General features: G+C 39.1%; 1 pseudogene across 1 annotated transcript; it reads left to right on the forward strand.

The window, feature by feature from the left end:
* Positions 1-36,842: 36,842 nt before the first annotated feature.
* Positions 36,843-37,387, forward strand: LOC308509846 (ferritin light chain-like; annotated as a pseudogene). Its single transcript has one exon. The product of its transcript is annotated as a ferritin light chain-like (transcript).
* The last annotated feature ends 23,561 nt before the right edge of the window (positions 37,388-60,948 follow it).

Here is a 60,948-nt window from a genome sequence, read left to right on the forward strand (position 1 = left end):
ACCCAAAAAGATTTAAAAAAAAGAATCTAGACAAAACAACCTTGTATAAGTTAATAATTTTTCCTTTTAATTAATAAATGCTGTTAAGTATCAAAAAAGTTCATTAAACTGACATAACAAAATCAATATACAAAAATCAATAACTTCAGAATATTAACAAATAAAATATGAGAAAAATTCTATTTGAATTGCAACAAAGTATAAAATATATACATATAAGTGTAATTTTAAAATTTACAACATACAAAATTTTTGCTTTTAGGAAGATAAATAAACTTATGAGAATGGTCATGACAATCTTGTAAAAGAAGAAGAATTAAGGAAACTGGTCCTTTAAATAGTAAAGCTACTATAATTAAAATAGCATAGTGCTTTCTCTACAAAGAAACAGACAGGACAGTGGACTTTGTCTAGTCCTAAGAAACTAACAGTTATCACCTTGGGGGGATACTGAGACTAGAGGTGAAGGGGTGGAAGGAGGTTGTTTTCTTCCTGTTCTCTTATGTTATTTTTCTTATTAAATGCACATATTCATTTTTCAAAAAAAATGAAACTTTAGATATTTAAAAATATTTTTATACCAAAAGCAAAGGCAACAAAAGAAAAAATAGGTCAGTCAGACTTCATCAAAATTAAAAATTTTTGTGCTGCAAATGATACCATCAAGAAAGTAAAGAAATGACCAACAGAATGGGAGAAAAGTTTTTCAGGTATCTAAGAAGGGACGTGTGTCCAAAATGTACAAAAAATTCTTACAACTCAATAATAAAAGATAAATAACCCAATTGAAATAATGGGCAAAAGATTTGAACAGACATTCCTCCAAAGAAATTACACAAATGATGAATAAGCACATGAAAAGATGCGCAATACCATTAGTGTTCAGGATAAGGCAAATTAAAACCATAATGAGATACAACTTCACACCCACTGGAGAGGCCATGATCAAAAAGGCAGACAATAACAACTGTCGGTGAGGATGTAGAGAAGTGGGAGCCCTCACAAATTGCTGGTGAGAATGTAAAATGATACTGTCACTTTAGAAACAGTTTGGCAATCCCTCAAAATATTAAATATAGAGTTTCTACCACTTGATTCATTTCCAAGAGAAATGAAAATATATACCCACAAAAGCCTTGTATATGAATTATTGTTCATAACAGCATTATTGGTAATAATAGCCAATACGTGGAAACAACCCAAATATCCATCAATTGATGAATGGGTAAATAAACTGTGATAAAATACAACGGAATATTATTTGGGAACAAAGAGGCATGAATTAATGACTCATGCTACAACATGGATGAACCCTGAGTACATGCTACATCAAAGATGCTAGTCCACATATTGTATGATTCCATTTGTATGAAATGTCCAGAATAGGCAAATCCATAGGACATAAAACAGATTGGTGGTTGCCAGAGGCTAGGGGTGGGGGATTGTGGGATTGTACCTGAGCCAAACACTGCCAGAGAGGGCCACTCATCCACCACTCAGCAAATATTTATTGCAGTCCATGAGCCGTGCAGTTTGAAGGACTGGGGAGGCAACAGTGAAGCAAGACAAAGTTTCCCTTTCTTCATGAGCGTGGAGCTTAATGGTGATAACAGCTCATCTTTATAATACATTGCATGTTATGCACTTTACATGAATCACCTCCTGCCATCCTCATAAATATCTTCATGGTGACTCTTACTATGGGTACTCTTATGGGTGCCCTATGGTTACTCATAATGCTGACGGAAACGCTGAGGCTCAAAAAGGTTAAGTAGCTAGCCCAAAGCCACAGAGCTGATGAACAGTGTAGTCAAGCTTCAGTCATGACACTCTGACACCAGAAGTACGCTTTATACCCCCACGCTGGTCTATTAGTTATCCAGAAAATACATAAACAACAAACAGTCAAGTAAGCATTATAATTAGTGATCAGCGAGTTTCTGAAAGACACGTTGGGAGGGGTGTTTAGATATCATTTAGATGAAGTAATCAGTCTCTATAAGGAGGTGACATTTAGGCTGAAACTTGAAGACTGAGGAGCCACCATGGAAGAAAAAAAGAGAAGGCTGGGGGTATTTAATGTGTTGCAGGTTGTGAGGCTGGAGTACAGGAGGAGGTAGGAGAGGCAGGGGGTAGGGAGCAGAGCAAGCAGAGCCGAATGGGCCATGGAAATGAGTTTGGATTTCATTCCAAATGCAATAGGAAGCCACTGGATGGTTTTAAGCAAGATAGCGTATGGAGTGATAAGATCAGATGTATAAAATCCCTCCAGCTGCTGAGTAGAGATCGATAAGAGAGGGGTAAGAGTAGAAGCAGGGAAACCAGTTGGAAAGGTATTGCTGCAACCCAGATAAGGGATGCGGGGGAGTTGGACCAGATGGGAGCAGTGGAGATGGAAGGTAAGGACTGATTACCAACGTGTGCTGGAAGTCGAGTCAATAGGTCTTGATAATGGATTGGGTCTGGGAGGAAAGGAAAGGAAGGCTGATGACTCCTAAGACCCTGCCTGGCCTCGTGTTCCCTATCGGGCCATGATGTCTCCATGCATTGACCATGTCTTTTATTTTCTGTATTCTGACGCTTTGATATCTGGGGCCTTGTTGCCCCTTCCAGGGTTAGCGAATTCCTAGATTTAGTAAACAACTCATCTTCAATTGTGCTTTTCAAATATTATACAAACCAACCCATCCAGAGCTCACACCCCAATCATACCTCCTTTTATCAGCTCTCATACTCTGGGCCACTATCCACCTGCCCTGATCTCTCCTGGGCCAGGTACCAGACAACGAGGAACAGCCCCTGCACCCCAGAGCCTGTGGAAATAATTGAGGCTGGCCAATCCTAAACATGATCATCCTGTCTCACCAGTTCTTTTCTGCAAAAAGCAAAGCAAAGGCCCCTGCCCACAGTTCCTCTTTCTTCTTCCATCTCCTGACCGACCTAGGTCCATCCCTGTGTGGCCCTCCATAGTATGGCGTGGCCCCCTCCTCTTGGGAACTGTAACTTCAATGGCAGTCATCTCTGATCTGTTGGCCTCAGTATACTCAAATTGTCTATCAATGCATTATATCTTAAAACATCCACTCAGCCAGCATCTCACTTCTTGGCAGGTAGAAAGGGGATACACTGCGGCAGGCAGACACAGAGGCATGAGAGTGGCTGAGTGTGAGAGCAGAGTCCTTGTTGCACCTTTACAAGGATCTCCTCTCGCTTGAGATCAAGCAAGCAAGTCTTTCCTGTGGCCCTGAAAAAGCCACAAAAGTCTGGACAAGGCTAGTCCCTTGTCGTCTCCATCCCAACCCCCAGCACCATCATTTTCACTGGTATCCCTTAGGCTGAGACACTGTCTCCAGCACACAAGGCAGAAGGAAGCCCTTCTGCGCTGGACTAAGAATGACATTCTCACAGTCCTGTTCACTCCCCACAAGCTGCACTTGGACACCCAATGCTATTGATATCACAGATATTATTTTAACAATAGCTTACAAGATAATTAAGCCAGCGAACATTTCTGCCTGGGGAACCATAGGCAGGGTCTGTGAGAGGGTGGGACAGGGGTGACTGAGCATATCCACACTATTAAAAGAGGTAAGAATTAGCAGAGGCACTTCGAGGGATTTCCAAGAGTTGTTAAAGGTGATCAAAGCCTTTTCTTCCTCAATAAGACCTTAATTGTGCTGAGAGTTACCATAATTAAGCAGTGGGTAGCAAATAACATGCCCTGGCTCCTTGCAAAGTGAAGCAAGGAAATTGTGAAACTGGGTTTCAACATGCAAGATTTCCAAACTACTGCCAGAAAAGTTCCCAGAGTACTAGATGCCGAGCCAGCGTGAGTACAGAGGCAAACACACTCCACTGCATCCACTCTACGTCCTCGACGCTAAGATGGGAACGGTCCAGACAGTGCACCTGAGCCAAGGAATGCAAAGTCCCGATGGGTACAATGGGGCCCAAGAAGTGATGTGACATGGCTGAGGTGGCACAGCTAGAGAGCGGCAGAGCCGTGAGGAACACACGTACAGTGCCATTTCCCGGTTGGTGGCCATTTTAGAGTGGGGCACATTTGACCGTGGCTCTCCTTCCTCTGTACACCCCAACCTATGTGTTCCCAGTCCTAGGAGATGGCCCAAGCAGGTCAGGCTCCCACTTGGCCTTCATGTAAAAAGGTGAATGCTTTTGGGGAAGACCAGGGAGATGGTCATTCTTCTGGGCCTCTACAGAACTCCCAGCTGCCCCTGTGCCCGACCTCTCTTCACTAGTCCCTGTGGTGCTGCACTGAGGCTGCTCAGAGGACCGACTCTGACCTGGGTACCTTTGTGTTTCCGGTCCTCCGCATGATGCCTGGCACATATTTCATAGGTGTGGTATGAATGGGTGACGAGAGGGATGGGAGAAAGTGGGAGGAAGGGAGAGAGGTGGGGGAGAGGCAAGGAGGGGAAATAAAGGAAGGAGAAAGGATGGGGGAAGGAAAGAAGACTTCCACCTGCGAGTATTGTGCTGGCTTCCAAACTTTCCCTTCTGTCTTCCCCCATCCAAACTCCCTTTCCTCGTTCCTCAAGCCCCACTCTCTGCTTTATAATATGCCATCCAATTTATCTGACACACCAATTTTTGTTAATGAATCAGTGGATTACAACAACAAATGTAATGCCTCAGCAAACTTTAAACAGAAATATATAGATAAATAGAGATGTGGGGAGGGGCGGGGAGAGAAATATATGCCTAAACCAAAAGATGCCTGTAGCAATCCCCAGTGGGAGAAATACCAGGACGGGCAGGCTTTGCATCTCCTCAGATGGACCTTTCCTGCCTAGAAATAGAGGCATTAACTCATTAATCCAGAGAAAATAATTATACGTAGAATTCCATGTGGAAATTTGTCCAGTGCTTGTCTGATCGAAGAGAACTGAGCCTCTCATCATAGCTTCAAGTTGGGCTTTGTATTACATATGTTATAAAACAAAATTCAACTGAGTAAATTTTAAAGATCGTATATGGCTTTATTCAATGATTCATGTTCAGGCAGTATTCAACCTAGCGGACAGAAAGGAGCTCCAAGGAGTTGTACAAAATGAAAGACTTTTGTAGGCAGAAGGAGAAGAAATAAGGAAGTTATAGTAGACAGAAAGCAAGTTGGTTATTGCAAGGTCAATTTCCTTTAGGGGATGGCAGGAGTCTATCAAGTAGGTTACCTAACATGCTGGTAAGGTGATTCCTGAATAACTGTTTTAAGATGACTTTTCAGGGAGAGGTAAAACAGTAAATCTCGGTTTGGTGACGTGGGGCTTAGCATTAGCGACTCCATTTTGGGTTTGTTGTTTTGTTTTTAACACATAACACAAAATATTCATCCCTCCCAAGAAATGTCAGTGCAGCTGAGACATTTAGGGGAAACATTATTAGATTTCACTATCACCCCAACATTGACATATCACAAAATATGCTTCTTAACTGCTGGATTAATCTCTGGGTGTGTTTTTCAAAGTTGAAAAACAGTTTGAAAATAATTTATCAGTAAAAAAAAATTACCATACTGATTCTGCCCCCAAAATTAAACCCTTAGTTTTTATTACACATGTTTTTTAAAAAACTACACTTCTTCGAATGGCACAGTCATGCATTATTTAGTCTCTGAATGCACAGCTCTTCTCCGTTTAATTCTTGGGCTCTAGTCTACCACAAAAAATTACCACAATAACCACAAAAGAACTGGAAACTTGAAAGGAGACTTAGCACTGTGGACAATATTTGTTTTCATTCCAAATCAACTTTGTATGTTTGCTTGAAAGGAAAATGGTAATTCTTCCCTCAGCACTCTTCCTTCACAAGTGAGGTTTTTAGTTACTACCACCATTGGAGACCAGAGAACGGACAGATTCCAAGTGCAGGAGGTGCTTAATCTAATGAAGACACAACTTGTGTTCTTCCTGAAAGACAAGGACACTTCCCAAAGCATCCACGAGGCCCATGTCTCCTGAGGGGCAGAGGACAATTAACATTTTGCGCAGATGCAACGGAAACAAAACTGAGCTGGTCGGCGCTGCCTGTGGGGGGTGTGGGGACAGGTAAGTGCAAATAGTCATCTGCCATGTTAGAACCACCCACAGACCTACATGCCACCTACCCCAATGCAGAGACTGACGAGCGCACCACAGCACTGGGGTCTGTTGCATATACACATCCACTCAAAAGCAAGAAAGAGCAACAAGCACATTGAGGGATTAACATTCACCCTTCTCTCACCCCCAAATATACGGCAGATGTTTCCACAGAAGGTAACATGGAGTTATTTAACAAGTCTGAGTCTGGGAGATTTCAATGCCAGGTTTGATTCCCAGCTCTTCCACTTACTAGCTGTGTGATGTGGACTGGATGCCTATCTGCCCAAGCCCCGGTTTCCTCATCTGGAAAGTAGGCTTACCTATCCCACTTACCTCACAGGGTTGTTGAGATGTTCGAATGGGAAAAGGGATGTAAAACACCGTCACCTAGCAGCACTCCGTAATGATTCTCACTGCTGTATCTCCACCTAATGCTAGGTCCCTCTGAATGAGGTCCAGTTGCCAAACATCTTTGCACCACAGGAGTGGATAGAGTGATTGCAAATGCAAGATTCAGAAAGTCTCGCCCTAAGAGGGGTGTTCAAGAAGAGTCCAAAGTTCTGAAGGGCTCTATGTCCCATCTCCTTACTCGGCGAAGAGTTTTGGGCATATAACACAACCCTTAACTTCTTTGCCCCCTTGGTGAATCCAACAGAGAACTGAAGAGTATGACCCAGAACCTGGTCCAGGCTAATTTCAGCCCTGAAGGCTGGCACCAAAGGCACCAAATCCAATGTGCAAATCCGTCTTCACATGGCAGGTCTCAATAAGCCGCAGATTGGAAGTGAATTTCTGGACTCACTACTTTGTGTCCTCTTCTCTGGATTACACCTCCATATTGAATCCCTCTGATGGGTCTTAAAGAGGTACAGCGACCATGTAGAAAGCCTCAGACTAGTGAGTCTGGAGAAAACCTCAGACATCAGCTCCACGCTGCAGCAGAATACCCTCCAACAGCTCCCCACCGCCCTCAGGAAGAGGTCAAAATGCACATCCTGTCAACCCTCTACCTATCCTACCCTTTCCTCCTTGTGCCACAATCCAGTCCCAACCTCTCTGTTGCTTCAGAGCCTTCCCAAATGCTGTTTGTCTGTCTGAAATGCTCCTCCATCTCATCCCACCCCATCTTTTCCTGGCCAGCTCCTCCTTATCCTTCAGTTTCAACCTAAACAACTTTCCTCAAACAGCCTTTCCTGACGCCTCAAACTGGGTCATATCTTCCCGCAGCACCTCCTAAAATGCATCACCTTAAAATTATTTTTTAGTCTTTTTTTAGTCTAACTTGCTATCCTATAAATTCAAAAGGACAGGCAGTATATTTGATTTATTCTCATAGTTCCCCCAATGACCAAGCACAAATCTTGGCACAAACTGAACACTAAATGAACAATTGTTAAATTACATCGAACCATCTGCTCTGCCTCCCTCGTGTTACAGAGGAACATGATGGGGACCCAGAGAGGTGAAGAAACTCCCCAAAGCTAACATACATCTTTAGCTGCAGCCAAGAATTAGAATCCAGCTCTCCCAACAACCAGTCCCAGGGTCTTTCCCATTCCACCCTCCCCCTTTCTGACAGCACTTGACTCCCATTTGTCACAATCTCTGCGCTTAAACAAGATTAGTTCCAGACATGGATCATGATTTAGTTTGGATTGTCCGACATCCGCCTTCTCCATTCTGTATGAGGATAAACTGGGAAAACTGCTACTTCTCAATCTCTTATGGACATGCTGGGACTCTCATTTGAACATCACACAGCTAAGCACGTAGTTACCATGTAGGAGCACACAGTACACCCACTGCTTTGTTCAGTGCCTTGGAAAAGTAAATGCCACATGACAATATCCCTTTGGTGTAACTGTTGAAATGGCCTTCTCTCCCCAGTGAGGAAACATCCCAAATGAGTGCAAGGTTCCCTTCAGTGGTGTCATTTTCAGTGAAGCTTGCCGGTGTCATTTGCAGTTAGGGGTTCATTGGTCAGAAGTGTTTTCTAGGGATGTGCACAATGGAAGCCATTAGAGAGCTACTCAGAGCTGCCAGCTAGCCCAAAAGTTTAATCCACTATATTAACTGTAATGATGGTAGGCAGCTGCTAAAACAAAGGAAAGACAAGAAAGTAAGAGAGTGCCAGGCTTGTACCAACATACTTGCATAAGGTTGTAACAAGAGCCACAGTGCTGGATTTAATATACTTATAGCATTAACGATCTCTTCCAGATTACTAAAAGCACCTTAAAATCCTTTAGATAATGTAAAGGATCTGAAAAGACTATCCAATAAAGTTGTATGCCTTCCCTGTAAGTTACGATAGTCGGATTCTATCGTCACTTTTATTTTTATTTGGGGTGGGTTGGGGAACTCATCATTCTTGGGATAACTTTCAAAATCATTTCTCAGCTGGACAGCTTCATACAGAAAACCCAGAGAATGGTGATATTCTTCTTTAGAAGGCATGGAGTAGTACAGGGATTCTCATCTCTACAACCAATATCATCAAAAATAAATTAGGACTTAAAAAAAAAAAGAGGGTCATTATGAAGAGCCCCAGATTCACAACTTGTCCCTCTGATGAATTATAGTATGTCATCTGTGCCATAACTCTATGTTAGAAAGCAGCCGATGCAATATCTGCAGTACAAATTACAGACTTTGATCCCAACTTGCCCGTTAGAACGGAGAACTAGGTTTGCTCTTTATATTTTATATCTCCAAATGTTTCAGAGTGAAGAGATGAGAAAGTATATTGAATCCTTCGGTTCGCTCTTTATCCATCTCTAAATGGGATCTTAGGACTTTCTCTGCTTACCTCGCCTTTTATCCAGCCTGCAGTGTGACTCATCTGCAAGCACAAATTACCTTACCAAAGTATTCTTAGGAGAAATAATTAGCCACGTGCCCCTCCTCCATACACTCCCCCACATTCCTCCGGAGGCCCAGATGCCTGACATAAATCATTTAGTCCTGAGCCCTTGCACACACCTTTCCCACCGGATTCCATAATTGGCAAAGTAGTTGCCAACTGGGTTTTAAGTGATTTGAAATTGTTTTCCATCCAGTCTTGCTGATAGCAAAAGGTTTCCCCTTTACCTCAAGCATGAGTTACAGTAACATGATTGAATGTAACCAGTTATTCAGTTCAAGCTGTGATTCTGATACGGTATAGACAATATGAATTCCCCAGAGCTCAGTGAGGCCATCTCAATGGTCCGTTTAAATCCAATTCAATTAGACTCACTATGGTTCTTAGACTTTCTTAGGTATGTTTGCAACAGCCCTCAGGGTTGAATGTGAGACTGGTATTCATCTAGGACTTTTAAATTAGGTCTCAGGTGTCATCATTCTAAATGAATTATTACAGTGGTGTGTTCACACTGCTGTAGTTGAAGTTATGTTAGCATCTCCTCTCAACCATTTTAATCCGCTGTGGAACAGAACTTGTCATGTAAGGTCTCTGCCAGAGAGTGACTTTTTTCTTGAAACCCAGTTTTTAAAATAATTGGTCTACCAAGTAAACACCGTGATATGCATTTTTTGATAGAGAGGGGGTAAGACCACCTTAATTTATCTGGATTTTTTGTTGGTTTGTATGTTTTACTTTGTAAAGGAGCACATGAAAGAATACCTACCTTAATATTGAATTTTCCCACATTTAATAGTTTGAATCTTGAATGCATCGCTATTGGGGCGGGGGAGGTAAAAGGAAAGATAATATATTGGTGAGCTTTCTTGTATCCAAAATGTTTTTCTGTCCACCTCTATACTCTCTCCTTGTGAAACTTCAACTAGCATTTTCTTCTTTCTTTTCACTTCCCAGGCTTTATATGAGCCCCAGTACGACATCAGCAAGCATGTGGGAACATCTGTCAGGAGGTAGCTATTTCAGACATTAAAAAGTACATGTCATTTCCCCATGCTAGCGTTGCCTAACAAACTATAGCTTCAAGCACATAGCGACAGTAACATTAATAGGAGAGGGATCGCCCTATGCTTATGTCATCAATACTGATCCCATGCTGGGGAGAAAATAAAATAATTACCGAACCTGTTTTTCTTTATTCAGGCAATTCAGATACTGTGGCAGTGTTCCAAGTTCCCCAAAACCAAGGGGTTGCAGTAATCAGCCTCACTCTGAAAACATGTGCGAGAGAGAGTTTAAAACAACGGAGCCATGAAATGCAGAACAAAGCAACAACAGGTGAGCAGATTAAATGGGGCACTAATTAGTACGGTATATAAATCAGAAACACAAAACGTGAGCGTATTCAGAGTTTATTTATTTGTTTCCAATGAAAGAAAATCTAGACTGGGGATTTTAGATTTCTATATGCTATTTCTCTGATTATACCTGTGACTTGTCTTTATAAATCATAAAAAGGAGGTAAGGTTTTGCAGTTACATGATAACTTTGAATAATATACCTAAACTGAGAGTTCAGGTCTACCAACTACTCAAGACACTTGACCGATGCAAAGAGACAGTAACACTCTATCCATATACAATGCAAAGTTTACTTTTAGTCATCACTACAAAGTCTTAAGCAAAACCATTATAGCCTTCCTAGTTTACCTATGAAATACATGCACACTAGAGCAAGTGGTGAAAGTATTCTCCAATTGCTTAAAGTGACTGAAATGATGGCCCAAAACACCACTGAATCAGTGTTGAAAATTAGTTGCTGATGTTTTGAATGGGTGGTCTGGCTATTTTTATTTTATACATCCTTTTTTTTTTTTTTTTAAGAAGTCACAGGTTAGTATTCACCAAGCTAAACTTCCTAGCCTATTTGGATTTTAGGTTTCTCTGATAGGATTTCGATAATTAATCAAACGAATCCTATCTCTTTGCCCTTGCTATTCCTGCTCTTCCCCCAGATAGTTGCATAGTTTTTTCATCATTAACATCAGAGCTCAGCTCAGATATCATCTCCAGAGACTCTTTTCCTGACCACCCTAGCCAATGCAGACCCCTTCTCACTGTCATACCCTAACCCGTTACCCTGATTCATATTCTTTATAGACTTATTATCTGAAATGACCTTGTTTATTTATTTGCTGATTTGAGTAGTCTCTTCCCTATTAGAATTTGGACAGGAAATTTGTCTTTTTCACTTCTGTATCCCTCAGGCTTAGATAGTGCTTAGTACACAACAGTAAGTGAATTAGTGAATGAATGAATGAGGCACACACACACAGAGTGATAAGAATTCAAGTCAAATTTTTCTGACTCATGACTGGTGCAGCCGCTATGGAAGGCAGTGTGGAGGTTCCTCAAGAAATTACGAATAGAATTACCATATGACCCAGCAATCGCTCTCCTGGGTATCTACCCAAAAAATCTGAAAGCATTTCTCTATAGAGACACGTGTACTCCAATGTTCATTGCAGCTTTGTTTACGGTGGCCAAGACATGGAAACAACCAAAATGTCCTTCGATAGATGAATGGATAAAGAAGTTGTGGTATATACACACAATGGAATATTATTCGGCGTTAAGGAAAGATGATATAGGAGCATTTGTGACAACATGGATGGATCTTGAGAGTATAATGCTAAGTGAAATAAGTCAGACAGAAAAAGCAGAGAACCCTATGATTTCACTGATATGTGGTATATAAACCAAAAACAACAAAAGAACAAGACAAACAAATGAGAAAGAAAAACTCATAGACACAGACAATAGTTTAGTGGTTACCAGAGTGTAAGGGGGTGGGGGGTGGGTGATGAGGGTAAGGGGGGTCAAATATATGGTGATGGAAGCAGAACTGACTCTGGGTGGTGAACACACAATGGGATTTATAGACGATGTAATACAGAATTGTACACCTGAAATCTATGTAAATTTACTAACAATTGTCACCCCAATAAATTTAATTTAAAAAAAAAAGAAAAAAAATTTTTCTGACTCATAAATTTATCTGTGCTTTTCTAATGTGAAATATGGATCTATTCTTCAAAAGGAAGAATTGGAGAGTTGGCACTATCAAAGATAGTAATGAAATGTGTAAATAATATGATATAAAAGGCATTTCCTACCATCTAGAATGGTCAAAGAACAAGAGGAACAACGTGGACCACTCAGTGATGCAGGACATTGAATTCCTAGGTTATTATCTTGTTTTCTGTAGTGTTGGAATCTGGCTGGATATCCATCTGTAGCTAAAATTGAGTACCCAATAGACATTCAATGAACACAAAGGAAAGTCAGTCCTATGGAGATTTATAATTCCAGCATTGTGGAAGACTAGATATGTCAGAATAGATCCATGAAAAATGCTGAATAAATTACAAAAGCATATTTTTTTCTTGAATCATAGGGAAATATACATAGCATAACCATTTTTAAATGTACAGTTTAGTGGAATTAAGTACATTCACATTGTTATGCAACCATTATCACCTTCTATCTCCAGAACTTTTTTTTCATCTTCCAAAACTGAAACTCTTGCACATTAAACAACTCCCCATTCCCCTCTCCCACCTGCCACCCAGGCCCTGGTAACCACCAGTCTACTTTCTGTCTCTATGAATTTGACTATTGTAGATGCCTCATATACATGGAATTATACAATATTTGTCCTTTGTGACCGACTTATTCATTTAGCATAATGTCTTCAAGGTCCATCCATGTTATAGCATGTGTCCGAATTTCCTTCCTTTTTAATTTTGAAGGCTCAACAATATTTCATTGTACATATATACCACATTTTATTTATCCATTCATCTGTTGTGGACATTAGGGTTTTTCCATCTTTTGACTATTGTGAATAATGCTACTATGAAAATGGGTGTACAAATATCTGTTGAAGTCCCTGCTTTTAATTCTTTTGAGCATATACCTGGTAGAATCATGTTACTTGAATTATATGGTAATTCTATTTTTAATATTTGAGTAATTGCCATCCAGTTTTCCATAGCAACTGTACCATTTTATATTCCCACCAACAGTGTACAAGAATTCCAATTTCTCCACCTCATCAGCCTTTCTTTGCTGTTTTTTTTTAATAATAGCTATTCTAATGGATGTGAGATGGTATCTCATTGTAGTTTTGATTTGCATTTCCCTCTTATTAGTGATGTTAAACATCTTTTCATATGCTTTCTGGCCATTTGTATATCTACTTTTAATATTCAAATCCTTTACGCATTTTTAATCAAGTTTATTTTCTTATTGTTGAATTGTAAGAGTTATTTATATATTCTTTATAGGTAGTATAGAAATATATACACATATTTATAATACATTTTATATATCTATAAATTATCAGATATATGATTTGCAAATATTTCTCCATTCAATAGGTCACCTTTTCACTCTGTTGATTTTGTCCTTTGATGCACAGAAGTTTTTAATGTTGACATAGTAAACAGCATTTTTAAAATGCACGATCATACTGGTGAGACAGAAGGGAGAGTCTTTAAATACCTACCCAATGAGAAACCTCAGATTCAGAGAGGTAACCAATTTTTGAGACCATGGTTTTCCCAGGGGGCATATGCATGTTCCTGGATGTTTAGATCTTGGATCTTTTGCTACCTACCATAGGTAGCAAAAAAAAGGAAAACAAAGCTAAGGCCAAGCAAAGCAGGGGACATATCTTAAAATTGAGACTCCCAAAATGTGACACCCTTAGTGGGTGTGTTTTTTAAAAAGGTTTCTGAGAGAGAGAGAGATGGTGGGAATACTTTTGTGTCTTAGCCTTATCTCTTGTTAGGGTATAAAAAAAGAAGATTTTTCCCCAATAAGTCCTAAAATAAGTCCATTTTCATACATGTTTGGGGCTAGAATTCACAACTCTAAAGCCCAAGAAAACTCAAGCTAAAAAATTTATTTCAAAATAGTCTTGATCAGGAAATCCAGAAATCTTCTGTGGCAAAGCACAGTTTTAGACCTCAAAGAACAAATAAAATTGCCAAGAACATGAGTTCACAATCACTACACACATGAGAAAACAATCATAAGTAGGAATCAGCAGAAACCATAAATATTGGAATCGTAAACCTTCAGATATTGAAATAGTAAAATAGTGACTAAAAACTGAATATGTTTACATAGTTAGAGAATTTCTTAAATATTTTCAAAGTTATGGTGAAGATTATGATACTATCAAAGATTTCCAATAAGTTTATGAAAGAACTAAATAGAGCTTCTAAAGTGCAAAATTGAAACTGAAAAAAAATCAATGGATAGATAAACCTTCAATTTAAAAACAACTAAAGAAAGAATATGGAAACTTGAAGCACAGACAAAAGCAGCAATAAGGAAATGTGAAAAAGGGTTTAAAGATGAAAGATATGGAAGACAGAATGAGCTTTAAAATAAATCAAATCAGGATTTCCAGTCAAAATGGTGGAGTAGGTAAATGCTATTCTTGCATCCTCTCATGACCACATCAAAATTAAAACTAAACTACAGAATAACCATCATTGAGAATCGTCTGAAGTCTAGTTGAACCAAAGCCCTACAACTAAGGACATGCAAAAGAAGCCACCTTGAAACTGATAAGTGGGACAGAGATGCAAAATGGGCTGGTCTCCCCCAATACACACACAAACACACACACACACACGTCCATTAAAAATCGGGAGGGATACCTTGGCTACAGAGTTCCCCCCTGAAGGAGCAAGGGGTCCAAGAACCACACCAGGATTCCCAGCCCAGGCTTCCAGTGCTGGGGAGAGAAGTCCTCATAACTTCTGGTTGTGAAAACCAGCAGAGATTGTGCCTGAGTGAGATGGAGGGCGGCTGCGGTTCCAGGCACTCCTCTTAAAGGGCCCACACACAGACTTACACACTGACAACTCACTCGCTTTGAGTTCCAGCACTGCAGCAGCAGCTAAAAAAGTGCCAGGGCCATGGAGTTGGCCAGGAACGGAGGAATGGAGTTGTCTGTCTTCAGTGCAAGGGCTAGAGGGGCAGTGTCCCCCTGAGGGAGGAGCTAGGGGAAGCCATTTTTCCTTTCTTGAGCCCTCTCCTTCTCCCTTCTCCTGGTGTGCAGACACAGGTAACTGCCATGTCTGAATTTCCATCAACGTGGCTAAAACCGTTTGTTCACCCTGTCCTGGTGATTCTGAGACTTCACCTCACCCAACTTTCGGGCATACCCAAGTCCCTTTTCCCACCCAACTTTCCCAACTTTTGGGCATATCCAGTGGCTTTTTAATACAAACAGCCTGCCTTGGCTCATGCTTCAGACTTTCCTAAAATCTCTCAAAGAAGCAGCATCTGGCTTTAGCATGTCCTGTACCAATGGCTGAGCAGCCCCAGGACTGGCACTAGCCACAGCTGGCATCAGTTCATGGCTTAGCCTCTCGAGACACCTCCAAGCCCAGCACAGTGGTGGCCGTCTGTGGATTGCTTTGTGACTCATGCCAGGTGGTCCCAGGCAGGGCACAGGCTGCAGCTGAAGTTGGCCTGCAGTGGGTCCCCTCCCAGGAGGTGCCAGAGCTGGCATGCCCAGTGGCCAGCTTTGAACTGAGCCAGAACATCACCCAGCCACCTCCAAGGATGACACACCCACAGGACAGACTGAGCAGACACCAGAGCCCTGCAAAGTGAATCCTGCTCTGTAGGGTGAGCCCCTGCAGAGCAGCTCCTCCACTGCAGTCATGGCCAGTCCTCACAACCAATCAGCCAAAGGGTCAATCCTCCCCATTGCTGTGCAAATAGCAACCGAGTCTCAATTACAAGAGAAAGGCACATACAACCCACACAAGGAACACACCTGGAGCACCCAGCTCTGGGGACCAGGGAGAATGTGCCCTAGGCCCCACAGGACACATACTACATAAGGCCACTCTACTAAGACTGGAAGACGTAGAAGCTCTACCTAATACACAGAAACAAACACAGAGAGAGGCAGCCAAACGGAGAAAAAATAAACATGTCCCAAATAAAATAGTAAAACAAAGCTTCAGAAAAAGAACTAAACAAAATAGAGACAAGCAATCTACCAGACACAGAGTTCCAAACACTGGTTATAAGGATGCTCAATGATCTCAGGCAGAACTTCAACAAAGAGATAAGAAACATAAAAACTGAGATAGAAAATATATAAAAGAACCAGTCGGAAATGAAAAATACAATAACTGAAATGAAGAATACATTCCAGGGAATCAACAGATTAGGTGAAACAGAGCATCAAAACAGCGATTTAGAAGATAAGGTAGCATTAAACACCCAATCAGAACAGCAAAAAGAAAAAAGAATCCAAAAAAATGAGGAGTTTAAGGGGCCTCTGGGACAACATCAAGCATACCAACATTTGCATCATAGGGGTACAAAAAGGAGAAAAGAAAGAGAGGGGAATTGAAAACCTATTTGGAGAAATAATGATGGAAAACTTCCCTAACCTAGTGAAAGAAATGGATATTCTAGCCCAGAAAGAGCAGAGTCCCAAACAAGATGAACCCAAAGAGTCCCAAAGAGGCCCACACCAAGACACATCATAATAAAAGTGCCAAAAGTTACAGATGAAGAAAGAATCTTAAAAGCAGTAAGAGAAAAGCAGTTAACTCCCTACAAGGGAGCTCCCATGAGACTGTCAGCTGATTTCTCAACAGAAACTTTGCAGTCCAGAGGAATTGTCATGAAAACCATGCCAATACTGAAAGCAATGAAAATCAAGGCCCTAAAACCACAATTACTCTACCCAGCAAAGCTTTCATTTAAAATCAAAGAACAGATAAAATGCTTTCCAGACAAGGAAAAGCTGAAGGAGTTCATCACCACCAAACCAGTATTACAAGGAATGTTAGAAAGACTTCTTTACAATGAAAAAAAAAGAGATCAAAAATGTCAATAATAAAATGACAATAACTACGTATTTATCAACAGTTACTTTAAATGTAAATGAATTAGAGGCTCTGATCAAAAGATATAGGGTAGCTGAATGGATAAGAAAACAAGATCCATGCATATGCTGCCTACAAGAGACTCACTTCGGATCAAAACACACATAAATAGAAAATGAAGGAATGGAAAAAGATATTTTATGAAAACGGAAACAAAACAATCAAACAAAAAGTGGAGTAGCAATACTTATACCAGACAAAAGAGACTTTAAAACAAAGGCTATAACAAGAGCCAAAAAAGGACATAGTAATCCCACTCCCAGCTATTTGTCCAAAGAAACCCAAAACACTACATCAAGCGAACATGTGCACCCATATGTTCATTGTAGCATTGTTTACAATTACCAAGATATGAAGGCAACCTGGTTGTCCCTAAATGAATGAATGGATATAGAAGAGGTGGTACATATACACAATGGAATATTATTCAGCCATAAGAAAAGAATGAAATCTTGCCATATGCAACAACATGGGTGGACCTACAGGGTATTGTGCTGAGTATAGTAAGTCAGAAAGGGAAAGACAAATGTCATATGATTTCACTTATAAGTGGAATCTAAAGAACAAAATAAACAAATAAATGAAACAGAAACAAACTCATAGATACAGAGAACATTTTGTTGGTTGCCAGATGGGAGGTGATTTGGGAGTGGGTGAAAAAGGGGAAGTAATTAAGAAGTACAAAATTGTAGTTACACAGTAGTCATGGGGTTGTAAGGTATAGCATAAGGAATATAGTCAATAATATTGCAATAACTACGAGTATGTATGGTGTCAGACGGGTACTAGATTTATCAGGGTAGTAGATGGAACAGGGGTTGGGGCAGGGTGAAAAAGGTGAAGGGATTAAGAAATACAAACTGATAGTTACAAAATAGTCATGGGGATTAAAGAAAAGCAAAGGAAATATAGTCAATGATATGTAATAACTATATATAATGCCAAGTAGATACTAGACTAGTCAGAAGGATTAGTTCTTAAATTATGTAAATATCTAACTACTATGCAGTACACCTGAAATTGATGTAAAATAATATTAAATGTCAATTAATTTAAAAAATTTTTAAAGTGAAGAAGAAAAAGAGGTTCAAAATTCCAGGTATAAAACAAATGTCTTGGGGATGTAATACATAGCATAGGAAATATAGTCAATAATATTGTGATAACATGGTATAATGTCAGATGGTTGCTGGACTTTTTTAGGTATATAAATGTTGAATAACTATGGTGAACCCCTGAAATGATATAATATTGTGTGTTAGCTATATTTTAATAAAAATCTTTATTTTTAAAAAATAAAGTAAAATAAATCAAATCAGAGTTTCAGAAAAAGAAATTAGAGAAAATGAGTGAGAAACAAGTATCCCGAACTAGAAAATATCTACCTCCCCTAAGATTCAAGAAGCCCAGTGAATCTCAAGAAGGATAAATAAAAATAAAATGGCCCAAAAATATTAAATGAAAAATTCCAGAAACTAACAATTCAAGTTTTAAATTATATGTGCCATTTTGAGTAGTGTGATAAAATCTTGTGATGTCCAGCTCCATCCCAATCCAGAATATGAATTATTACTTTGTCCAGTATCTCCACACTGCATACTCTTCCCGCCCATTAGTCACTCAGTAGCTGTCTCTGTTATCAGATCAACAGAGCTTGTATTCAAGTAACCATTACTTGACTTAAGAATGGTCCCAGGGGTCAGCTGGATGGCTCAGTTGGTTAGAGCATGAGCTCTGAAAAACAAGGTTGCCGGGTTCAATTCCCGCATGGGATGATGGGCTGTGTCCCCTGCAACTAAAGATTAAAAATGGCAACTAGACTTGGAGCTGAGCTGCGCCCTTCATGGCTAGATTGAAGGACAATGACTTGGAACTGATGGGCCCTGGAAAAATACATTGTTCCCCAATATTTCCCAATTAAAAAAAACAAAAAGAGTGGCCCCAAAGTGCAAGAATAGTGATGCTGGCAATTCAGATAGGCCAAAGAGAAGCCAGAAAGTGCTTCATTTAAATGAAAAGGTGAGTACAGTAAGAAATTTTAAAGAGAGACCACATTCTCATTGCTTTTATTACAATATCATTATTTTCTTTTATTAGTTTTTGTTGTTACTTTCTTACTATGCCTAATTTATAAATTAAACTTTATCACAAGTATGTATATATGGGGAAAAAACATAGTATTTATAAGATTTGGATCCTTGAAGCCATGGTTTCAGGGATCCACCGGGGGTCTTGGAGCTCATCACCCCCACCCCCAGTGACGAATGAGGAGACTACTGTAACTCAATCTAGAATTTTAAAGACTGTAAAGAATAACGTCAAATAAATATGTTTGCCAAGAGAATAAACAACAACCAAGGCATTTCCTACCAACTGATTCTCATAAAATGAAACTCTAGAGTATGTATTTCAGAAAGAATATAAAATTATACCACAATAGCATCTGGGATGCAAGAAGGCAAGAAAGAATAGCAAGGGAGGAAATCATTAACTACCTAAACATAAAATATCTAATTAGTGGAGTTAAAAAGCAATCAAGATGGAGCTAAAATCACCAAACAACAATAGCATGTAAGGCAAAAGGAGATAACCAGAGTTAATCTTCTTCAATTTGTAGTGTCTGACAATACAGCAAAGACAATAAATGTAGACTATAATAAGTTACACATGCATGTGAAAATTTCTAAAGTAAATACTAAAAGAATGGAAATCATGTATATAACTTACAAACCAGTAGAGGGGGAAAAAACGGAATGAGAATGGTAAAAAAAAAACAAGCTAATCGTAAGAAAGACTTAAAGGGGGACCAACAGTCTTTGAATAAACAGAAATTAGTATTGTAATAATGGTAAGAGTAGAAAACAATGATTATGCTTTCAAAAACGGGCACAAAGAAGTATACCAATATAACATGCAAGTTATACTTATAAATAAAATCATATTTTATAAATCACAACACCTACATACATCTGATTGGACATGGAGCTTAAAACATTCTGATCAGGGTTTAAAAAATCATGCTGAAGTTTTTAAGATAAAAAGTCTATATATAAAGTCATATCATCTAAATAAATACAAAAAAATAACAAAATATATGAGTACATAAAAAAAACCAAGTGAATGAATTGTATATATAACCCTTTCTTAGTTAAAAAAAAAAATTGTGTGTATGTAGTTGATTAGACTTACACATAAACACACACATCTATATAAAATGCATAGAAAAAAATCTTGGCCACATGGGATGCTCTTTATAACTTTATGCATTTTGCATTGTTGGAAATTGTTTATATAATAAGCATGCATTCCCTTTATTATTAATAAAATTAAAATACAGAAACTTAAAAAAAGAAGTACATAAAGGGTTTGAGTGACTATAAACAGATCAAAACAAATGGGAATAAGATGGAGCTCACAGAAAGGAATTAATTATAAGAGGGTGTCGGGACAGTTTTTTCCTGCGGGCACTGCTAGGAGCTCCATCCCCCTCCTCCTCTGATACTAATCGGAGCAGTCTGGGGGGAGGGGGGGGCACTGCAGTTAGAGGCCTTCCCGTCAAAACAAGGTTGAGCGATCACAGCTGCTGGGACGGACCTCCCTGGCACCCCAGTCAGATTTTTCCCCCCAACCCGGAGGCCTAACCATATAAAACAAAGCGCCGGACCCCAGTAAGTGCTCAGTCTTTGGGAACAATCCCACTGAGCACGCTGGCGTAATAAAGCTGTGTTCTCCCTGATCTGTGCGTGCCACTTGAGTCTCTCGGTCCTAGCCGCTTTTCCGCAACAATGGTATAGAGTGATAGGGGAAAAAAAAGTGAGAAATTGGGAAACAGAAACACCAAAAGGTTATATAAATGTTGCTTCTGTTTAACTTTCGTGATTTTTTTTGTCTTTTATTTACTGGTTGGTTTTGGTGGGGGTTTTTTTTGTTTGTTTATTAAATGTCTGCTGGTATGTTGCCAAGGCTCTAGACTTCTCTGCAGCTAATTAAGACCCTTGTCTGGATTGGTACCCTGGAGATAAAGGTCAGAACTGCTGGTGGGGCTCTCAATGATTTTAACTGTTGTTCTTTGCACTTCTAAAAACTTAACTCCTCACTTGCCAACCTGAGAAAGAGTGTCCTCCTTTCACTTGACAAATAGCACCCCTCCCCGTGTCCCACCCCATTTCCATCTTTGCCCATTATTTAACCCCGCATTAATTTACTGAACCCCTTAGAGTGAATTTACAGGTCAGTTTCTTGCCACCTTGGTATTTTCCAGAGATAATGCTGCCTGGGAACATCATGTCATCTCTCCTACTGGTTAACATTAGGACCCTGATTTCCCAAACTGCCATAGCTTTTTGAAGATTAAAAGCCCTGAGAAGAAGGTGTTAATCAGAGCAACAACTAAAACAATTGGACTCTAGGTACTGTCTCAAATCCCGAGGTAAAAGCAGTCTGAAAATATCCAGTGGCTCCCAGATTAAAAAAAAAAAAAAAAAAAAAGTTATGAAAACTGAATAAAGAAATGGGCAGGAAAAACCTAGGCAGGAAATGAGGTAATAAGTCACATAAATCCTAAAGTCTACCAATGTGTTGTTAAGAAGGAAATGAAAGAAAATAAAGGTACTGCTTTGTCCTGCTTAGTTTATAGCAGAATACCAAAACTTTCTGCTAATGCAATTTTCAGAAGATTCAGTTGCACAATTAGTTATTAAGTTCTCAAAAGAAAATAGGAACTAATGGTAGGGATAGTTAAATTTTTGGCCTAAAACTATATTGTAGCCAACATCACTTTATTCTTAGCTAATGGAAAATAATGTGATCCCTTATTGAAGGCCTCTTCCAAGGCTGCTTAGAATTTACAATTCTCTTGATCGCAAAGCTACTTGGCCCTTTTGTTTCAGTGCAACAACAGCCCCAGTATATCAAACTATCTCTATTTGCTTCATGTGACGTGGAGTATGCACTTCTTTTACACTATGTGAGTCTTCATCTCTGTGAATAGCTTTTTACATCGGCAGAATAGACAGGTACCCAATATTGTGATTGCAGGGTTTCCCTGAAATCTCCTAAGAATGTCTTGCATCCAGATTCTAAAACACTGTCAGTGAAGAGACAAACAGCTTAACCATAATTTGAAATTAAGAAATTTCCTTTTCTTCAGGTCTCCTTTAAAATGCAAATATTATAGGAGGAATAACAACATACGAGTCACTGACATGATAGCTTGAATTAATTAATCAGGAATGTGAATTACCTGACATCTGGGGTAAGACCCTTCACCATCCAGAGCTTTAGTAAAAGATGGGGTGGTTGGGCTATATCCAAATGTCTTCATCAAAAATAGAGGTTTCGGTGAGAGGAGAAAGGATTTCCTAGAGAGGACATTTGTCATAGCACCCACCTCCACGTCTTCCTATATCCTCATCCCCTACCCACCAAATCTGCCACACCGACTAAAGCTAAGAAATCTCAGAGGTTACTTCCAGCAAAACACTACAACTTCTATGCCTTTAGAGTATGATTAAAGGGTTTCTGTCTATAATTATGGGCTTCTTTGGTTATATAATGAACGCTATCCAATGAAAGCTGTTATTAATTAGTGTAACTTTAGCTGCTATAAAAAAAATGTACAGTGGCTCAAAAACAACAGAAGTTTAGTTTTCACTCATTTAACACCCAAAATAGGTGTTCCTGCTCCACAGATGGCTCTAAGTGGTGATTCAGGGACCCAGCTTCTTTTTCTTGTATGTCTCTTCCATCTTCAACATATAGCTTCCATGCCTGCATTCTTAGGCATTGAGCTGGCAGAAAGGGAATGATGGGAGATAGATTAAAAGCCAGGCTTGCACGCTGCATACAAAACCTCCCTGAATCCCTTCCCTATATTTTGGGGTTTGGGCCCAAGAAGTTAAAAATTCCCTGGCTTAGATCCTTTCTTTTTTAAATAGCTGTCATGCAGGGTCTCTGCTCCCGCTCCCCACATAAGAACGTAGGACATGGTGAGGCCAAAAAGGAACACCCACGGAGCCATAGATAGGGGAGTCATACCATTATACTCTCCCTGGTGGCTGAGTTGGAGACACAAGAAACAGGAGCCACACAATCCGCAACCCTCACTCCGACGCTTGCCAGCTCAGCCACCACCTTCTTGCTAGCCCCCATTCACTGCTACCGTAGCCACAGCAGTTATATTAGTGGCCAATGGCTCCCTGGTTACAGCTGACAGCCAACTAGCCACAGCTGCTGGCCATCCAATCATAGTTGATGGCCATTGACTACCTGAGCCAGCACCTTTCCACATGAGGCCAAGAGCCTGGAAACTGCTCCCTGGGGCTCTGTCCCCACAATAACAGTGGCTTAAGAACTGAACACTTGATGCATCAGGTGCACTAAAAGGGGCAAGAGATTCAGAAAAGAGAAATGAAGAAGGACTCCGCACTCTACCCTCATGATTTTACCTAGGGTCAGCTTCCTTAAATCCAGTCAAGGGGTAAATAGTGGATTGTCCTATACTTCAAAGGAGTTATCAGCCCTTGTTTATCAGATTTTAGATGTTAGATAGATGATAGATGATAGATGATAGATATAGAAATCTATCATCTACAGGGGTGCCAAAAAATGTATACACATGACTTGTAGTCATCTTTTGTTATCCATATATATTGAGCACTACAATTTTAATACAGTTTTTTCCTTTCTAAAAACATGGATACATTTTTTGGCACCCTCTGTATACATGTTTTAGTTTTATATACATATATATTTGTTATCAAATATATATAAATCATATGCATGTATATATTTTACACCTCGACAGTTTATGTCATAATAGTAATGATAATTTCACTGTAATGAACTTGTTCACTGCCTGCAATATTATAATTTATAAGGAATATACATATATGTGTATATATATATATATATATATATATATATATATATATATATATATGGTCATTGAGAGGACCGAAATGATGTATTTCTTAGATATATTTGCTCTTCATCCAGTTCCTGGCTCACAACTCCCAAATCCCTTGGAATTTCCTGAATGATGAGAGCAACAATGGTATCTATTATTATGTTAATAAGGTAACTCTTTTACCCCACCTATGGGGGGGATGGTGGCCCATGGGAGCTAACCATGGGTTACAGAATTGGAACTGTCAATCCCACCCCCTGATATCTAGAGAGGGGAGAGGAGCTGGAGGTTGAATCAATCCCCAGTGGTCAATGACTCAGTCAATCATGTCTATGTAATGAAGCGTCCATAGGGACAACTGATTGGCCCTTTTCAGAGAGCTTCTACATTAGGGACCCAGAACACTTCCACATGCCAATGCCACTGTGCCAGGTCCCAAGCTCACCACCCATGTATGTGTTTTGCTGTGTATAATGCGCATTCACATTTTTGACCCAAACATTCAGGGGAAAAAATATTTCATTTTAATTTTTTAATTTAAATTTTTATTTGTTTGCATTTAGGAGTTTGTTTTTTGAATTATAAAGAAAGCTTAGTATTTATGTTTTAACATTATGGTACAAGAAATTTTATGTAACAAATAATTACAAAATACAAGAACAGATACAAGGCACAAGAAATTTTATTTACCAGTAACAAACTTACGATATTTATGTGCACAAAAGGCCAAGAGCTCTTCGTTGTTGCAAGTTCATCGTAAGTTCAACAAAACCAATTATCATATTCCAGGGTATTATTTTGCATGCATATATTGTTATTGATTTCTAGAGTTACACTTTTAACTCATAAGCATAAATAAAAGAATTAAAACATTTATATAGATACAGAATTAGTTCTACCCATGTATAATGGGTATAATAATACCCATGTATTATTTTTCCCTCACAAATTTGGGCAAAGAAGTGTGCATTATACAGGTATCTCTTCATCTGTCTGTTGATTCATATTTTTTAATATCCTTTGTATTGGAATTAAGACATTTCCTCTTCTTCCAGGTCTTCTTTAAAATGCAAATTCAAAATCTGGTGGGTAAACAGATTTTTCTGAGCTCTGTGAGCTGTTCTAGCAAATTAATCAAACCCAGGGAGAGGGTTGTGAGAACCTGTAATTTACAGCCAATCGGTCAGAAGTGTAAGTAACAACCTGGACTTGCAATTGGCATACTGAGTTAGAGGGAGGCATTGGAACCTTCCTGTCACAAACTCTGGTAACAATCTGGGTATCTAAAGTGCAGGGTGGTCTTGTGGGCTGAGCCCTTTACCTGTAGAATCTGATTCTATCGCCAAGTACATAATGCTAGAATTGAGTTAAATTTATGGACACTCAGCTGGCATCTGATAATTGCTTGTTAGTATGACGAACCCTCCACAATGTTGGAATTGGGTCCAGGGACCCCTTTTGAGGGAGATAAAAGACAGGGCTGGCTGCAGAACAAGAAATCTCAGCCCTTTTTGGATCTTTTCCTTGAAACTTAATCACCAGACCCCAAGGCAGGATGGACAGTTAATAATCTGGGAGCTGCTACAACTGGCTGTGACCAGCTAGAACCAACATGGGGATGAATTTCACCTGGTAGTGACCCTAAGACTCGATATACTAATGCATTAGCATGCTAAAAGACACACCCCGCACTGCCATTGTCGAAAATGGAAAGACCATAAAAGGACACAAAATGGCCACTGGAGCCCACCCAAGAAATCTCTATGGTTTTTCAGAAAATCCCTGAATATTCCTCCTACAAATTTGAATGTACAGCTGTTAATGAAATGGACACCAATGATAGGCTCAAACCCCAGCAAGAGCACTATTACTCTGTCTATGGAATAGCCTGCTTCTTGCCTCTCCTCTGCTTGAACAAACTTATCCTTGCTTTCCTTTCATTTCAGCTCATGCTTGAATTCTTTCCTGCCTACTGCCAATAACTCACTGGTTGAGGCCCCTTCTCTGGGTCTGTCACGGTGGAGGTGTCACCTAGCCTCCTACAATACTTTTACTGCCCACTTTAGCAGGTGCTCCTATCCAAAGGGACAAACCCTATATATTCAAAACTCACCACAGTAGATAATATATCAGGAAGCATTTAGTAAATTATGAAGAGTCATTCCAATGGTTGTTAAAATCACAATTCTACTTAGAATTTCTTGTGTATGTGTGTAATTTTTTTTAAGTGCTACAGTTTGGCAAATACCCAAGGTTATGTCCAAATAAATGGTGTGTGTGTGTGTGTGTGTGTGTGTGTGTGTGTGTGTGTCCGCATACTCAAGCTGTTTTTCAAACAATGGAAGTCAAGTTTTAAAAAGACTTTCAAATCTGCTGGAAAGATTCTCTGTGTTAAATGTGAATCCAGAACACAATAATGTTTAAGCAGAATAGAAAAGCAACTATTGTAACATTCACTTTAACTGAGGAATTTTTAAAAAGAAGAATGAAAACGCAACCATGAACAACTGAGCAAAAATTCTGCCTACTTGGTCCTTGTGACACTTCTAAAATTCTCTCATTGATTTTTCCCCATTCCCAAACACAGAGCCAGAAAGAGAAAAAGGATTAGGATCCCAAGTATCTTCCTCACAAGACTTGACGCCTCTAAAATTTAATAGGAGAGTTGGAGCCCTCAAAAGATGGCATTCCCACTCTGCCTTCTGGTTCTCTGGGCCACCTACTGTCTACCATGGTAGACAATATAGACAACTTGTTTTCATGAGACCGACACCTGCTTTCCATTTGTTATCATAGGAGATGGGAAAATAATAGGTGCTTTCGAAAAGTAGCCAGTCCAGATGTGTGTGTGTGTGTGTGTGTGTGTGTGTGTGCTTTATTGATTTTATAAGAAAATAAAACAACAATCTAAACAATGCAGGTCAAACTAGAAAACATTTCCCGTTTCTCTTCTTGGGAAATAAGAACAGCTGAATGTAGATTTCTTAAAGATATATTACTTAGACATTTTAGCTTCCTTCTCAAGACTCATTATAAATGTGTTGCTTTTATTGCATATACTTCCTTTTGTATAAAACAGGACCTAAACAACTTGCTTATGGAAGGGAGGAAAAAAAATCTTTTTCCTCTACACCTCTAGGTTCACGGGCTAGGACTCTGCAGATTAGACTGACAAAAGACTAACAAGAGAAAAGCAAACAGAAGTTATTAACATGTGCATGCTGCATATGTACACAGGAGTACTCAGATGAGTAACTCAAAGGGGTGATTAGAACTTGAACATATACAGTATCTTAGCAAAGAATAATGATTTTGTATAGAAATGACAAGACAAAGAAAGAGGACTTTGTGCTTCGAGGAGGGGTAAATATATAGAGAACTTAATAGTATATAAGGACCAGTTAGTAAAACTTCTTATGTAAATTTCTCCAGTGCTACCTCTGGGCTGATAAAGATTAGAGTTGTCTCTAGTAATTAACTTTTGTCCTTCCTGGTAGAGTGGAAGGAGGACACTTTTACAAATTTATGTCCTGCTTTTAGGCAAATAAAGGGAGAGCAGAGAGTTTTTCTTCTATCTGCTTTTTCTTTTCAATTGCCTTCAGTTCAAAATAATTCTTATGCCGAAGAGGCATATTTTGGGGCGGCATGCTCATCAACATTTCACTTAGTAGATATTATAACTAATGTTGAAGTGAGTTTTTTCCCATTTTAAATTCACTATCAATTCAAAAATAAATTTTAAAATTCTTAGTGTGGGGGTCTTCAGTAATACTTCCATGTTTCCCTGACAATAAGACCAGGCCTATATTAAGTTTTGCTCCAAAAGACACATTGGGGTTTATGTTCAGGGGATGTCATCCTGAAAAACCATGCTAGGGCTTATTTTCCAGTTAGGTCTTATTTTCGGGGAAACACGGTTGTAGAATATCAAGTCAGCCTCTTTGGGTATCTCAGTGTTATACCACACATCATTTTCAATTAAGATAAACAATTTAGGTGCTGTCATTTTCTTTCAGTAAATATGTTTTGCTTCATTTCTCACCTTTGACCTTGACATAAATATGGCCCTTACTGAGATATTTTAGAGATGAGAGTTTAATAAGACTTTTAAAATAAGTATAATTTTATAAATATTTTAAAGTTTTGGTTTTCATAAGATTCATAGTAGAGAAATTTGAAGAAATATTTTATAATGGATACTTTAGCATAAAATTGATTCTCTTTCATTTTGTGAATGTGTACTTAATGACTGCTATTTTTCCAAGCTGCCATAGTAGTAGAAGTTATAAACATTGCTATTTAGTAAAATTAAGTGTTTTATCAGTCAATTCTTGAACCAACAGGTGATTTCTCTGTACTGTTGTGATAAATAGTTGCTATTATATCCAGTGTGTCCAAATGGGTCTGCCATAATAGGGAAGAGTAACTGTTATTTTTGTATATTCCAAATATTAGGTCAGTGAGTTTGTATTGCCCTTAAGCTGTAGGTTAGAGTGATTCAAACCTACATTCTGTGGGTTACAGAAATCCAAAGCCAACCTCAAGTGTTCAGTAAAATTAATAAACCTATTTATATGTCATCCAGAGCTTCTCCTTAAATTATTCAGTTTATGGTTTTCCCCCAGGTCTTGCTTATGTCACCCTGTTCCTGTGGTAATGCTGTGGTAGTGATAAAACTCTGCCTTCATTTTTTAAAAAAACTACCTACACAAGACATTGGTATTAAGGTAGAGAGCTGAAGGAAGGAGTCTGTACACCATATCAAGCCTTGAACGTGGTTGTTTTCATAAATCGTTGACCTCCCCCCATGAAGGATTTCCTTGTCCTCTCAGGCACAGGATTACAAGCCATGATGCCATCTCCGTGTTTCCTCTTCCCTACCCACCTTTTCCCTTTCTTCTTTCATCCTATGGTTCCTCCATCCCAGATTGTTTTTGGAAACCCCACCATTCTCAATTTCTTTGTTATATGGAAAAATTAAACCCTCTCTCTATATATAGCTATTATGCCCAAATTCAGCTTTTGCCCCCTCCCTCCTTTGTATATCACACACATAAAACTGCTCACAGAGTTGATTTTTACAACATAAATCCATCCTCCTCAAAAAGTCCTGCGTGTTGATCAATAATTATTTTAAATGTAAATGGACTAAATTCTCCAATCAGAAGACATAGAATGGCTAGATGGATAAGAAAACAAGACACAAAACAAGACCCAACTTTATGGTGCCTATGAGAGACTCACTTCAGCTTTAAGGACACACATAGGCTGAAAGTAAAAGGATGGAAAATGATATTCCATGTATATAGAAACCAAAAGAGATCCAGAGTAGCTATGCTTATATCAGACAAAATAGACTTTAAGTCAAAAACTGTAATAAGAGATAAAGAGGGTCATTATACAATGATAAAAGTCCATTCATTAAGAAGAAATTACAATAGTAAATATTTATGCACCCAACATCAGAGCACCCAAATACATAAAGCAAATATTAATAGCTCTGAAGGTAGAAATAGAAAGCATACAATAATAGCAGGGAACTTCAATACATCACTTTAAACAACGGATCATCCAGACAGAAAATCAATAAGGAAACATTGGACCTGAACAACACTTTATACCAAATGGACCTAACACACATATTACGGACATTCCAGCCAACAGCAGCAGAATACATACTCTTCTCAAGAGCACATGGAACATTCTTCAGGTTAGATCATATAGAGGTTCCTCAAAAAATAAAAATTAAAACTATCATGTGATTCAACAATCCCACTTCTGGATCTATATCCAAAAGAAATAAAATTACTAGCTCAAATCACTATCTGCACACTCATGTTCATTTCAGCATTCTTCACAGGAGCCAAAATATGAAAACAACCTAAGTGTCTGTCAACAGACAAATGGATAAAGAAAATATGTTATATGTGTATATATATAGAGAGAGATAGATATGTCTATATATATCAATACCTACGTAGATATTGATATATATCGATATCTATATATCTATAACTATATAGATATAGATATATAGATATATGTTATTCAGCCTTAAAAAGAAGGAAATCCTGACATTTGCAACAATATAGATGAAACTGAAGGACGTTATACAAAGTGAAATAAGCCAGACACAGAAAGACAAATATCACCTGACCTTATATGTGGAATTAAAAAATAAAAGTCAAACTCATAGTAACAGAGAGTAGAATGGTGTTTACCAGAGGCTGAGCAGTGGGAAAAGGGGGACATATTGCAAATTCTGACCTATAAGATAATTAAGTTCTGGAGACCTAATGGACAGCATGGTAACTATAGTTAATAATATTGTATTGTATACTTGGAAGTTTGCTAAGAGAGTAGATCCCAAGGGCTCTCAGCACACACACACACACATAAATGGTAACTAGGGGAGGTGATGGATATGTTAATGCGTTTCTTGTGTTAATCATTTCACAACACATACATATATCAAAACATCACATTGTATACCTTAAATATGAACAATTTTTGTCAAAAGTAAATACATAAGAATAAAAATAACAGCTCTGTAGGCTATACACAGCAATATTTCTTCTTCATTGCATAAACTTATTGGAAGTTCTGAGATTTTTTCCCCGCTATTTTTTTATAAGTCCCCCCTCAATACATATAATCAGAACCTGGATTACTTCAATGGTTTTTTGCTGCTAATGCATATAAACTTCCACAATTGTTCTAATCAACATGCACTTTATGTTCTTTGTCTCTGTGCAGATGGTGTCTACGTCATGTTAAGCAAACAGGTTGACTGCAACAATCCGATGTTGACCTTTGCTAAGTGAAAAGAGAGACTCCATTTTTAACTTCATGTTTGATGTCCTTTGTACATTGTAGGTATTCAATAACACTGGTTAAATGAATAGCTGTAAAAATATGCTGCTGGTAAATAAACTCTGAAGTCTTGGCTGCAATTAACATTTTAAATGGGGAAGATAAAAATGATAGCTCAACATTCAACATTTGTCAAGAAGGATATAGCCTGAGGGGCAATGTTACCAGTGTGCAATTTAAGTAGCAACACTATAATAATTAGTTGAGTAAAAGGAAATTGATTCTGAATATTTTTTAAGCCACACAGTATGTACTCACATAAAGCTTAAACTGGCTTAAACATTGAGGTGATTTATGTGTTAGGTTGGTGCAAAAGTAATCGTGATTCAAAAGGTTAAAAATAATTGCAAAAACCGTAATTACTTTTGCACCAACCTAATGAAAGCCCAGAGAGAATGACAGGCAGTATATTCAGAAAGGAAAGTTATTATCAAGTACAACTATGAATGCACTTGCGGTGTCTTTCTGGCATTCCTAATTTTATTGCTCTGAACATTAATATTTATATGGTGAAATAACATAAAAGTCTCATTTTTTTCAAAATGCTTTTCAGGTATGCTGCTTACTTAATAGCTCCACTTCCTCAAGAACACAGTAGACTATCTATGACGCCATGTTTACACAACCACCTTTTTACAACAGTCCAAATTTCTGGATTTTGCAACAACAGAATCCAACAAGTTAAACAATTAATTAGATACATCTATTATATTAAATTTTTATCCAGGGAAGTTTGAGTCTCTATACTTGGTACTGCCTAACCCCTGGCCATATTTTTGCTGTTGCCTCCACCATGGGAATTATAATTATCTGTTGGTATATGTCAGCCACTAGACTGTCAGTTCGCTGAATATAGAGACTGGGTCTTGCTCCATGTGTCATGCCGGACAAGAAGGCTGTCAAAAATGCTTATTACATGAGTGAACGCTGTGATCTGATTATTTGCTCTTTGGGACCCCTCTGAAATTTATAGCTACAATGTCAACTTTAAGGTTCTTCTGTCCTTTCTTGAGTCATCTCATTCATCTCCATACTAGCAGCTAGCATTTTGGGAGCATGTTTCATGTACAGGCACCGTGCCACACACCCCGAAATGCATTCTCATGTAATGCTTAGCACGACCATGGAGGGTTGATATTATGGTTATCACTGTTTTCATCCTCAAAAGAGATCACTGAAGTTTAAAATTCAGTCATTTGCCTGAGGTTACAGAGCCAGAAAGAGAGCCCAAGGAAAAACAGTGCCTGTTAGTAATGGGTAAAAAGCATTTTGTTTCTAAGGGCCTTGAGGGCTTGTAAAAATTCAGGGAGTTCATCTCTTCTATCTTTTGTTTCTCTGCGTAGAGGCCCTGAACTTGGGTTTCTAAATGAAGGAATGAGTGCTGGAGGAGAGACGCTCCAGGCAGTAAGTAAGAGGAAGACACAGTCTCCACTGAAAGAATGGCTATGGGTGAGGGAGCAGAAACGGGTAATGCTTTCTCCTAGTAGCTTTAAAATGCAAAGCCTTTCTGTGGCTGAGGTCCTACCGTTCTATATCAGAAGCCAGTACAAAACTAGGATTCAATTATGGGATCTCACCTTTACATAGCTCTAGGGGGACGGAGAACTATATTAATTAAATTTAAGCACTGTGCTTACCAGGGGCATCTCCATAAAAATCACGCTATCTATGAGCAGCCAGAGAAAGCATCTGCTCTTATATGATCAGAAGGAGGCCAGAAGGCCCGCGGCCTTTCTCCTAAGCCCCAGTCGGCTTGCTCCAGGAACAGAACCTTCCACAATTGATCCTTCCCACACTCCCTAGAGCTGGGCCAAGCCCCTTCCTCTAAACTCCCACAGCATCCTTTGCAAAGAAGTACATAACATCATATGGCATTCATGCAAGAACAGCAAAGATGTGATTTAAAGAAAGATCTTGCTTTCCATCCCTTCCAGTTCTGTTCCAGCATTCCAGCTGGAACAAGCTGCTTGGTGAATCTGTGAGCGTGGTTTCTGGGGTGTTCATTCAGGTCCTAGAGGGGATTCCTGTATTAGGCAGAATGTTGGAAGAGGTGATCTCTAAAATGTGATTCTTCAGTTCCATGAGTACTGTTCTAAGTCTATGTGTGGCACGGACCCTCAACAATTTTGGTATTCAGACAAAAGGGAAACGATGGCTTTCCCTCAGGTTATTCTGAAGACAGTTGGTAAGTACCCAAGCAGCTCTTCAGTCACATAAATCACATCATCAACCACAGTTAATCTTTGGTAAAATGAATTTTATTTCTTTGTCGAGCTGCTTATTCATAATCCACCCTTGCTTCAAAGAAGCTCTGGGTGACTGTAATGCAAACTGGACAAAGAATGAGTGTTAAAAATGCAGAGACAGACCTACAAAACCATCCAAATGCTCAAACCTAGTGGCTGTGCCACTATTTATATGGAGCAAGAGTGACATCTACCGGTCAATTAAGTTATACCTGGATGAAATTTATAATTTGCCCCCAACCTAGAAGTAATTATACCTGGAATATTATTTTTTAAGCAACTCAATTTAGGGCTCTTCTGGACTTCAGGGAAGGGCTGAATTTTGTGTCCTCAAATGTAGGAAAGCGCTTTCTTCTGTCTCCCAGCTTGTAGCTGTAATGTCTGCAGACAGGCTTTGCTCAACTGTAGAAAAAAAAAAGAGCTCTCTACTGCCTCATCTATAAAATGGAGCAGGTAATAAACTACCTGCCAAATTGGAGCCAGCAATGAGCTGCCACGGGAAGCAGTGTGTGTGAGGACGGCCATAAACACGCTCCGGAGGAAGAGAGGAGAGAAGGTATTCCATAAGTCAAACCGAGAACAAAGAAAGGAAAGCTGAAAGAATGAGGCCAGATTAATGCTCTCAGGCAGAGAACTGTGTGGAGGGTAAAGGCTTTTGGCTTATTTGCTGTTGCACCCCCAGCACTTAGCACAATAGCTGGCATCTAGCTGGTGCTCAGATGTTTTTTCTTTATGAATAAATGAATGAATGGGTGGAGGATTTTCTAGGCATTGTATCCCAAAGGATCTGCCAGTTAAGGGATTAGGTGAGTTTGCTCAGACCAATTTTGATCTGAACAATGCCCCTCAAGGTTGCATCTGAAGACCCGCAGGAAGAGAGAAAGACTCAGATCTTACTGGTCTGAGTGTAAAACAGGCTAGAACCGTGGCAGTGTTAAGGATCAAATCAATATAAATTCCATATCTGTGTAGTTAACACTGAAAATCTACATGTTTGGTTATCTAATGCGCTGACTGAGCCTCTGCCAGGAGTTCAGTGGCTGACCCACTACCTCGAGGTGGCCCCAGGGAACAGGAGCCTGTGACAGACAGCAGCCCCCAAGATCACGGTTCAGACAGCCCTCCCTTCAATCCCTTGGGTCATGACAACCAGACGTATCAGAGGTCAGTCTAAAGAGCCTTTTGTGTAATCCTACTCTCAATAGTTTTGCGTAAACTGTAGCTTAGATGATCTCATTTTAAATAAAATATTTGTTACAAGAAAATTTTATTCACTATAAATACTTTTCCTTAATAACATTTTAGGAGCCTGTTACACAGAAAAATATCTTAATTGTTTAGTAGCTTTTACTACAAAATATGTTGATCATATTGGTACAGTGCTAGCAAACAAAGCAAAATATTTAAAGATATTGTTCAAATAATCTGATCCTACTCTTCTCTAGATGCACTGGTCCACCTTTGGGAACTGAAAAAAAAAGGTTAAAAGAGTCTTTAAACCACATCAAATGGCATTTTTCCATTGCCTGTAAAAACAATGGCCAAAAATTATCATTTCCAATTCATATAACTACTTATCATCCTATAACCTCACAAAAAAAATGTAGTAAAATATGATATTCTTGATAAAAGTGGTATATTTGAGATTCTAATTACAAGAAAATACAGAGAACTTTAAGTCAGTTTTTTCCTAAAACTGTAATTAGTACAAAAGAGCAGAAAGTCTTATAACAACAATAACACATTTGTGTTAAAAAGATAATCTTTGCCATTACTAGAAAATTGTTAAATCTTGAAAAGGCAAATGTATATAAATCGTTAATGTAATTATTATACTGTTCTCCCTACATGAAATATGATAATGTCAACATTATAAGCGATAATAAATTAGAGTGTGTGTGTATGTGTGTGTGTGTGAATTCATTTAATGATTTTACTACGTCTCCTGTGCAGATGGGTTGCAGTCTAGATTAAAATAAAGACTTGTGAGATTCAAGAATTGCTGAAACGAATGACTAGGAATATAACACCATCTTCCTGCTTATGGTACACTCTAAGGTAATACATAATCCCCACAACTTCCCAAGAGGAAGTTCAGCATACTAGAATGAATTCAGCCCTCAGTTTTCACAAGTAATTCCTCTCAAGGTCCAAAACACCAAGTATCACAGAACAGAGAAAGGTACAATCTGAGACCAAAGAAAGAGGCCTTCTGCATCCGTGGTAATGGGTGCCAGCCACACTCTGTCATTTGCTTTGATTTAATTCACTATATAACACAAAATGCATGATACAGAAATAAAACTGTTTTAAGTAAAAATCAATTTAAAATAATTTTATCTGAGTGTTTTTGAGGATTTCAAGGCAACTTTTAAAATATTAGACATATTGATACCTTTTAATAATGACATCATTTCTCAGCTAAAATCTCTGCAGTGGCTTTCTATCACCTGTCACATAGATTCTAACTGCCTGAAGTAGCATATGTAAGACCTCAGTGTTCTATACCTCCCTCCTCCATCCCTTCATACACCCTACATACTCTACCCTCTGCCAAAGAACACTCAACATCCCAAACAAGAACAAAACCAAATAAGGGACTCATTTATCTACATTTCTCTCATTCATTTAGCAAATGTCTATTCCACACCTTCCACACTCTTGGCTCTGAGGATAAAATGATGGACAAAACGTTCCTTTCCAAAAAGCTCCTAATCTGGGAGAGCTATCAAATGTTGCAGAGTTACCTCTACCTCTTATCAAAGAAATGAGACACACACCATCTTTCCAATCAACAAGAAGAAAGAGACGGAGGCCTTAATAACAAATTGGTAACCAAAGTTTCCAATTAGAGAAGTAGCTTCAGATTATCGATCACATCCAAACATGGGCCTACCCAGACTAACCATTTCCTGGGTGCACCCCCACCCCACCACCGAAAAAATAAATAAATAAAAAAGATGAGGAATGGCCTTGGAAGATTAAAGTGGAAGATAAGAGTGCATCATCAAACATCAAGCAGGTCTTTCAAGATCCCAGATTTCTGATCATGTCAGTAAGAAACAAGGCCCACAACCTGACCATGATGAGAAAAATGATCAGGCCTGGCAGGGTATGAACAGGGGATGCAGAGATGAAACTTAGGGATCTAGAAGGTTGTGGAGAGGAGAGGAGAGGAGGGGAGGGGAGGGGAGGGGAGAGGAGGGGAGGGGAGGGGAGGGGAAAGGAGAGGAGGGGAGGGGAGGGGAGGGGAGAGGAGGGGAGGGGAGGGGAGGGGAGAGGAGGGGAGAGGAGAGGAGGGGAGGGGAGAGGAGAGGAGAGGAGGGGAGGGGAGGGGACAGCAAGGGAGGGGAGGGGAGGGGAGAGGAGAAGGCAGGGGAGGGGAGGGAAGAGGAGGGGAGGGGAGAGGAGAGGAGAGGAGAGGAGGGGAGGGGAGGGGACAGCAAGGAAGGGGAGGGGAGGGGAGAGGAGAAGGCAGGGGAGGGGAGGGAAGAGGAGGAGAGAAGAGTGGTTGATTTAAACTCACCAAGAGATCATTCAGGTTGGGAAATGGGTGTAAAGAAAGATCAGTAATTTGGCACCTGGAAGAGTCAATGATCTCTGCCCTTTGACAGAGAGCAGTCATAAAAAGGTGCAGATGAAGAGTGGAACAAGAGTGGCAGTGCCTTTGCAGTCCTGTGGATATATCTCTTGCTTCAACAGTGTTTGAATCAAACAAACTCAGGGACGACCCTTCTTCCAGCCTCCGACCACCCTCCAACCTCTTTTCCAGTTGCAACCTTTGGAACCATTTCAGCCATCCTCAGCCTCTGAGACCAGCCAACACCATTTTTTGAGCTTAACTCCTTATTGCAGAGCAACCATGAGCTCCAAAGTTCATCAGAATTATTCTACCAAGACGGAGACCGCAGTCAACCACCTCGTCAACCTGCATCTCCTATACCTACCTCTCTCTGGGCTTCCATTTAGACCACAGCGATGTGACTCAAAGGCTTAGGTGACTTCTTCCTAGAGTTGGCCGAGGAGAAGCACAAGAGTGCTGAGTATCTCTTGAAGATGCAAAACCAGTGTGGTGGCCACACCCTCTTCCAGGACCTGAAGCAGCCCTCCCAAGATGAGTGTGGTAAACCCCAGAATGGCATGGAAGCTATCATAGTCATGGAGAAGAACTTGAACTAGGCCCTTTGGGATCTCCATGCCCTGGGTTAGGCCCACACAGACCCACATCTCTGTGACTTTCTAATGAGCCACTTCCTAGATGAGGAGGTGAACCTCATCAAGAAGATAGGCAACCACCTGACGAACCTCCCCAGGCTGCCCAGCCCCCAGGCTGGGCTGGGCAACTATCTCTTTGCAAGGCTCACCCTGAAACATAACAAGAAGCCTTTGAAGCTCAGAGGCCTTTGAGGAGCCCTTTGCAGCCCCTCGGTGTTGGACTTCTGCCTGAGCCTCTTCCTGTAACCTCTAGGCAGCATTCTAACCACCCTGGAGCCCTCTTCCATGCCAGTGGACCAAACTGAAACAACAAAGCTTTTTGCAGAAAAGGAAAAAAGGTGGAGCAAGAGTAAGCTGACTAATTCCTTAATGGATATAGGGAAGGGAATATTGCACGATGAAAGACTAGGTACCCAGCTCTCATTGATGACCAATATTTCTCATCAATGTAAGGAAGGAAAATAATGGAGGAGAGGTCACCAAATGAAGAGCATATGCAGCTCTCATTTTCTCAAAGCTACCGTTTATTGGGCCCTTGTGAATCCTCCTGGCCACCTGGTGCAATGTTATGATCTCCATTCTATAAATTAAAAACTTGAGGCCCATTTAAATTAAGTAACTTCCTCAATATCCACAAAATTTACTACATGCTAGAGCCACAATTCCAAAACCAGTCGTTTTAATCACTATGCTATGCTGTCTCCCTATTTGAATCATCTAACTGGCCCCAAGTCTCAGAATTGGAGCCCTATTGGACACCATTAGGCAAAAGGCAAATGCAGTTATGCTGCTCTCCACAAAAGGTCTTAAGGAACACTGGTCACCTCAGAGATTTCCAGGTTGACTTCACACCAGCGGAGCCTTCAGGATTAAAGGTATTAGACTCTTAAGAAAAAAATAATAATAATAACTAAACAGTTTTAACCCTGTCTGATCAAAACGTAATACCAGCAACTATGTAAATGCACACCTGGTATATACTACAGAGCAGTCATTGCTAATTAGAACTAATTTCTCTTAAAACCAAAATGCAAGATCAAACTACAACGAAAATGGGGAAAAAAAGCTATTCCATTTAGAAGTCAATTCTACAAGATGGTAACATAAGAAGGGAACTAATTTTTAGCCTATAACTATGACGAGAATGAGTCGGTGGTTATCATAAGTTTTTGCCGTGCTGCACAGAGATTGTTTATGCTACAAGCAGCGTGTATGGAGGCAGGGCCTGGAATGTGCATGCCTCAGCAGAAGCAAACGCGTGTGGGGACCTGCCAACCAAAACGTGGTGTACTGAACAAAAATATTTACAGCAACATTTTATGAAATGATCCATTTTCAAGGCATCAACTGCTTTATGTAATATTCCATCGCACTAAAAATGTTCCCTTCTGGGTCTACATATAGAGGAGGTTGAAATATGTTCTTATGAATATGTACATGATTGGAGCAGCGAGCTGTAACTATTCTTAAAAATGTATTTTAAGGGGCATAGGATTAAAGAGGCTGCAAATTGAAATGTTGGATGTATCTAATTTCGTATTGTGAACAGGACCTCTGTAAGCTTTTTTTTTTTTTTTTTTTTTTTTTTTACTTCTGTCATGCCATTAACAAGCTATGTACACTGTGCAATTTCAGGATATAATGGAAGGAATGCTGCTGAAAATTTGTCTCTGCAGCACACCTAGAATACTAATATCCCAGTTATCATATAACTTGCATTTATTTAGAAAGATGAGACAAGTCTCTCTCTTCCTTTTTAGTCATTCATTTAGTTCAGTAAATGCTGTATGTAAGGAAAAGAAATATATGTGTTCCACTAACCCAAACATTCTCAACCTCAGCACTACTGACGTTAGAGGCCAGATAGTTTTCTGTTCCTGAGGGGCTGTCCTTTGCTTTGTAGGATGTTTATTAGTATCCCTCGCCTGTACTCTCTAGATGCCAGTAACACCCATTCCCCCAAATGTGACAATTAAAAATGTCTCCTGACATTGCCAAATGTCCCCTGTGAGGCAAAGTCACCCCAGTTGACAACAATATTCTAAACTGTTCTTCAAGATGTGCTTTCAAAGCCCAAAGGGCAGGCCTAATGGAGCCCTGATTTTCCTGACATGTGGTCAACAGCTATCTTCTTTACCAGAGGCCATTTCATTTCCAGATGAGATCTCCTTATTTAAGCATCTCAAATGCAGTAAATTGGATGTTCAGTTCTCCCCTCTAATATTTAAGGACCATTTTGTTTTTGTTTCTTAACTAACCTCTGCTCCACTGCCTTTCATACATCTAATAATGTTGTCAAGGAGACAACCGCCAGCTAATAGATAACAGCCGGACCAAGATAATATGATCTTGGTTCCTTTCTGTTGATCCCTAGCACTGCATACAGTGGAACTGGCAGCCTCCTTAAATCGGGGCTGGCGGCGTGATTATTGTATCCAAATGAGAAACTCACAGATCCTAATCTCCTGCTCTTACCTGGTTTAGAACCAAAGACACATTTCATTTCCTTCACTAGATCAAATAAAGAGGGAGTCTGGCAATAGCGATAAACCCCAGAGATCAGCTAAATTGTGTCCCAACTTGACATTTATATGAGCACACACCTCTCAAGCTCTGGTGGTGATTAGATTAAATGTATTTTATCATGCACTTGATGCACATACCTCCTAAAGATTCAGGCACAGGGTGGACTGTGACTAATAGCATCACTATTTTTATTCAAATGTTTTGTATTGCCAATATGCTTCCTAAAACGTTTCTTAAGATAAAGAACTGCATTTCCACAAAGTGTACACAAAACCTCTTACATTTTAAAAGGTTTTCACACCTGCCCTAGCTCAGACTCTGAGCAAATATTTGTGCCCTTGGGACATGTGATCATGGTTTCCTATCTGGGCATCATCCCACATGGCATACTCTACCTCCAGGGACTGAAACTATTTTGCTCAGAGATTTTGATTGACTTCATTAACTCCAGAAACCTCAGGAGAGGCTGTAAGACAGTGCACTGGAATTCAGGCTGACGGCAGTGAGCCTCCTGGGAGAGTGGTGAAAGGCTCAGCCCTACCTCTATTCTAAGTTAAAAGAAAAGAAAAATAACCAGAAACACTGGTGTATCATAAAATTCAGAATTAGAGCTGAAATGCCAAGTCACCAACAGCTAGCCAAAACCAATCCCTTTGTCCTAGTATGAGTCAAAAATCCCACTGATGTCATTCAGGGGATACTGTATTTGTCATGGAGACATCTGCTCTTAAAAGGAGAAAGAGCAGTCAAGAAGGGTTTTGGGTCAGATCTGATAAAGTACATCTCAAAACGCACTCCTTATGGGCATGGAAAAGGAGGAAAACATGATAGTCTTTTGTTTTATAAATTACTAAATTCTTCTAATCTTCTAACCCAAGATATGTTTCAGTCTTGGTTAAAAAAAATTCTAAGTCGCAGTTTAATGTTATGAATTGTAAAATTACTTTATCTGTAACTCGTCAAATAAAACTTAAATTCTTTCAAGTTTTGTAGAAATTTATATTCTTTTCTCTGGCTTCTCCTTGGCTCTTTATGTATTATTTAATCTATAGATATTATGACGATTCATCCTCTATTTAGCAGGCCTATTGCAAAAATTCTGTCCTATTGTCATTGTGTCAGACCCTACTTCAGAACATGTGTCCCAATTTTAGTGTCCAAAAATAGCTACAAGTGTCTAATGAGTGCAAAACACAAGCTACTTTGGAAGAAGTCCCTAATCGCAGCCAAACTCCCAATATCCTATTACACAGAACTGTCAGGCACAATGAAAACTCCATAATTCATTTTCTTTCTTTCTTACCCTCACCTCAATCCACAAAGGATCTCAGGCAACTTAACAAAAGTATATACATTACAAAAGAATAAAATAGGTGAGGGAATCAGGGCAAAGGTAAATGAGGATCGAAGTTGGTGAAAGCCAGAGGTAAGGTCAGAAGACAGACATGGATAGCCATGGGACTCTGTCTGGTTGCGAGAGGTGAGCCCAGAACATGACTTCAAGCTTCCTAGTGACCGTATCAATGACAGAAAGATGATCAATTATGAGATTGAAAGCAAACTGTTCAAGAGTGACTCTGTTGGTTGTCAAATCTTGTGAGGAATCCCTCTGGGGCTGCCTCCTACAAAGGCTGTAAAAGACAAGGACCTCCAGGGCACCTGAATTCATTTTTTTCTTCATATTTTTTAACCTTTATCAAAGCAACTCTTAAGCCCTCCCAGTAGGACATGGATGGTCTCATTGTTAAAAATAATCTCTAGGGAGGGAAACTTGGAGATACCATCCATGACTCAGCTCTGCAAACATTTTTCCTTCTTACTCCTAGTCTCTCACGGTTGTTGTGTGTGTTTTTTCAATTAAAGTTTATTGGGGTGACAATTTTAGTAAAGTTACATAGGTTTCAAGGGTACAATTCTGTAATGCATCATCTACATATCACATTGGGTGTTCACCACTCAGAGTCAGTTCCCCTTCCTCAAAAAATTAAGAATAGAATTGCCATATGTCCCAGCAATCCCTCTCCTGAGTATCTACCCAAAAAATCTGAAAACATTTATCCGTGAAGATATATGTGCTCTGATATTCACTGAAGCTTTATTTACAGTGGCCAAGACATGGAAACAACCAAAGTGTCCTTCGACAGATGACTGGATAAAGAAGATGTGGTATATATACACAATAGAATACTATTCAGCTATGAGAAAAGATGAAATAGTGCCATTTGCAACAACATGGATAGATCTCGCAGTTTTTTTGCATGCCTTCTTTTCTTTCTGCAGCCTGCTCCCTAACTATCTTATTATAGAAATGAAAAGATAACTACCTTACAGACCCACTCTTGGAAAGTAAAATATGTATATAATCTCAGAGCACCAGCCCCAAAACACATTTTAAAGTAAAAATACATTTTGTTCTAAAATGCACCCTACCAATTTCCATGGGAAATCATGGCAAATCTGGATTGTTTTTATTTATAATTGCCTACGATACACATGTCCTACCTAAAATGGTTTGTGCTCTCAGTAAAACCTCTTTTTCTTTTTGGTTGGGGGGCGGTGTATATCATGGAAAAAAGCAGGCAGCAAAGAGTAATAATGAATATTACATGCTCTTGTAAAGAATGGCTTCAAAGGAGAGGAGGCTTGCCAGCATTACTGAATAATGATCTCTGAATACAACATTAAAGTCGTAACATGAAGGAAGGGAGATAAAATATTTAATGACATCTTAATATTCCCAGCTCTTGCAAAAAGCCAAGAACTGGTCACAGTTTATCAGTGACTGTACATTTTAATATCAATAGACAATTTTTCCCTCAATCAGAGTATTAGAATTACCAAAATCATGGGATGGTAAAAAGGAAGGAAAATAAAGTGGGCTATAAACTACTTGGAAATCCTGTCTTTTCCAATTGACTTTTAATATGAATGTGGAAACTGGGCTCAACAATCGATTGGCTCACTTGGTAAACAGCGTGGCCAGAGCCTCAATAAACATTGAGGCTATGTCTATGAAATAACCTTTGACTAACCACATTCTGGACAATATGTCTAAAACCCCACTCAGCTCCTGAGACAAAATGTTGTCAGAAGTCATATCGGGGTCTAGTATGTCATTGCCCCCAAATTTCCCCATCCTCCTTATCACCTTCAGTTCAAGGAGAATTATACATCTAGAACTTTGCACCAGGCAAATGGGTGTTTAATAAGGATGGGTGGAGGAGAAGATAAAGCAAGGAAACCTATTCCTCATAAAGAGAAAAGGCAGGAGTGAAGAAACAAAGGTGTGGAAACAGAAAGCAGGCTATGGAGACATTAATTTGCTTGTGTTCTCACTGCATTTGCCTCTCCTCCACTCTGCCACTCCTTCCAAATAGCAATGTCCTTACTATTTTCCTGCCACAGAAATTTGAGAGGGAACACAGAAGCTACTCAAAGCCAATCGATTTTGCTCCTTTTGTAAATACCGGAGCTGATCAAGGAAAAAGAAAAAAGGGATACATAGTATATCAGTCTGCTAGGGCTGCCATAACAAAGGATCAGACTAGGGGACATAAACAACAGATATTTATTTTCCACAGTTCTGGAGGCTTGAAGTCCAAATTCAAGGTGTCAGCAGGGTTGGTTCTTCTGAGGTCTCTCTCCTGGGCTTATAGATGGCAGCCTGTCCTCTCTGTGTCTTCACATGGTCTTTTCTCTGGGTGTGTCTGTATCCTAACCTCCTCATTTTATAAAGACACCTGTCGTATGGAATTAGGGACCTCCCTGATCATGTCATTTTAGCTGAATTACCTCTTTAAAGGCCCTCCCGCCAAATAGCTTCTCATGTGCTAGAGGTTAGGATTTCAACATATAGATTTGGGGGAGGACATAAGTCAGACCGTGACACAGAGAAATATACATTTGGAGATGGAGAGAGAACTGTGTGATTCATCGAAGCAGGAAGGTGATAAGAACTAGGAGTCGCTCTGAGGGATCCCTAAAGAGGACAGACCTGAGGCAGCAATTGCTCGGCCACCTCCGGGATTCCTCTGCTCTAAGCACTCCGTTCAAGTAACAGAGTCTCTCAATCTGAAGACTAGGACACTAAGAGTTTCTGCGGTCAGAGGAACGGACTGGTGAATAGTGACCAGATGGTCTTCTCTGATATCCAGGCTCGAAGTCCCAAATCCATGGCACAGATCAGGGCTGGGAGCATAACCAAAACTGAATTTGTAGACATCCTGTGGAATAGGGCCTTAGCAGCAGATTTATATTAATTTAAAGGAAATACATAATATGATACTTTTTATTGTTTGTGAACTGAGTTCATATGTGCTGGACTTAGGTGAGCATGTATATAATGTTTGGAAAAGAATTAAACAAAACAGAAACCAGGTCCATATCTACACAGTAAGTCAACCAAGGTAACTAACATAGCACAGAAGCAGTCTCAAACTAAGAAGTCTTGGGGTACTAAGAAATTTATTTGGACATCAGAGGCAAGCGTACGTCAGGTCTCCTCACCTACTCCAACAATATATTCATCTCCTCCATGAGTGATAATAATAACAGTAGTTAATGGGTGCTAAGCGCTAACATGCTCAGCCTTCCCACCCCATCCAATCGTGCCAATACTCTCATTTCAGTTTGAAATCCTTCCTGTAGATCTATGGTGTAGTTCAATATTTTAGCATCATTTGCGGTTTTATATATGTTTTGTTTATGCAGCTCTCCTTAAATAATAAACTGTATGAGAACAAGATCTCTGTTTTCTACCTCCTTTGGACTGCCTCACGGAACCTAGAGAAATTTCGCTCAGTTACACAGGTCACAGTCATAACTAAGACATCTTTCCTTTTCTCCCTCAATAGGTCTTAAAAGAACCTATGTGTCTGTTCATTTGTGCTCTTGAGACAGAACAGTCAAACTGGATGAAATCTCCTCAGTTTTCCATTAACACGGGGTAAGGGTGATTTCAGGAAATTCTTATTGGAGATAGCTAAGTTCTAGAAAGACCACTGAGAGGAAGAAAGAAATCTGGCATGAGAAAGATAAAAGAAACCAGAGGAGAAGCAAATTCCAGAAAAAAAGCATGAGAACATGATGAATTAAGTTTGGGACCACTTTAGCACTTCAAAGTCCTAATTCTACTCCCCTACCTTTCCAAGCTTTTCCAAGCCTGGAGTTCTGAACCAGTTAAGAAATACAACAAAAGAGTAAAGCAAATAGGAGATCAAAATGTCCCCTTTGTTTAAAATAAAATTGATATTATTCAACATAGTGCACACCTGTAGGCAATGGACTTCCTAAGATGGAGCCACTGAATTAGACTATCCTCCCCACCTTGGGAGAACTGAGTGTCCTTTGGCTCCTCTGATAGGTGCCAGGCCTTTGCCCCTAAACTTCCTGCTGATCAAGAACAATCAGGAGCACATGCTTTCTGAGAGCATCTCACCAGTCAGGGAGGTTTCTCCTCTCCAAAATGGAGAGAGGTTTGAGAGAGGCTGATAGGGTCATGTTGATGAGCATAACTCCCCATTGGAAGAAAACAAAAGAAGTGAAGAATAAGTGTTCTCCATCTAATGGGTATGTTGAAAGTAAGGTTCCATAGAAGATCTCAGTGGACCATCCCACTGGCAGATTCAGAGAAAGAGATGGGGAATGTACAGGAGAGACATCTGGGCTGCGACATGCATTTGGATGTCATCAGTGTACAGTACTGGCTGAAATCACGAATGGAGATAAGATTCCTCAGAAAGAGGATGTACAGTGTGAGAAAAAAGGACTAGGAATAGAGCTCTTAGGAAAATGAGCATTTAAGGGTAGAGCAGACAAAGAGAAGCCAGGAAAGAAATGAAGAAGGAAAAGCCCAAGAATGGCATTACAAAAGTCAAGAAAATAAAAGCTGGAAGAAAAGAAGACAATAACATTAAACGTTGCCAAGCCTCTAAGTAGCTGAAGATTGGATGCAGGGTTTTGCAGCTAGGTGGTTTTGGAGGGCACTTCCGCCCTCCTTCAAGGGGTTGGTGGTGAGAAGCCGTACTGCAGTGTGTTAAGAACTGAATAGGAGTCGAAAAAGACCCTGTTCCCCAGCAGTGACTATCAATAATTAAACGGGCAATTACAAAAGGTATTGTCTTTATCTTAGATCCATGAATGTGTTCCCAAAGAGTCCCCAAAAAAATCACATGCCAAATTTTGTATGCTCTATGTGTCTGTATTTTTCTGAGGAGAGATTTATAGCTTTCATAAAATCCAATTATCCAGTATTAGGAGTCAACTGAATAACTGAATGCAGATGGCTCATAATTCTAAGCCCTCATAAGGGGGCATATGTAGTTATAGTCCTATAGGCTTTGGGATCCAAGTCAGATAGAAAAAGAACTAAACAAAGAAGGCAATTCTTCTGTTTAACCAGTTGATACGTAGGAGATACTTGAAGGGTCAGTTGAAGAGATCTCCGTAAAGAACAAGAGAAACAAAAGCAAGCATGAGAGAGCTTGTAGGCCAGACTGCCACCCATTCATTTCCCAAGCATTTGATAATTTCCTGCTATGTCCCAGGTGCATTGCTAGGTCCTGAGGAGATAGCCTAAGAGAATTTGTGTTTAGAAAGCAAGAGACTAAAACTTGAGATTTCATGGGTAAAAACAATTCTTTCACTATCTCAGCGTAGGTTTGCTCAATTATTTCATTCATAAGCCACAATGTTCACATTTGGAGAAAAAAAAATGAAAGAAAGCAAAACCACGCATGGTGAATTAATCCACCAAGCTGCCAAGATCAATCTCCTATTCACTCATTTGAGTCATGGGGGAAGGAGAAACATTCAGGACAACAATAGAAAAGGAGAAAAAATTAAGACGTTCAAACTTTGCATTTCAACTTTGAGCTGACATTGTGGTGAGGCTCTTTCCAGCTGCTTTGTCTGGCCATGTCAAGAAGTGACCATGATTTATTGTGCCACCTCCATAATTTCAATGCTCTTGATCTCCCACCGGAAGCAGTGACAAGTAAGGTTAACTGCTGTGTAAAGAGACAGTATGAATAATGCTTCATGCACAGAGCTGGCACTGATCTACAGTTCGGGGTAGGGGAAGCAAGGATGTTAGCCATTGGTTAAATCCCTTCCAAACAGCAACCTCCCAAATGCCCTAACACCTTTTGGAACAATCTGCACTTGTAGTGGGAAACACCCTGAATTGTGTTAGAAATTGATCTCCTCCCTCACCAACATGCAAACAGCCAACTTTGTTCACATTTGCATCTTGTATTGTCAGTAATAGCTAACATTAATTGTTCGTACACCATGCCCACCTTGTCTGCAGGCTTTATACTCATTACTTCAGTTAATCCTCAGCTTGTCATCCACTATTATCATCCCCATATACAGATGAGAAGAATAAGGCACAGAAGGTTAAACAACTCATCAAAGAGTAGGAAGCAAATCCAGGATTTGAGCCCTAGCGTTCTAACTGCATGACCCTGCTATCTTACTCCTTTACTGGCCCATTCTTATTCATTTAATTCTATCAACTTCATCTAACTTGTATTTCCTCTTCAACCAGCTTGCATACATTTCTAAAGAACTATTGCTCTGCCGCTACTGAGTAAAGTTGGCTGTGCATGACCAGAGAATATACTTTTCAGTCTTCCAAAGTCACAGCTTGCCTTGATGAACAGGTTCTAGATCGGAAGTTTCTGTATCTGCAAATATTTCATTAATGCTAATCACTTTTTCCCCTGTTTACATCTCATTTCCCCCAAATAAAGGAAGAGGAGGAATCAACATTGACTGAATACCTATTGCATTCCAAAGATGGTGTCAGGTGAATTAAGCCTCACAATGACCCCATGAGGTTAGAATAATTATCCCCACATTATAAATTGGAAAATGGATGCTCAAGAAAGTTAAGGACATTTCTCCAGGTCTAACTATGTGTGAGGTAGAAGTGGGCTCAAAGTCCTCCATGATTCCATTTCACCAGGACTGGACACATGCTATGTATGTCTTAGTAACGTGGGGCTTTATTATACATCCTATTATTCATATGGGTGAGGAAAAATTAAAGGGGAAAGATAAAGGCAGGAAGAGAAGAGATTGAGGAATAGGATGAGTTGGCTGCAGAGCTTAGATATCCCTGAGAAACTGGAGAGATGGCTTCTCCACCTCCCAAGTTTCCCCAAGTTTTGTCTAAACGATTGTCAAGGACTTTAGTTTACAGTAGTCTGGATGGCAACCTTGAGATGCTATACTCAAAGTTTCTTCTCTGGCAAAAAGCCAAACTCCCTCCATCTTCTGGCAAATGCACAATACCTGTGTGAGGTCTTCTGCTTTCCAAAATGCCTGAGGACAAGGTCAAGGAAGAGCTGCTATTGGGATCTCAAGCCCCACAGTGACTCAGCTGGTAGAGATTGGGTTCCTGGAGAAGGCGGTAGGGGCCCAGGCTCCTCTCATCACAGGAATAATTGCCTTAATCTTATCTTCTAAACTCTTTCCCTTTACTGAAAAGTTCTGGAAAGTCAATTCAAATCTCACTTCAAACTCCTTTTCACCTAGAGAAAAAAACGCTGTTGTTTTTGTCTAATGGAAGTACTATGCTGTGACTGAATTTGTAACAGCGGCGTGTCAAAATGCCAAAAAAGTGTATCAAAAATAACATTTAAAAAAAAACTCAGGGGAGACATGTTATAGTCCTAAATGAGTATCTTTATTTCTCTGTGTTGAAATTTGTTAGCCGCTTCTCAAGGGTCTTAGTAAACCTCAAAGAAACACACAACACTTAATGAACACAATTTAAGGACCAATTCAGCCCTGGATACTCCCATTACTGTCAAAATGTCTCTCACTTGTATTTCTGAGTTCTCCTCTTCCAAGTCTTTCTATTCAATTTCTTTTTCAATGAATGCCTGTTTTCCCAGAATCCTTAACCTCCAAAGTATATGCATATTGCCAGGAAGTTAATCAACTAAAAAGAATTAATTTCAATTTATTTTCTTTGTCATTGCCGAGGAAAATATCACAAAGTATTTTCTGACACCTTACAGATAACAGTCAAATTCATGGCAATCCCATGTTGCTGAGGGTTTGTATATTTAATTTAAATGGCTTTCAAATGATACTCAGGCATATCTATAGGCAGGATGCTGGCCTCCCATGATCTGGCTGAGAGAAGATAAGAATATTAAAATTTCCAAGGATATTCAGATAATTCAAAGTATCACAGTGTCCTTTGCATAACTTGAACAGAAGACATTTAGTTCCAATAAGACAGGGTGAAGATTTGCTCAAATGCCAGGAAGCTCCTTGAATTTCCTGCTTCCACCACCTAAATAGTCATCTACTGTTTGTTGACTGCTCTACTTCCCCACTGCAGAGGCAAATGCAAATCAAATCAAAATCAAAATGACCCGATTTCCTGGGCAAAGTGATTAGAGAACAAGTGGGCCTATGACATAGCAGGGCCATAGTCATTTGGCAAGAATTATTTTGATACTAGGAGGGATAGTGTGTCTCTTCTTAGTTCAAGAACAGTAAAGGATGATATAAACCTAGAAGAGCTGGTGGCCATTTTGCTCTGATGTGGAGAACATCTTTCTAAGCATGAATTCAACAAAGGTAGCTACCGCCCAAAAAATGAACAGTCTTTGTAACAGTGTTTCTACCCTTGGATCCAGCTGTATCTAAAGTCAGATCCACCCTCTTAGATTTCCAAGTTACACAAGCCTTCTGTGCTCATGTTAGTCGAATTTGGCTTGTGTAATCCTGAATTTGGCTTGTGTAATCCTGAATAATATACAGGATTATTCCCATAGGCACCCCAAGCAATGCTTTGTCAGCTAGAGGAATCATTGTTCAACGTGGGTGGGTTGTGAACTTTTCTGTTGCATAGCTGCGTGCTGCAAAGATGCAGGGTGCTTATACACAGATGGTTTTACCCAGAAGCCAACTAAGGTTGAATATCTGCCCACCCCTCATCTTTTTAGTGGTAACTTTTCACTGAAGAAGACCACTGATCACCTAACACTATGTTTGCTAGATGCTCTGATATATCTATGGTGGGATTATAAACCACTGCAATCTTTCTACGCAATTTAGCAGTAAGGATCAAGAGTCTTTGATATCCACACCACTGGAATTATTCAAAAAATCCTGAGAAAGCCATCCATGGATCAAAAGTGAAAACTCACACAACTGTCTCCATAAATACTGAAAGGATATTTGAAAATTCCACTATCTGCTTTTCACTTTTTAAATCTGAACAAAATAGGAAAAGATGGATACTTCCTTAGCATGATTTACTATGTCTATCTTAACCCCGAAACCTTCATTATACTTAATGGGGGGAATCTACACATATTTTCAGTAAAATGTGAAACAAAATAAAGATGTTCATTATGTTAAGTACTATTTAACATCATATTGGAAATATGTATCTCCAAATACAGTTTATATAACAAAACAAGAAAAAGAAATGAGGCATAAAAATAAGAAGAGAGGAAGTAAAATTATCATGATTTGAAGTGGTCTAACATTTTACAATGTAAAGTCAATAGAATTAATTGCAAAACTATTATTAAAACTAAAGACAAGTCATAGTATGACTAGCAACAAAATTATTACAAGTATTTATAGCCATCATATAGTGTACAACCACCAGTTTTATTGTAAAAATGAAGAAAGTCCTCCATTTGCAATAATAGCAAAATAAATAAGTTTTAAAATATCTAGGAATAAACATAGCAAGAAATGTGCAAAATATACGTAAAGTACTAAAGAGTAAATAGACAATACACAGGTGGAAGGACAACTATTTTCTGAAACAGAGAACATCAAACTATAAAGATGTCATTTATTTTTTTAAAAAGAAAATGCATAATTTAAAAGAAAAAAGTCATTTCTTTTCAAAAATCAATGAATTTGAAACAATCAATGAAAACATAAGAGTAACAGGAAAAAAGCAGAAAAAAATAATTCTGTTTCTCTGGAAAAAAATAAATGGATAAAGATATAAAAAGAAAAGAAATCTGAAAAGGAATAATAAACAAGGGAGACTCGCTAAGCCAAATATTGAAATATATTATAAAGCTAGAATATTTTTATAAATAGAATACAGCTCATGAAAAACAGATATATCAGTAGAACAGAATAGAAAAACTGAGAAATAGACCCAAATATATATGGGAATTTAATATAGGATAATTCTGGCATTTTAATATAATGGGAAAAAGATAGATTATACAACAAATGGTATTGGTTAGCTACCTGAAAAAAATTAAGTTGTATCTCTTTCTCGCACTTTATACAAAAATAAATTTTAGATTGAGCAAAAATTTGTGTAAAATATAAACTCATAAATGTACCAAAGGAAAATAAAATAATATATTTAAAATCTCCAAGTGAAGAAAGGCTTTCTGTGTATATGACAAAACTTAGTATCCTTAATATTAAAAAAAAAAATTTGATAGGTACAACCATAGATATAAAACGTTCATGGATGGCGAAAAAACAAATAAGCTCATAACATAAACAACTGAAAAGATAATCTGGACAAAAATTCTTGCAAAGAAAAGTCAAAGATCTAAAATTTCATCAATATAAAAAGAATGTCTACAAATTAATAAGGAAAAAACTAAGAACCCAAAAGAAAACACCTCCCAAAAATACCCACCCCCAAAAAGAAAATAAGTGGCTACTGGAAAATGTTCAACCTCACTCAAAATAAAAGAAGTCAAAATGATAATGAAATAACATTTTAACCTCTTAAACTGGCAAAGATCAAAACATTTTGTAATATATTATGTAAATGCGAATACAAAATAGACTACTGAAAAAAATAGACTCTTCACTCTCATATTACTACTTCCAATGGAAATACAGTTCGTAACATTTATCAAAATGTTAGATGTTCAGAACTTCTGACCCAGCAATTCTGCTCCTAATGTCTGTCACACTGTGAGAAATAAGGTCTGTACAATGATAGTCAATACAGTATTGTTTACAGAATAAAAAGATTAGGATCTATGCACTGTATTTCCCTGAAAATAAGACCGGGTCTTATAATTTTTGCTCCAAAAGACATGTTAGGGCATATTTTCAGGGGATGTCTTATTTTTTCATGTACAACAATCTACATTTATTCAAATACAGTCATGTCATCTTCCTCTGGAACATCATCATAATGTACTAAATCGTCCATCTGGCTGACCATCCTAACTGGGGCTTGTTTTCGGGGTAGGTCTTATTTTCAGGGAAACACGGTAATTGTCCACCAACAGGAGACATACCCTCAAATATTACACAGTTATTAAAAAGAAAAATGTATCTTCTTATGCAATGAGATGAAATGATCTTCAGGACATATGTGCTCACAATACAAAGATTTCTCTGACAGGAAAAATCAAGAAACTGAGGATGGTTTTTTGGTGGCTGGGAGACAGAAATGGGACAGACACTCAATTTCATTATACACCCTTTTGTATCTTTAGAATCTGTATCTTATACATATTTATATTATTCACTAAAAATAACTAAAATAATTTCAAATTATTAAACTATTTTTAAAATGATAAATCATATCCATACTTTAATAACGTTAAGATCATTTCTAAGACTCTATTTTAAGAAAATAATCTGAAATGCAGACCTAAGTACATGCACAAAGATATTCATCACTAGGGGTTTTGTTTGTTTGTTTTGTTTTGTTTTAATAATTAGGAAAAATGGCAACATCCTAAATTGCCAATATTAAGGGAATAGTAATGAAATAATATTACATTTATAAAATGAAATATTATGCAGCCATTAAAAATGATGTTTATGAAGCACTTTAACAACACAAGAACGTGTTTAAGTGATATGATTTAGGGAAAAAAGCAAGCCAGAGAATTTTTATACACTGTGATCTCAGCTAAGTGAAAACACGTTAAAATATTAATAATTATCTCTGAGCAATGGGATTATAGGAAATCCTTTTTCCTTTGTGCTTTTTCATAGTTTCCAAAAGAAGAATGTATTTTTACCATAGTAATCAGAAAAGTGTTTAATAAAAACTAAAATCTGTGTGCCCTTGTTCATAATCTCTGGCCTCCTTACTTACTAATGACTGACTCAGAGAAACATGCCCTCTGGGACTTTATCTTACACATCATGTCACGTTGTTTTCTGCTTTCTAGCACGATCCTACCATAAGTGATTTCATTTTATGCCTTCACTGGATGCTGAAGAGATCGGTGCCCACTTTTCATCATCGCGCCCCCTGTATGACACTGGGAGTCCAGCAGCGTGGCAGTTTCTGGGGTCAGACTACTTGGATACACAGTCCATCCTATAATTTTCTACTTCATTTCTCTGTCCTTCAAGGGAACGCAAGATATCCACCATGAAATGTCACCATGGGGATTAGATAATTCATGTAGGGTGCAAGCTCATAGTGCCTGGCAAACAGCCAATCCTTAATAAGTATTTGATATTCTGTACAAGAGACATTTGCTTTTTGATTCACAACTGTGACTTCAAAACATAAAGATAAACTCTCCTAATAACACTCCAATTCTCTATCAATTTATCTGCTTCTATTGTTTCCCAACGGTTTGAGGTTCTGTCACGTGGCTTGAGGTTTTTCTCTGTCAGCCTCTTTGCATTAATTCCACATTGATTCAGCTGCCTTTGAAACCCACACTGCAGGAAGCTTCAGGGACTTTACAAAGATTTTAGTGCTGATGCCCTAGGAGGGCTGTCTGTCCTAGGACAGAGAAAATGAATAGGGTGAAGGGAAGTTCAGAAGAAGCCCATGACCAATAGGCCTCCAGAAGATTTGTATTACCTCTATCCCTTATTCCCCTGAAAGGCCAGGGTGATGGTCAGAATTCTTTATACAGAGCAAGAATACAAGATTCCTCATTGACCAGAAGAAGTAGATTGATTTCAAGGCTACACTCAAAGGAACGTGAACTAAGATCTTGATTTTACAAAGACTATTCTGCACTAAAAGGAACCAAGAGCTCCTTGAAGGAAAGTCTGGTTCCAGGACTGGGGCAGAGAAAGTAAAAGGTGTTCCTGGAATATTTTGTTGTGCCAGAAAGTAAGGAAATGCTCAAAGAATGATGAGAACATGTCACAGGAACACAGAAGCCAAGTTGAAGGGGCTCCCACTGGCCAAATTGGGGACAATTCCAGTATCAAAATAAATAAGAATAGTATGAATGATAACCATTAAAAATAAAATAAAATTCCAAAAGTACAAACTGATGGAAGGAAGAAAGGGAGGGAGATAGGGAGGGAGAGAGGGACAGAAGCCTCTTCCTTAGAGAAGAAGGCCAACTAATAAATATAGAAGGAATAATGGGGTTAGAAAAGCATCAATGATACAGGGAATTGGGCATTAACAGGGGTGGAGTGAAAATCCTGCACAGAGGATTTCAGGAAGGGACGTCAGGCGATGGTGATGGCAGTGTGTAGCAAGCAGCAGCCCATCCCCCTGCAGCTGCAGGCATAGCAGAACTGAGGAGCAGCCAACAACAGAGATGGGAGACCACAATGACTTTAAGTCTCAGAAAAACTAAAGGCATGTCAAGCAACAGTATCTACATATAAAATGATGAGCCCTCAACTTCCCCATCTAATGTGCATTTTCTAGCACCTTCTCCCAGTGTCTAACAATGAAAGGCAAAGCAATCATGTGATATATCATTGATCTCATCTGTAACACATATAATAATAAAGGCAAGTACTTACATACATTTACTATGTACTAGACACTGTTTTAAAGCACATGGTAACACACCTAATACAACAATTCTATAAGGTAGACACTTTTATTATCATCCTCAGTTTATAGGTGAGGAAACTAAGGCACATCCAGGTCACAAGGCTTAGAGAGCAGTGCTAGAATGTTAATGTAAACTGTCCAGTTCCAAGACTATGATCTTCATTATGGCACTCTACTATCTCTGCATTTACAATGACATATATATATATACATATATATATATACATGTATATATATATACATGTATATATGTATATATATATACATGTATATATATATGTATATATATACATGTATATATATATGTATATATATATACATGTATATATATAATCTTCATCTGTAATCACCCCAAAAACACCTCTTTCAATACAATTTCAGTGAGTCGGGACAGTAAATAAATTGGCAGGTCATATGTCATTATTTCTGATCTGGGCAATATGTGCCAAAGCATAGAGACTCCCAAACACAGACTCAAACACTTTATGGCAGAATATCCAACATCCCTTCCAAACTGACTGGGATTTAAATCTTTGATTCAATGAATAAAGTTTCTGTTGTGGAATTTCTGGCAGCCTCCTAGAAATGTAGGAAAATCTAAAAGGGGGAAAGTTTCCAGTCAAGGACACTTTACTAACACCCCAAATTGCTCTGGGTGAGCAGATATCTTTGTTTGGGATGCATTGGGCTGGCCCCACCTGCAATCTCCCTGCACCCAAAGTCTCTCTTCCGGTGTTTAGTGGGCTTTTTCCCTCAATTCCATATTTGCCTCTTGATGCCTCAATTTCCTTATCTGTAAAATGGGCTAATTAAAGTACCTATGTCATAGGATCATTGTAAGCATTAAATAAGATAACACATATGAAGTTCTTTGGCTGGCGCAGTGTTTGGTAATGTTTGTTGTTATTGTCATTATCAGCCCTACTGAAGATTTTCATCTCCCTTGTTTTGCATATTGTGTGATGTATCCAACAGGATATTTCTTTCCTGTGGTCTGTCCCACCCACCAGGACACCATCATAGACAACTTCAGTAACATAATGTTGTAGATTGAATTGTATCCCTCAAAAAGATATGTTGAAGTCCTAACCTCCATAACTTTATTTAGAAATAGGGTCTTTGCATATGTATTCAAGTTCAGATGAGGCCATACTGGATGACAGTGGACCCCAATCCAATATAACTGATATCCTTATAAGTACACACTCACACACACACAGAATAACACATCACAACGGAGGCAGAGATTAGAGTGATGTATCTACAAACCAAGGAATGCCAAGGATTGCCAGCAACCACCAGAAGCTAGGAAAAAGCAAGGAAGGATCCTTGCCTAGAGCCTTCAGACATCTTGATTTCAGACTTCTAGCTTCCAGAACTGTGAGAGAATAAATTTCTGTTGTTTTAAGCCACTCAACTTGCTTCTCACGTTCACTATATGGTTTTCCTTGTCAAACTTCCCTCCCCAAAACAGTGTCTCTCGTTTACATTTTTGTGTATGAACTTCCCTCATCTTAGGGAATATCTGAGGAAATACTTAATCACAGTGGTCTGTGTTAGAAACTGCCCTGTTCTCTAGGGTGTCTTTTTTTAAAAATTCATTACACATTAATTCTTTCCCTACCACTAAATATGATAGTGCAACAAAAGGATGTGACACAGAACACTGAATTTCTTTTATTCAAGTTCATCAGTGGTGACGAACAATCTGTTATCATTGGAATCAGAAGCCACTCTTGTCCTGCTAGGTTGTCGTGAATCCTCATTTGGCTCCAGCCATTCATAATGTTGATGTCCTAATATTCTTTCAACTGGGAGATTGACAAAGAAACCACTGTCGTTTTGCTGACTGATTATTCAATTCTATATTCCTAAGTCTCATTTTTTTCCAGCTTCTCTGAGTTAAACATTACATTTTATTTCAGCTAAATCACCCCTGTAATAAGCTGAATCTTATTCTGTTACAGATTTTGATGACTTCTCCACTGATGGAACATAAAACAGGGTCTAGCATATATACATTTTTACAGTTTAATTCTGGGCTCCCAAAAGATAAATTGTGAACCAAATGGGGAAAGAGACATGAATAAATAATACCAGCTGAACAGACTAAAATATGTAGGAGAAGTTAAGCCCCTCTCTGTAAATGTCAAGTATGAAATTGTTTTATATAATTTTATTCATTGGACCTAACCTACTCCCACAAGATTTCATTTGATTTTCAGAGATTGATACTATTATGGTCTCCATTCCAAGTATGTGATCAAAACATTCCCAGTCCCAGACTAGAGCTTCTTGCACAGTGACACAAAACTTGCTCTAACAAAGGCGCATCCACCGGAACAGAGTGAGGTCAGTGGTTCAGCTAGGCCCTACCCAGCACCACTCACTGAGCCCTGCTGTGTGGGGGTCATCACCGACTAAGGACAGGGTTGATAAATGAATCTCCATTACTACCGCTGATCAGAGCAAGGAATCTTAGTGCAAGAGCAGAGAAATCACTCCTCATTTTTAACAGCTATTGACCCATCTGGGGTTGATTGGAGAGAACACAGACATTGAGTTGGTTGCACATGTAGGCAGATGTGGCAGATTATTCACCAAATCATTTGCCTTTCCTTCTTGACACACAGCTAGACTACATATCCCAGCCTCTCTTGTGATGGGATGTGTCCAGGTGACTGAGTTCATGGATCCATTGGTGAATCAAAGTGGTATATTCTACTTTCAGGACTGTGCTACAAAACATCCCATGCCATCCTCCCTGTTTTCTCTCTTTCTTCATCTGCCAGCTAGACTCAGAGGATTCAAGGGGAAATTCCAAGACCCTGGGGCAAATGCCAGCAATTTTTTTCTATAAAGGGACAGAGAGTATATATTTTAGGTTTTGGGGGAATATACAGTCTATCATGACTACTCAACTCTGCTGCTATAGCAGGAAAGCAGCCATGAACAATATGTAAATGAATGAATGTGCCTGTGCTTTCAATAAAACTTTATTTATTTCTATCCAAGCAGATTGGATTTGGTCCACAGGTTATAGTTTTTCAAACTCTGTCCCCAGGGGACCATAGATGGAAGGATCTTAGTTTCCTGAATAACTGTGTGGGTTAGACCATCATGTCCCACGTGTTGACCTTATTGATTGGGACATGAATGATGGGTTGTCATGGAGTTCTGCTCGTAGCAGTCACTCCAGGCCAACAGAGGCATCATCTTTAGCATACGCTTCCACAATCACCCCTCCTGTTGAAAGGGAGTAATTGAGATTGCACCCTTCTCAAAGCTTCCTCCTAGAAGTGGCATGTGTGATTTCCAGTCACATTTTCTTGGCTAAGTCAGGCATATGACTACCTGTAACTTCAAAAGGAGAGCAAAAAGGGAAAAAAAAAAATGGAGAGGTGACCCAACCCTAGGCCCAACAGGAGAATAGATTCCAATTATTTGGGAATGGCACTGATGATACTACAGAATGTTAAACAAAGCTATCAGTCATGCACATTCTAAATGCAAGAAAAATTTCATCAGACTGCTGTCCTCCTAAGCTATAGACTGACCTCCTAAAGAGAAGTGAAAGGTGATATTAGAACTCAGGTCTTTGTGGGTAGAGCAGGCTTGGATTAGTTGACCAGCTCAGGGTTTCCAGAAAGCAATGTTATGACACAAGGGAAGTGGGAACTGGGGTGGGGGTTGTGGGTGTGCTATGGATAAGGGAAAGGAAAAATAGGGGACCTAGATTAGCATCCTAGATACAATTTTGCTTCCAATTCATCCTATTCTCTTCCCTTACGGGAATGACAGAATTAAACTGGCTCACTTATAAATGATTCTCACTTAGGTTGAGATTACCAACACTTGATTGTTTTTACCTATAAAAAGTTTTACGTGGTCAAACCTAATATAGTTTAATTATCACTAACGTTGATCTTAAAATAGAATAGCATAAAACAGTTACATTATAATCATAATACTGGAGGGTTCTATCCAAAACTGTGCTCAGAAAACAAAATATTCACCAGACTGTGTAACTAGATCTAGTCCTTAAACATACTCATAAAAGGAGAAAAACTGACTATATTCTTCCCTTGATGCTGCTTTTGAAAAGTTAGAAGTCACCTCACTTCTAAACCTATGGAAGAGAGAACCAGTATATATTGAGCTCCAAACATGTGAGGGGCTTAGAGCCAAGGTCACAGTTGAGCTGAAATGGGGATGAAGGGTCTGGCTGACCCCAGGCATCCCCAAGGATCTTTTTGCCTAGAGGAATGGAAACTGCAGCCATGCAGAGGTGGAGAGAAGATGAAATGAACGTGACAATATAGAGATGGCTCTGAGCCCTGCACTAAAAGTCTGGAAGGGCTGTTTTCTTGAGTGACTTTGTGAGATACAAGACTGAACTGGTGAGTGTTCAAGGCCATTGGGATTTTGCACCTTCTGGGTAGTGGGAACCAAGCAAGAGCACCTGCAGTAGAGTCTTGGTTTGCTGAACAATAAAGAGCAACAAGTAGAGGGCTGTGAGAAGACTGGTCATAAGTACAGGTGAGATAACCCTCAGGAAGCTCAGAAATAATGAAGACATAGGAAAGAGGGGAAGACTGATGAGTTAGGCAGATGGGGGCAACTGGCCATAGAAATGTGGACATTTCTTATAAAGTGTGTTAGGGTTCTCCAGAGAAACTGAACCAATAGGATGTGTGTGTCTGTGTGTTGAGAGAGAGAGACAGAGAGACAGAGAGAGAGAGAGAGAGAGAGAGAGAGATTCATTAAGGAATTAGCTCACCCAATTAAGGAATTAGCTCATGCAATTAAGGAGGCTGGCAAGTCCCAAGAGGTGTAAGGTTAGTCAGCAAGATCAAGGCCTAGGAAGGTCAATAGTGTAATTCCAGTGCAAAGGCTGGCAGGCTCAAGACCCAGGAAGAGCTAATGGTCAGTTCGAGTCCAAAGGCAGAAAAAAAAAACACCAATAATCTAGTTTACAGGCCATCAGGCAGGAAGAATTCTCTTTTACCCAGGGGAAGGTCAGCTTTTTAGTTCTATTCAGGCCTTCAACTAATTGGACAAGGCCCACCCACATTAGGGAGAGCAATCTGCTTTACTCAGCCTACTGATTTAAATGTTAATTTCATATAGAAATATCCTCTCAGAAACACCCAGAATAATGTTTTATCAAATATCTGGGTACTCTGTGTCCAATCAAATTGATATAGAGAATTAACCATTACACAAAGTAATCTCCTTTATCCACACAGACCGATTATCTTTAATTTCACAGAATCTTTCCAACAAACTCCAAAGTATGTATTTCTGAGGCAAGTGAAGAGGTTAAGTGGATTACTTGAGGTCACAGCTAGTGGAGGAGCTAGAATGTAAACCCATGACTTCGCGTACCAGCATAAAGATTCCTTTGTCATAGCAACAAAGTACCACAACTTTGTTTATGTCTTGATTCAAGAAAATAAACTACTAAGAAAAAATTTTTGAAACAACTGGGGAAAAATGAATACAATCTGGGTTTTAGACAATATTAAGAAATTATTATAAATATTTTTAGGAGTAATATGGCATGGTTATGTAAAAATTAAAACTCACAAACAAACCATTATGTGATAGTATTTTTCTTTCAGATAACACATCATAAAGTTGTTTTTTTTAAAGCTATGCATTCCTCCAGGCAAGCCCTGAAATGCTCTCCCCCACACCCTCTCTCATCTTGTAAAACTCCTGCTTACATTTGGTGTACAGGTCAGATGCCACTATCTTCACAAAGGTTTCCCTGAGCTCCTCTCCTCACAGCTCTCCCCATACAACCTGATCCAACCTCTTCGAACCTCTACAGCATGACACACCTCTCATATGACACCTCTACTCTTCTCGTGAATTCAGGGGGTGCAAATTAATTGTGTTGTCATCTTATTTTCCCCTTCCAGACTGAGGCAAGCTTATTTTTATTCATCTTTATATGCCCCAGCACCAACTCATTGTCAGCACTCAACATTTATTAAATTCCATTCAACTCAGCAGCCAAAGATATGTCAATTCCCACAATGATTTCAACCACCATTAACACAAATCAAGATGTTCTTTTTTTAAAATCTGGGTGGTGGGTTCAAGAGCATCATTTTAATTATTATTATTATTATTATTAAATATTTAATGTGTGTGATATAAAAATGTTTTAAATGCAAACAGGAAAAATAGAGCCTGAGTTCTCATGGATTCTCCATCATCTACACATCACTTTCACACACGACAAGCTGCTTAAATTGTAGAGGGTTCTAGGTAGACAGTATCCTGGCTCTATTTGCTCTGAGTCCCTCCTAAGCTTCTTAGAGCTCAGTCACTGCTACCTTAAGAAAGAACTAGTTGAAACTTGATGCCTATAATTCTTAATTACAATTGCAATGCTGGCTTTATGTGCATCTCTGCTCATTTAAACTCAATGCTGACTGACAAATTGTGCTCATTCGCCTAGTCG

The sequence above is a fragment of the Rhinolophus hipposideros genome, assembly GCF_964194185.1.
Source record: "Rhinolophus hipposideros genome assembly, chromosome: 17".
In the NCBI taxonomy this organism is placed as follows: Eukaryota; Metazoa; Chordata; class Mammalia; order Chiroptera; family Rhinolophidae; genus Rhinolophus; species Rhinolophus hipposideros.